This window comes from Brachypodium distachyon, chromosome 3 (assembly GCF_000005505.3).
Source record: "Brachypodium distachyon strain Bd21 chromosome 3, Brachypodium_distachyon_v3.0, whole genome shotgun sequence".
Taxonomy (NCBI): domain Eukaryota; kingdom Viridiplantae; phylum Streptophyta; class Magnoliopsida; order Poales; family Poaceae; genus Brachypodium; species Brachypodium distachyon.
In genome coordinates, this window is record NC_016133.3 from 52,799,887 (window position 1) to 52,867,994 (window position 68,108).

Genomic DNA, 68,108 nt, shown 5'->3' on the forward strand with positions numbered 1-68,108 from the left:
ATGCTCTGAAATTTACTAGCTTCGTGGTGATTCCATCCCTGTAGCTAGATCGACAAGAAGCAATACGACTATCCCGGCCTCCGTGCTTCTCGTTCCGCCAAGGCAATACATGCAGACACGATCGGATCTGGTCTGATCTGATCACGGTGAGCTCGATCGCTCTAACACGTACACGGGATAATTCCGTTCCTTACAAGGTTAATATCTCGACATACACATGCGTCGTGGCGTTAGTTACACGTGAGATTAATTTCATTAATTTGTACGTATTACGTATTAATGGCTCTTCGGTACAGTACAGTACGTTCTTCCACGCTCCCACCACCAGATCATGGACCTGAGAGTTAAAACACACTGTATAGACATAGTGTGCTCCAAAATTTGTTACCTATTTAATGGAGATGCGGACCGGCCGGATGGGATGAGAGGAGATGCTCAACAAGACAACAGTATCCACATGCTGTCGTTCCAACCAACGCGTACAATAGGGTCAGTGAAATTAATCGCTGCCGACGAGCTAATTAGCCATTGTGTTAACGGTCGATATAGAATATCTTGGAGCAAGCTCAGTTGATATATTTTCAAGAGCTGCATCTCCATGCATATGCTCATCAGATCATGGTGCATGTGAGGCAATTAATCGATTTATCGGGTAACAGGCGCATCTGTGTGTGCTACTAGAAGGGAATCGTAATATATCTTATCCGTACGTGATGCTTACTTGTATATAATCCCCATCTCCCAGGCCCCAACAACCTCTCTACATGACTGCATGTACATGTGCAAAAGAATTCGAATGGATTTTAATAATTCCAAGTCAAATTCCACATATATCCAATTATACCGTTCCTAACAACGCAACCAGACACCGCATTAAAAAACGCAAGTAGATACGTCTATGTATATATGTATACATACATATGTACACATACATATGTATACATACATATGTACAAATATATGTATGTGTATATACATATACATATGTATGTATGTATACATATATATACATATGTATATATGTAGTCGTACTATGCAAAATTATCCAGGTAGCTTATATGTACTATAGTGAGATGCGCGACGACTTGGTCAAAAAATAAAACAGAGAGATGCGCGACGAATTTCTGACACTAACCTAGCTGATCTCAACTCAACAGATTTTTCTTCTAGCATGGTTTGGGTAGTTTCTGGAAAATCAAAGGTGCACCCCAAAGCATGCATGCGCTGCATTCGGGTGGAAAAACATTTCTTTAAAATGTCAGGAAATTTTAAAAACAGTACAGATGTTAATTTTTGGTTCTTTTATGTGCTTGTATTTTTCTATATGGATAACAGATCAAGTACTCCAGATGTACTTGTGTCCATGAAAATTTACAAGCGTGTGGAAGATTCAAACACTTGCATATGCAATTGTTTTTGAAAAAAAAAACTCGACACTTGAAAAATATTAATTGGAAATCCCGGAGAACATGCATGCTCGAGCGGCCACTTCGCAATCATTTCCGGAAATTTTCCATTTTATACACCATTGGTACAGTGAAGCGTGGGGCCTAGCATGTTGATACGTGTCTGATAGAGTTCATAAATTCTCTATCATCAGATATACTCACTCCCCGAATTAACTGACAAATCCACGTCGGTTAATTTGGAACGGTTTTTTTTAAGGGGTGCGTGAGATATTAATTAGCTCGTACAGATCGAGCATATGTACCAGCAGCCCGTGCATTACGCACTGCACTGTCCTTTTTCTTTCGATCTAAATTATGACGCCCCTGTTATTTCTTTCACAAATTGACGCCAAAGTTACATGCATAAATGCATCTCCATAAAATGGATTGAAACGCAAGCAACTTCGTTGATCGACAGATACCCATGGACCCAACAGGTCTAGTAGAATATAAGCCGTGCATGCCTCGCTGATCCATGCATGCTGATTTTATTGTGTGCATTCATGGCAGAATCTATCGAGTTAGTTGTGCTTGAGCCAAAAAAAATTTGTCGGTGCGGTTACTTTGATCAGCTTGATCTTTCGATGCTTCGCAAAGTTCCGCAATAAAAAACTACAGTACTGGTATGATTATGACTTGATTATGTGGCGTTCTTTCGCCAGCTTCTCCCAGAAGAACAAAGAATGAGCCTACATAGCTTTTGTCGAGTAAAAGCGAGTACTTAAGTAAGCCCTAGCTACGTCGATTGTTCGACAAAGGGGCTAAGTCGATGCAACGAGGTGGCTTTTCTATTTACATTCGTCAAGCTTTTATTAACGAGCTTTCCCTGTTCATCTTCAGATCTCTGGTCAGATTTTGTCACCCTTCTTTTGGGCTTATTTTCAGCTTCTCCAGAAATTGTTCCTCTCCCAAGTTCTCCCATAAGCCGAACACTAAATTTTTTTAGGCTTCGATTACCAGTTTGGCTTAAAAAAAATTAGTGTTTGGCTCACAGGAGAAGCTGGGGAGGGGCTGGGAGAAGCTGAAATTAGTCCCAAAAGAAGGAGGCCTTTGCGAGTAAAAACCATAACATGAGTACCAATCAAATCTAATAGTAGTTGATTTTAAGGGCGATTTGGACTTTTTTCTCTAACCATGTAATTTCCGATATTTAGCATAGGGCCCACGTGAGTTATTGCTAGAGATGGTGGCAAGTGAGTGTTTGAACTCTATGGGTGGGTTGAACCGTTGTTCCGTTATATTCTAGTAATGTAATCTGATGTTCGGGTCGTTTGGAAAAGAATATGTAATTTTCGATAACATGAGATCTGACTTATGAGGTACTTGCATCATACAGAGTACTATCATTGTAGGTTGTAGTCTTGGACAGTTCATCTTCTTTGTTGTGCTCGCTACCTCACCGCGGTTGGGTGCGCAAATATCGATTTTTTTCTCTGTCTTTTATGAGACTATTGTGTCAACCGCAACCGCTTTACTAAACACCACTTAGGCGTCAAAACATATTGCATATACATGAACCAACGGTGGTAGCAATAGATCGAGGGAGGCAAAAATAAGGGCAACAGAGAAGGCATAGCCGGTAAGAGGAGGTCCGGTCGGGTGGGGCCGTGGGGACAGGGACGACATTGGCGAGGAGATGGGCTGGGAAGAATAAGAAGCAATAGAGGAGAGGGTGTTGCATTGTTGTTCTATTCACATCTTTACTCTTCAAAAATTTAAATCCGTAATGATATGTCCATCATTTTTTCTTTCTATTTTATACCGTGTTTGGAGACTTGTGCTTGTCAATGTTGCCCGTTCGGCGCTGCCAACTTATCAAATGATCATCCTTAAAAATCCAACCTGAGTGATCAAGCAAATCGACATGCTTGGTGTCCTGGCGGTTCATATGGCTCAGAAGGAACAATCACATTTTCAAGGCAATAGCTTCAGCTCCGTTTGAAATTGAGATTCAATCTATGATGAAGTTTGTCGCTGGCAAGCTGCTGGCCTTAGAGGTGTCCTCATACTATAATGGATATAGAATGATCCAGTACCACTCGGTTCGACCTCGTGAAGATCTCCATGGCCCCTATGTTTTCTGTCGTTTCGGTTCTCTTCTTTCTTTCCTTTTTTTTCGCGTAAATCCCAATTCTTAATTAACTGAATCGGTTGCCTTTTTCGTCATTTTTCTCTTCTATTCATTACACGTGAAACCATTTGCAAAGCTTTCAAGGACAATCCGTGTAAACAGTGAATTAGGATTCGGAAATGATCTCGGCGTGGCCACGTCCACATGACCAATTAGACAAGGAATGGTTGACCTATCTTTGTGCAATTTTGCATAATACCGACAGATCAAACGAGATCTGCCTGTGCAAGATGACGAGATGAACAACAAAAGTTGGGAGGAAAATCGCTGAAAAGGTCATTCACATCCCTGTTTCCTGTGACGAGTGTTTTACTTGGCAGTTTCCATCTCTCTCGTCTCTTGCCTACGGCTCCACGACGGCGGCACTGCGGCAGTAGTCTGGCTTAAGCTGACCCTCCTTCGCCGTACCTCCGTCTGGACACCACGCATCCCAAAACCCATAAAAGGCTCGACACCGCCCAGACCGAGCCTTAAACACACATCGTTTCCTCCCCGCCCCATGGCCATGGATCCCTTCCCGCCGCCCGCCCCGGCGTCCACGGGAGACCCCCTCGCCGTCAACATTCCGCCCTCATTGCCGTCGCCGTCCTCCCCACCCTCCTCGTCGCTCAACCTCTCCCCGTCCCTCCTCATCATCGCCGCGCTCCTCGCCTTCGTCTTCTTCGCCTCCGTCTCAATCCACTTCCTCCTCCGCTGCCTCTCGCGGTCCCCTTCGGCTCCAGGTCTTCTCCCCAGGGCCGTCCACCGCGCCGCCTCCTCCTCCAACTCCGACGATGGTGCCGAGGCGACCACCACCGCTGCTGCTGCTGCTTCCTCGGCGAGACCCGCGGCGGCGACGGCGAGCGAGGAGGTGGTCGACGACGAGAAGGAGCGGCTGATCGCGTCGCTGCCGCTGTTCACGATGGCGTCGGCGCTAGCGGCGCTCCCCAAGAGCTCCCCCGACTGCGCCGTCTGCCTGTCCCCGTTCCTGGCCGACGCCGAGCTCCGGCTGCTCCCGGCGTGCCGCCACGCGTTCCACGCCGCCTGCGTCGACGCCTGGCTCCGCACCACCCCGTCCTGCCCGCTCTGCCGCGCCGCCATCTCGCTCCCGCACCCGCCCCTCCCCACCGCCGCCGCCGCCGCCGGGGCCGGGGCCGGGCTGCAGGAGCCTCTCGACTCGAGGAGCAGCACCAACTCCAGGAGCTTCCGCGTCGAGATCGGGAGCATCAGCAACCGGCGCTCGTCCGCCGCGGGGGGCGACGACCACCGCCGCACCTACTCTCTCGGCTCCTTCGACTACCGCGTCGACGAGGAGGTGGAGGCCGTCGTGTCCCGCATCATCTCGCGCCCCACATCGGCGGCGGCGGCCAAGTCGACGGCCGGGGCGGCGCCGCAAGGCCCGGGCGACGCGCTGGCGGAGGCGGCGGGGTCGCGGGGCTGGCTCCGGGATTACGTCGACCGGCTGGCCTCCTCGGCGTCGTCCCTCTCCGGGCGGTGGAGCGCGCGGTGGAGCCAGAGCCACCACAGCGCTCACCGGCAGGAGGAACCGTGGCAGTGGGATCCGGAGGCGGCGGCGGCGGCCATGTCGTCAGCGCCGCGGGCGGCGGACGAGGACGACGCGGCGGGGTTAATGGGCCTGTACCGTTGGATCGTAGGCGTATAGAAAAAAGGTCCAAAAACAAATCCCTCTGAATTTCGGGCCTCGCGAAGTTTCTTTTTGTCAACTTCCATATTATTTTAGGACTCCACTGTAAAAATAGAAGCAAATTGGCTCCCTCCAGGTGAGTCTAAAACTCTAGAAAGCCTTCCGTCGTCGTCGTCTCCCGTTCTTCTTCTTCTCCAAATTTTTGATGGGAGTACTACTCCGTAGCAGTCCGTACTGATCTACGTAGGAGTACTTGGGTAGCCGAAGCAGCTGTGATGGCGACCCCTTTGTTTTGTTTCGGGGCCGCGACTCCGGAATTGGGCGAAGAAGCAGAGACGCGGCAGCAAGTCGTGCAGCGACGTGTTTTGTCTCTCCCTTTCTTTCCCTGTGGTTTATAGCTGTTCGGGGTCGCCTTCCGGTAACGAGGCGCGTATAAGTGGTGCGTGTGTGGTTGTCACCTGTGCATGCGGATCCATGGCCGTAGTGCGCCGCAGACTCGATCCCAGTCCGTGCGCGCGTGGACGGGCCAGGGTGCATGCGAGTTTTAGGTCAGGGTGGGTGATCATTACAGTTTCTTGTTTTTTCTGCCAACTCCATGGCTCCCAAATTAGGGAGAGCATACGGTACTATGTTTCTTTCTTACCGTGGCATATATAGTTCCGATTTTGTCTTTGTGTCATGTCGTTGCAGCAAGGAAACCTGTTTGCCGGTTGCGGTGTCATGTAATTGTCCTTGGCTCCTTGAGTGTGGCGGGCTCGAGCTAGGAGGACTAGCTCGTCCTTGAATCGTCGTGACGTCGACCAACTTAGCAGGGGCCGTGGTCCTTGTTTATGAAATCCTCCGAGTTGATGCATCGGTGGAATGGATGCCCATCTTTCGAGACCACCGGATCGATAGCCGGTTCTTTGAAATGGACCACCGTTCGATCAATCATCACGATATTTATATACAGTACTTGGCAATGCCTGCTACCTGAAGAAATCACCAACCGGGGAACCATATGCGCCTGAAATTTGGAAAGCCTCAACAGTGCCGCTCACTTACCGCCGGCGGTTTCTACCGACAGAGAAAAGAGGCGCCATGGCATGGACTGGATTGCATTGAATTGGATGTTGGTGGCTTGAAGCAGCGGTCGCAGTGGCAGGCAGGCTTGTTACCACGTAGCGTCAGGGAGGCAGGCAGCGACCAACCACTCTCCCGTCACCCTTGAATGCTCTCGCTCGATAGCCCAAGCACTGGTGCTGCGGTTCGTAGGAGTATTGAATTGCGGGAGCTCAGCTCAGATGCGGTGAGCCGGTGACCGCCCTCGTGCTAGAGCAAAAAAAACTGCGGCCTTGCTTTGTGTGTTGGGAATGGAATGGGTACTTCCCTTTTCTATTGGCGCAACGGCGCCGGGGTATTTATGACTTGGCAGTTGGAGGGGGTTAAATTCGATGTGATCTAGCGCCGGTTTTGACCGTACAGGCGTACTACATTACACCCATCGCGTCCCCGTGTATGCACACTGCACGCTTGCACAGGGCACTGGAGCACTGAGGGCAGGGGCCTCCTCGGCTTTGTGCCCGGCCATGCAGACGCGTAGTAGTGGCAACGTTACGACAGAGCCGCCGGGGCCCGTTCTGCAGATTGCTTTTTAAAATCTCCTCGAGACCACGACCAACCCGAATTCATCCAAATGTTCGAGCAAATAACCTGTGGATTCGATCGCTTTCGCCACTGTTTTCCCTTCTGTGTACATGATTGTTCTCTCAGTCCGTATCACTGCGACGGAATAGTTTTTTTCCTTTTAAACGCACGCACCGCGACAAGAAACAGTTTGCTATCAAAGGCACACACGACAGCGACAACGACGACGGACTTTCACCGGGCTACTATCGACTGATTACTAGACCATCATCAACTCTGCAGTTGACACCGCCATTGACGACGGGGAGAAGACGGCTATTAGCGGCCGATTTAGTTTGGCGACCTACTTCTCCTCACGTCACCAAACGCCAATAGCCGGATCCCTCGGTATCTCGGGCAGGGGTCGATGCTACGAGCCAATGAAACCCACGCAAGAACTGACATATACACAGGCATAGCTTTTCGCAACCATCAGGAAACTGCTTGGAGACCGTGGCATTTGAGCAGCATTCCGACGAGTTCGATCTCCAAATGAAAGGGAAGGTGGTGAACGATGACACATTAGGTAGACTAGAAAGGTATCTGCAGCAGCTACACAGATTTTGTTGGTGTGACCATGAATGAAGTTCAGTACACTTACTAATAGCATGGTCACAGTCCAAGAGAGAAAATGAGAACTTCAATCCGTTTGCGGACCTTGACATGGAAACGGGGGTATCCAAAGGCAGCCCGTGTTATCGTTTGTTTTCATCTGGACCTGACAAACTGATGGTACACATTGTACCAAAGGATTAATTTCACCATGCCAGATCAGACAAAGTAGTAAGCACAGGATCCATGGAAAAGCTCAGTACAGACTACAATTAGTTACAGGGATAAACGGCTAAAGAAATTATGGACTGTATCTACGCAAAATCCTAGAATAACAAATCATTTGTATCTTCGCATCCGAAAGCGCAAGGAAGAAAAGAATCTGAGATCTTGAACTTCTGAGGAATGAAGCTAAGCTTTTACAAGTCATCTTAGTTTCCTGCCATGTTTTATCATTGAACCTACACTCTATAGCCAACACAGTCTGCAAAAAATAAAAGAAGGCAAGCAATAATTTATAGATGTGGAAGATGACATGTATAATGTTTAGGCAAGTACTGAGTAATACATAATACAACCACTCAGGCACTCAGCACACATTCAAACCTGTGGTGAGTTGATGTATTTTGAGCTGAAGTGTTTGCTGGAATTGCCAGGACTGGAGCAATGGATGTGTGCTAACAAAAAGGAGTATTAGTTACCTGAAGGCAGGTATAAGCTAAACCTGTGGCAAAGTAGAAGTTTGCAATACCAGTCTGTAAAAATTGTCATGCTAGTAACAGTATGCTACATGTGTGTAGGGTGGAAGAGAGGAAGGACCGGAGGAGGGAGGGGGAAAGAGACCCTCCAGATCCATAGGTTGTGCATGACAAGGAAAGAGACACCAATATACCCGAAAAACTGGAAGAAAGTGAACTGCATCTCTGCAAGAATTAACATCCCAGGATACCAGAGAGTAATTAAAAAATAGTTTATACGAAATTTTAGTTGCCTGCTAATTCGTTGGCGAATAGGCTCAGAAGTACTAGATATAAAGCGGAGTCTCCTTCCTTCAAGATATGCATGGATTCGAGAGTAATAACAGGAGAGCAAAACATAAATAAAAATATAAACATTAACCGTTTGCAGCCGAGGGCCTAAAAAACGTAAAATGTACTCACTGATGGATAAGATCTCAACATCGTGACAATTGCTGTGTAAACAAAGGCAAGGAAGCACAACAATGCTTCAGACGGAAGGCCGGTAAGACCATGAAAATAATGTTCATATTAAATACTATTGGAAAAGGCAAAGACTTCAGCAAAGAAATATCTGCATTAATTCTCAAATGCATGAGATCAATCAAAATATACCCGGGTTCTAATTTTTGCCAAGACTTGCCATAGCACTACAATATTAGGTGATAAGTCCCTCACTGTAAGGACAAAACAGTAAGTCCTGCAGAATCACAGCACAAGTCAATAGGGGTTTGATGACAGATAAAAGCCAGTCTATTGCAGCCTAATATGACTTTGTACGAAGTGAGGCCCAACAACGAAGTTGGCATGTTGGAGAGGATAGGCGAAATGCTGATCACAGTACCTAATATCCAAAATTGAATTCATAAACAAATTTGTATTTGTTTCTCCTTTAAAAACTCATCTTCAGTGGGGAAAAGTCTTAACACAAATTACTGCACATTTTCACATGAATCAAGGCTAATAACAGTTAAGCATCTTAGTTTTCAAATATCTCCTGAAGGCCACCCACTTTATTCAGAATTAGGCTGCTCAATAAAAACACATAACATGACAGATAAATACACACAATATGAAGTGGAGTACTGATTTACATGAGAATTGTCCAAAACTGCTTCGGCTAGTACTTTTTTCACTATCTGAAAAGTCAACTTTACTGGTGCTCGAGCTTTTAGAATAAATACTTTTACTGGAGGAGTATCTGGACCATAACTCAATAAAAGAGTGATCTGAAACTAATAGTTTTAGTGACCAGCAACGCAGACACGCATAATTGAACATTTGAAATAAAAAATAAACATCGGCGGCACATACCGGTAGAATGAGAATGGCAAGATAAAGTGAAAAATGTGTGGCCATAACGTCTCCAAAGGCAGCAAAAGGCGTTAGACCTCAAAATTGTAAAGAAATTTGAATTAGCGTCATACTTGGGCAATTCTAGTTTACTCGAAGATATACTATCTACCATGAAAATGTTGCTAACTGATGATTTGCCAGGTGAAAGGCCAAGGAACAAAAGTAAAATGAGAGATAAAAAAACTAGCCGTAGATCATTATCACAATCATTCAATTCTCAATTGATGATGAACATGAACCCACACAAATGATTATTGCCCAAGGATTCCACAGATATATTAGAGAAGCAATATCTCATGTGCTTAGTTAACTGCAACAGTATAAATAAAATGATAAGTAGCAGCATAACAAGTAGTAAGCAATCACAAGCAGAAAGCATCCAAATATTAAGGGGATGATTGGTCGTTGCCTGGGCTACATGAGCCACCTAAACTAGCACAAGCTCCAAGGCATGCTGACAATGATTTGTTGTATAGGATGCATGAGCCAGCCAGGCAAGATCAAATTCCATTGGACTGGAAGTGGGAGAAGAACAATTTTAGCTGCTTCCAGATACGACCTCAGAGTTCGTGCTAAGTATGTGATCCTTTTGGTGATTAGCACGTATTAAGCATTTTTACACAGATTAATTTATTCTTTAATATTATATTTATTTCCAGTATTTTTTTTAATCGCATCACTTGCAACCAACCAAACAACACCACAGATCTCAATACCTCAGACTGACCAACCTATCTCAGCCTGTCCTAATGAGCCAGACTGAGGTCAACATGATATTAGCACTATCAAGCAGAGGACTATACACCTTAAATACTATCAAGCAGAGGACTATACACCTTAAATACAAAGAGGCAAGTCTATAACCCTTTCGTTCCTTATAAAGGAGAAGACACGAAAGTGGTTTTCCTTTCAGAAAATATGAAACTTAAGAATGACAACGCTACCTATGTGAATAAAGCATCTTAAAAATTTCACTTTTGCAGTTTGTAAGTTATAAGTATAAAAAACTCAAAGAAATGTTGTCAGGAGCTATGTGTGGTGATTGCTAAAACAACTAGAAGAGCAGTGCCAAAAAAAAGGCAAAATTAGCTCAAGATTCATGGAAGGCTTACAGCACATTTCAAGTGGAGTGACGGGAAACAACATAGTGTTAACTGTTATGGCACACCTGATCTGTTTACTGATTTTATGAGGTCGAGATACTTCCGGCGTCTGTTGCGTACCATTTGGAGTCAGCCCAGTTGATTGAATGATCATAGCAGCTACAAATCTACAGCCACATACCAAACCGTGTTGTGCATTCATGAGTGTAATGCAAATCATGGAAAACGTTCTAAGGTTTTTTTTTTTCTAACATAACATGGTAAGAAACAGAGCTTCTTAAGAATTGTTTTTCTTCTATGAAAATCAGGTACACATCGACATGTTGCCAGTCTTAGAGAAACAGATACTAGTTGCAATGAAAAAAAAAATACATACCAACTTATTTACCTCCAATACATATGGGCATCGTGTGCACCTAACCTGTGATACCATTGAGTCTTAGAATGCTAACATTTCGAATGATGATCGATCGGATGAAGAGGCATGGCAGCAGTGGTGAAGATGAAGATATGATCACACAAGCATCAAAACAAAGGGATCAATCACCTTTTGCTGGTCAACGGATCAAGAACCGGTAGCAGCAAAGGGGAACCATGATACATCAAACCTGAAAAATTGATCATCCAACATGGTGCATCATCTCTTAGAAGTTCATACTGTAACACATCAACATCACAAAGAGCCAAATCAAAATATCAGCTTTAAACCATGTAATATCAACAAGCATCCGGGGTCTATGATGCTAAGTAGGATCCAGATTGCAACTCTTTGTTACTTACCTCTTTTTGGAAACATAACACATGCTATTTCATCAATTACAAGAGCTCAATACTGTAGCTCGCTAAATGGTGCTTATACGCGAGTCAAGGTGGAGGTTGCCATCTAAGAGCACCAGAACGAGGCAGAACCCCACAGCCGCTGTGGGCTGTGGCCATCCACCAATAGTGTCGGATCGCCATCGCCACCGCGGCAATTCCAATCTGAGCACCCACCTTTTCTGGGCAATGACGGAAGCAGTTTGTTCCAGTGGGCGAATTTCCTTGCGTCTGAGTAATACTTCCCTGTGCAAAGAGTATACCGACCTAATAAGCTAATATAATTCCCTAACAGGTATGATACATCCAGGATAGTATATCTTGATTTTCATCGCACTGCTTTACATAGAAAAAATGAAGAATATACATAACTGAAAAATAAATATGCTAAATTGATAATTCCTAAAAAATACTTCCATTCAACAGTTGGTTCTGTTGTCATCCTCTAGCTATTCATAATTTGTTTGTATTTAGATCAAACAGAAGCATACTAGCTCGTCTTGTTTTCCAGTTTCCACACCGAGAAGCTTGGTGTTAAAGGATATTGTTGCCGCACAGCGGGTAGTACAGATAGCTGTTGATGTGAAGTTCTAAAATTCTGAAAAAGAAAAACATCTTGGTAATATTATATAGAAGGACGACGGTAGTATGATAACAGTCATGGTGTTCTTCATCCATGTTACTACTGTAAATAGAAATGCACATCTACTGTCTGCTGTTTCAAAGCTTTAGAAGTTACTCTGAACGGTTTATATGCTTGCTTGACAGAATCAATATAAACATCAGAACAATATATCTCTTTATTTATGTGCATCTATACTAGATAGGTTCTTTGTAACTGCATACCCTTCTGATTCACTCCATCCACTCATCAGCCAAATGGAAATACCAAAAAGAAAATCAAAACATAAATCCAGAAACACCTTTGAAGATAATTTTCTCAAATACACACATAAATTGGGGTCGTTTTGTATTAGAAGAAAACACCAAGAAGGCGCAAAGTAAATGCCAGCGTGGCTGCGACCAAAAACCAACTACTGTACAGAAACGAGAAAACAATCCAAAGGAACTGCCAGTCTAACCTAACAAAAAGACAAGAGAAGAAGTAAACCAGGGGCTAAGCTATGGTGATAGGTTGCAGGATCTCATGGGGTCGAGTGTGCAACGGCAGCTTCCTGAGCTCCTTAGCTCCAGCCAGCCACCAAAGTGCTGCCTCGTTGAGAATGGCCTCCTTGAGCGCTTCGCAATCAGGCCTTGCACACTCAAACACACATGCATTGTGATGTTTCTAAATGCACCACATGATGATGGACGACCTAACACTGTTGGCCATGCCCAGTGTCAGCCGCAGATTCTAGCCAGATCTTTAAATCGTAATTGGCTGCCTGGGTGAGATGCTGCAGCAAGCGAACACCCTGAGAGCAGGTGGGATATTGCTGGTAAGCAGCCGTGTGATCCATCCCCCTCCTCTCCAACCTATCAGCAGTCCAGCCTATTCTTCATTGACAACCAGCTGAATATATTGCATTCCAGAGGTGCCCAAAATTGCAAATTCTGCCGCCAAAGAGGTGCTCGATTCATCCCCGACCTCCGGTGCAAGGTCTGCTAAAGATTGACCATCAATCCAGTGATCCAACCAGAAAAACACTTTGATGATAAATGGATGATCCAGAAACTCCGGATAGGTTGATTATAAACAAGGAACCACTGAACCAGTATGCGAAACGGTTGAACCAATTACACATCTGATTTCAGGCGACAAACTGCTACATACTGAAACAATTGGATGCGGCATGAATTTTCTTAATCAGAATCACATATTATGCTAGTGGTTTTTTTAGATGAACTGCAGGTGCTCTGCCTTGGCATTAAGAAGGTGGAACAACACATACAGAGGTACAACCAACAACATCAAAGCAAAAATACGATACTACAAAAGTGTAGCTCGTCTGTACAAAGAGTCAAAGACTATACTACGGACTATCTCCCGATAGCTCTCACAAACTCGTTAATCTCATCTCATGCTATGCTACTGATTTCAATACAGGAGTACGAGACCAAATATTAGAGACTTGACAAGGGAGGAACTAATCGAAGGGGCACATGTTTTTTTTATCAAATTCATCAGCCTCCAGATCGTGCCTGATCAAACAAATGCAGTTTCCATTTCATAGTAATGCTGCCTCCGACTAGATACATGTAATATTTCGACAAGTAATTCTGACCGGAGGGAGTAACATATTTTAGCTGCAAACTCAATGGGAGGGAATGGCCTCACGCCCTCACCTTGCTGCTGCAGTGCTGCCTGGAGCGGAGAGTGGAGTTCAGGGGGGGTGGAGGGGCTCGGGGACGAGGGGGGCGGAGGAACCCCTGGATGGGTGGCAGGCGGAGATCTCAGGGAGGGCGGTGGATGGAGGCAGACGGGGCGTCGCCGCGTCGGAGGGAGACCTCGGCGGCCTCCTTCAAACCCTGTTGCGGCGAACGGGGGATGGGACTATGGGAGGGGTATTCTATGGAGTACTTCCCAGTTCCCATTTCTGAAAATCTGTCCAAAATTGCACACTAAATCTGAAATTGTACCCGTTGATACAATTTTAATTTAGTAAAACATTAATACAAATTTTAGTTTGTAGGTTATATACATGAGTTAAATACGAAAATTTCAATATTAATCGTCAGGTTATAAATGTGACTAATTTAATAACTTTTGAAACAGCTGACCTCTCTTTTTTCTTATATGGGGTGGCAATTTCCCGTAGATAGGAATATGTTTTACCAGATAACATCTGGTGGAAAACGGTAAATACTACACAAAAATCATTTTAAAAAAATTTAAAAAACTACATATTGAGAGGGTAGAGTTCTACTAGTAGTAAAATTTTAAATTCACCCACAAATATATTTTAAACTATATATAAATGGTACTTGAAACAATAAACCATATCCCTAACTGTTTAATGAGTAAAATGCACTCAAGTACATGAACTTGTGACAAATTAATGTACATTTTAGTACATTAACTTGCAAAACCTGCATCAGACGGTCATAATTTGCCATATATGGACGATCACTTTAGTGCAAATTTACACACGGGGATAAAAAAATGTCGCAACGGATCTAGCATCGGACAGTCATAACTTGCCACGCGGACACTTGAGCCGTTTTGGTAGATAATTTGAACAATTGCTGATCGATACAAAGCACATCTATAGCGCAACAAAAATATAAATCAATGTCACTTCGCATGGGCCTGGAGCTTCCAACATTGCAGGATGCAACATGCTATTAGGAATGGAACCGTTCCGTTCCATTTCATTCCGTTCTGCAACCAAACACTACTTTAGTGAACTCAGATAGCATGGAAGTTGTCAATGTCATGAACGAGGGAGGTACATCTGCAGGTCTTGATGCCGCAATTTTTTATGACTGCTTCTACCTAGCTGTTGATTGTGGCAAAGTAACGTTTTGTCACTGCACTCGGGAAGCAAATATTGTTGCTCATGAGTTAACCCAGTTTGCTAAATATTCTTCTTCCCTCACCTGGATGGAAAATCCTCCTGAGAGTACTGTACCTCTTCTCCTAAATGATGTAATCATTATCGATAATGAATAAAGAGGTATTTTACTTGGTAAAAAAATATAAATCAATTTGATCCGCAGATCAAGAAATAAAAATGAAAATGCATCTGTGAATGCGAATGATTCACGCTAGATTCGGATTTGGTACGATTTGTAGTCGGATATGTCTCTTATTATTTTTCAATCCATGGTGCGAATTTGGACTTGAATTTTTGTGGCATGAATAATGCATTTCGTCCTTTTAGAGTATTTGTTCTGTCTTTCTGTACGGAGGTGGCAGGAAAGCAGAGGATGCGAACGTGTCCGGTCTCATGCTCCCACTACCACTCTACCTGTATATATACCCACCACCGGAGCTAGCTCAAACGCCAAGGGCGCAGCAGGGAAACCGTGGATCCAAGCCAACCATGAGGCCTCTCACCTGCGTCTTCTTCCTCCTGCTGCCACTCATCCCGTCAATGTGCGTGTGCTCCACTTTAGAAGACACATGCAAATCCTTCGCGGCTGGCCACCCGTCCATCGGCTACAACTACTGCGTCAAGACCTTCCGCGCCGACAACGGGAGCGCCGGTGCCGACGCGCGCGGGCTGGCCGCCATCGCCGCCAGGATCGCGGGGGCGGCCGCCAACGGCACGGCGGGGCGCATCGCCGCTCTGATGCGCGCCTCGGAGTCGGAGGAGGACGCGCGGCGGCGGGAGCGGCTGGGCGTGTGCGCCGAGGTGTACTCGGACGCCGTGGAGCAGCTGGGCGAGGCCGCCAAGGACATCGAGGAGGGCGGGGCGACGGCGCAGGACGCGGTGATCACGCGGCTCAGCGCGGCGCTGGACGCGGCCGGGACGTGCGAGGACGCGTTCGGCGAGGCCGACGACACGTCGCCGCTGGCCGCCGAGGACGCCGAGTTCACCAAGCTGGCCACCATCGCCCTCGCCGTCGCGGCGTCGCTGGCACGGCCGGCCTCTGTCTCGCGGCCAAGGATCAGTGACTGATAGACACTATACTTGTGTATTGAGCATGAATGCTTAAGCAGTGGAGTTAAGATTTTTCGATGCTTTATTACTAGTTTGTGAGATTGTAACCTTTTTTTCGTTGGCCGTGTTTGATTGTGTAGTACTAGTGGCATGCATGCAGTGTGATGGTGTAGTGGGCGAGTGGCCTGCGTGCATGCAAATTTGTCTCGCGCTTTTTTCGGAACGTGCTGTGTTAGCTGTACTGTGCATGTGTATGAAACGTTGAGTGGAAGCAAGGCATGCTGCCTCGCACTTTCGACTTCCGATCTCGGCCTCCTTTTTCCTCTGTGGTTTGTGGACATGTATACACATATGTTGTTTTCTTCAGCAGATCAGTGCCAGTCTGCCAGCGAAAGGGCGATGGAGTGTTCATGTCGAAAGAAATGATATTAATCGATGGTATGAAATATCAATCTAGGAGTCTAGAGAAATAAAGATGCGATTGGTTTTCGGTTGATCGATCCAATGTAAGGCACACTGCAACACGTAATACTTGCAAGTAGTAATAAACACGGCATGAACGTGTACAGTACAGTGTACGTAAAATACGCAGGATACGGGCTTCGCAGCCAGCGAAGAAGCAGACATGCACACATCAAGCACGCTGACTCGCTGAGCTCCTTTTTTTTTTTGTGAAAGTCTGAGCTCCTTATATAACCAAAAAAGAAAGGTGTGATGGCCGGCTTTCCAGTTTCGGTTCTCGATCGGCGGCCTAGCGTTCGAAGACGCACGAGCTTGACGGGCCTGCCCAGCGTGCTGCAGAGTTCGTCAGCCCAGATCCATTTTTTCTTCTTATCTCTGGGTCGGCCCGGATGCCGTGTATGCAGAATTTGCGGCCGATTTTGAGAATCCAAGACCAATCATTGGCTTGAGCCCGAGGAGTAGGCAAAGTCAGAGTAGGCAGACGGACGGCGGCGCTGCAAGTGCAAACGTGTGGTCGGCACTCTGGAGAATCTATCTATCCATGGGATCGCCTATCGCCCCGTGCGCGTCAGGCATAAAGGAACGACATTCGTTCCACCTGTGCCTCCAGTTCGGGTTCTCTCGGAATCCCGTCATCGTCATCGGGGGAATTACGCAACTAGTCCCTCCCTCCGATTTCTAAACTAAAGCGTTGTCGAAATATTACATGTATTTAAACGTTTTTTTAAGAATATATATATTTATATTTGATAAATTTAAGTTAAGAATTTAAAAAGAGAGAGTATTAATTTCCTCGGGTCAATCCTGGAGTACTACAACCATTTTCGGGCTGCACCGGAAACGATCGAACCCTCGTCAGTCCCCGTCACACGATGGGCAAACGGCGAAAGGGGTTCGCTTCGTTGAGAACAAAAAGGAGCGAGACCCTCTAAAAAGAAAAATAGGAGCGAGACGAGACAAGACAGCGCCCTGCAGCCCTACTGCCTTTTCCACTCCAGCCCCGTGCGGCGCTCCGCTGACCAGACCTCTTACCGGCTCCGTGCCTCCATCGGCCCATCCTCTCTCTTCTGAGTCTTCTCCTCCCTGAGTCTGGATCGCGCGCACGACCGTCTTGTCATGGCCGGCGACGGCGGAAGCAACCAGGAAGAGGTCCAGATACAAATCGCCGGTAAGTTCGCTTTTGGTTTGAGGGAGTATACGTGATGTGAAATTTCGCAGTTTTTTCCTTCCTTTGATTCAATATGCCACCGGTGTGTGGAAATCGATAGATAGACGAGGTAGCAACCCATCTTTTTACGATGTATGAAGTCGTGCCATCCCTGTCTCTGCTTGGGGCGCTGCTATTTTTTTCGCTTCTTAAGGAATTTGGCGGTGCGAGTGTTGGTGGGGGAAGTAAGCACACAAGGTGTTCGATGGATTGTGCACGCACCGTTGGCAGTATGACGTAACGGGTTTATTTGGGAAACTAGACATTGAATCGATACTTTTAACCTGCGTGCACGCTCATAATTGCCAGATATACTCATTTGTTCATGGGGACCGTGGATGAGTGCGTGTGCATCCTTAAAACCACGCCTGTGGTACAACCTGGTGAGGGGTCTGAGGGAGATGTGCGTTGGCATATTTAGTCAGTGGTAAGAATTTATTTTTTGTCGTCGGTGTGAGAGGGTTCAAGGGTTGATGAGAACACCAGTTATCGATCAGTGGCAAAGCTTGATAGGAATGTCTAGGTGGAGGGTGTGGGGGGCGAAAAGGCCAATACATGCATAGATTTAGAGATGCAAGGGCCATTTATGCCAAATTAGTCCAATTCTTTTTCAAATTAGCCTAACTAAGAGCTACTCCCTCAGTTCCTAAATGTAAGAAGTTCTAGGTTTGTCCTAAGTCAAACTAACCAAGTTTATAGAAAAAATGTTAAGCATTTATGGTTTGATCTAATCTGTCTTACTGATTTCCAACTGCAAGTTGCAGGATCGTCCAAAGCTGCAAGTTCCTCAACCAATGAAGCACCTGCACAGAGCTCCCCTGTTAAGCCTTGGCAATGGTGGTTGATGGTGACACTGAACATGTTCTTCCTTATTGCCGGTCAGACAGCATCAACACTCCTAGGAAGATTCTATTACAATCAAGGTGGAAATAGCAAGTGGATGTCCACGTTTGTCCAAACTGCTGGTTTTCCAGTGTTGTTTATTGCTCAGTTCCTTTTCCGTCCAAAGTCGCCTTCTACACAAACGACCACAAGTAATCCTGAAGCTTCTGGTTCCAAAATCACTCTGATATACATTGTCTTGGGGCTCATCATTGCTGCAGACGACTTGATGTATTCCTACGGTCTATTGTATCTCCCCGTCTCAACTTATTCACTCATTTGTGCTAGTCAGCTGGCCTTCAATGCTGTCTTCTCATATGTCCTCAATGCTCAAAAGTTCACCCCTTTGATCTTCAACTCTGTAGTCCTCCTTACATTTTCCGCTTCACTCCTTGGAGTTGATGAAGATTCTCAGGGCACTAATGATATCTCACAGGGGAAACATATATTGGGTTTTGTGTTGACATTGGGAGCATCGGCCACATACTCACTTATTCTCTCCCTCATGCAAGTTACATTTGAGAAGGTTATTAAGAGGGAGACCTTCTCAGTTGTGTTGAACATGCAGATCTATACTGCATTTGTGGCTACACTGGCTTCTCTTGTTGGGTTATTTGCAAGTGGTGAATGGAAGACTTTGGAGGGTGAGATGCACGTATTCAGCTCAGGGAAGTTGTCCTATGTAATGACGCTTCTATGGACTGCTATATCATGGCAGATAGCTTCTGTTGGAGTGGTGGGGCTGATCTTCGTAGTTTCATCACTATTTTCAAATGTGATAAGCACTCTAGCTCTACCCATCATTCCTGTTTTTGCTGTGATTTTCTTTCACGACAAAATGGATGGGATCAAGATTATAGCTATGATGATGGCCATCTGGGGATTTATGTCGTATGGCTACCAGTTATATGTTGATGATAAGAAGTCTAGGAAAACTTCAGCCAGTGTGGAGGAGAATTCCTAGGTGCTCCGGTACATTGTTTCCCCGCAGATGCTCTTACCAATTTAATTTCCTGGTACTGAATAGCGAGTACTAGTTATTACTAGGGGTTAATAGTAAGTTCATCAAAGATACCATTTTCACCATTTTTCTAGGTATACAATACTATTGATTTCTTCCTTTTTCCCTATGTAAGGATGTATCATCATGGAAATAAAAAGGCAAAAATATTTCAGAGACATCCTTTCCCAATTTTGCATGGCCCTGCAGTTTCTTTCCTTGAATATTATGGATGTGCTTATTGAACCACCGCATAATGTGCTGCACGCCTAATATTTTAGCCAGGTTTACTTCAGTTTAGCCTTTGCGGGCAGTGGATGCTATTGGTTTAGTGTGTTTTGCACTATGCGTGGGAAGTTTCGAATGTATGCTACCAGTTCAAAACTTCAGTACTTCACCATCAATTTATGTGTCAAATCTCTGTCCTTCTATAAGTATTATGATCCTTCTCTACTTGATCATTCAGAATCTAGCTGCAGACTAAGTCATTGTGTAGAGTGTAGACTGCCAACTGTAAGCACACATGTCACAGACCATAACATTGACTACGAACGAAGAACATATTCGGCTATAAGGTGTTCATTGCTAAGCTCTTGTATGCATCTTGCATATGTATCAATTTAATGTTCTATATCCCATGGTTTTGTCCAGATCGGTATTCCACTCAGAAACATCGTATTCATATTCTGTGCCATAGAATACAGATTATGAACAGCATATAGGCGCCTATAGACCTGCATATTTGCGAACTGTAGCAGGACTTCAAAGTCTCATGAACAGCTCCAGATCTCTAACTACATAATGTACCAAAGATATCAACTGCCAAGCTTCATATGCGTAGAATACAATGTATCTACATAATTCGAATCAGAATACCTGGCTATCTTAATATTACCAGCCATTTTACTACGTAGTATCTTTGATATTTTGAGGACAGGGTAAGAGCTTGGCAACTATATTCAATGCTTGATACAAGAAGTTGAAGTTGACATTGACTCATAAATCGTCAATTGCCGCCCTATTATTGCATATTTTCTTCAGTGTAAATTGGCTGTTTCATTATAGCAATACAAATGGTCTTCAGCCTTGCAATCAAGCACATCATCCTTGAATAATATTAAGTTATTAACCAGAAATATAGAAGTTAGGAAATAGCTTTTGCAGTTTCTAAATAGACCCAATGGTTTCAAACGGAGTATGTTAATATTAAGGCTGGTTGGTTTCACTCTGTTCATACGGAATCCTTGGCTGTTTTGAATGATTCTTTCTTTTACGACAGTTTTGAAAGATTCTCAGTGGCCTTTAGATACTAGATTAGGTGTTGTGCCGCCTAGCGCTCCATGTGTGGCCTCCTGATGTGCCTTGAGCCCTGCTCCCTGCACAGTTTTGTTAGCTAGTTGTTTCTTTTTGTCTTGTTCTCTCCTTTGTTTTGCTGTTGCTGTTTCTTGTTCTCTCGGTTTCTGGTTGATCCTTGGAGCTTTTTGGAACTTTGGTGCTATTTCAACATTCTCCTTCTAATACAAAGCAACACAAATTTGGGTGCGTGCTCGAGAGAAAAAAAAACTGGCAGCAATTAGGCTACAGACAAGCAATATTGATATGATGGTACCTACACAATCCAAAAGGCATAAACATAGGATATTTGATGATTTGTTTTTCGACCGTGCATTCCAAGTGTTATCTATTTTTTGCTATGCTTTATTTTTAGAGTTTTTAAAAACCAAATAAAGGAACTAAATACTACAAGTAAATCAGTTTCATCTACAAAGGTATTTTCTTATAAAGACCGAATGAAGGAAATAGAAAAAGTAATGCTACTTAACAGGCAGATAATGAGTGATCAGTCTGGATAACTCCAATTCAAAGAGTGGGCGGCATAGTTCTTGGAGGTTGTTAATTCTTGCTTGCTCATTTCTGTGTTTTTACTATACACATTAGACATTTAAACTTATCACTTGGGTAGGAGAAAGTATTCTTTATCGGACTTGGCTCCTCTTCTGAGGGTCTTTTCTTTATCATCTATTACAGGTGCTGCTAATTATTCAGCCTTCCCACCCTCCTAAAGCAACTCGTGACCCCTATTATAAATCAGCTTCTGGACAGGAGATGGAGACATGGGGTGTTGTAAAAAAGGTTTAGCTGTTTCCATTTATTATGTCTGTACTCTGTAGTAATGAGAACTGTTTCACTATTTGGGAAAAGAGAATGTTACCTGTATGTACTGCAACTCAACATATTTGCCACAAAAATAGCAGAGCAAAGTAGTGTTATCCAAATTCAGATATTGTATGTAAACATCTATGTCCCTATGGAACTTATGAATTTTTTTATCATTTGTTTGCACACCCATCAAACAACGACTTTCTACTTCTTTGGGATATTTATAGGAATGCCATTTGCTAGTTTCTACGTCCCTATGGAATTTCAAATAAATACCCTGATAAATGTGATTTAGGTATATGTCATGGAAACATACCTCGTTATTTATTTTTCATTTCTCGGTCGGCATGTGGGATTTATTAACCAACCCGTTGAACTCAGGCAACAATGCAGGTATCAATTCATTATCTTGTGATTTGCCCCTGGCAGGCCACCACTCTATTTGAACCAGCACCAGAAATTTCATTTTCTGAAGCTACAATTGTAACAACTGCTCAAGACAAGGCTGAGTGTAGGGCAAATATTGAGTGGACAACTTCTCTTCAAGTTCAGCATCAGGCCATCAGGGGATCCCTTCTGATCTGTCAAGTTTCTCACCCTCCATTAGCTTGAAAGACTCAGAAATTTCTTAAAGCAAAGCTTTGCTAAAACAAGCACCGATGGTAGCTCATGTGCACAACTAGGGAAGCAGCAGGTGGCGAAACACTGCTAGCACTTCTAGTTCATAAGTTAGCCACAGAACAACTATACTTCTTACTTCTGGTGACCTCTCTTGAGTAAGCAGATGACATCTTGGTTTTATGCCAGTTGAAGAGGTGATTTAGATGGTAAACAACTCAATTTGGGCGGAATGGTCAGTAGCATAGATGTACCTCATCTCTCGCAGAGGCACATTCTTTATGTACCCAAGGTCAGATTAGATGATGAGGTTATATGCATTCAATTTCTTATGACAGTCTTTGCTTGAGAGAAGATCAAAAGGCATTCAGGAAGTCGCACCAAAGTTTGAGAAGGTTATGAGGCTTGCTCGTCGATACTTGGATGATCTGCATCATAAAGTGGCACATGCTGCTCTCTTACCACTTGCTTAGATCATACCGTTTTACAAGAAGTCTTTCAAGCATTATCTGGGCAAGATGCCCCCCGATGTTCCTTTTCGACTAAATGATCCAAAGGAATCAGTGGAGCAGCAATGCTTAGCAATTTTGAAACTTTCAGGTCAAAATTATTCGAATGATTCTCTTTTACCTGCTCTAATTCGTTCACTAGGTGAGCACAAAAATGCCAGTTCTTGAGTTTGCAAATGCACTCTTAGTAAAATGCATAGTCAGTTCTGACGGCTATTCCAGCAGCAGTTTCCTTAAGCCATGTCCTGGAAGCTAACTCTTTTGTTTATGATAGAAACTGCAAGCGAAAAGAGACTGCATTTATCGCTTGTCATAATTATGATCCTGCATCCACATTTAGCTTTCTAGTTAGCTTGTCAATGGAAGAACAAAAGCAACTTAGATGGGCAAAGAAGCAGTTGATCCCTATGACTGAGAACAGCATGGAGGAGTTTTTGCAGCAAAAGAACTGCAGATTAAAGGTGCCATATTTTGATCTTTGCTTCTACTGACTGACCCTATACTACGAATTTTGTTGAAAAGCAAAATAAACCTAGCCGCCTGACACATATCAATCTAATTATTAGTATAGAATTGATGATATATTTAGCTCTGCATTCCAACACCCCCAAATATTTGTTTGGAAGTCCATGAGCTAGAGGTGTTAAAAAACAGGTTCGTTTCAAATACTCCGATAGCCGAGGTCACATGTATAGAAGGAAGTTTAACTAGCATTTGCCAGCCGATTTTTGGTCGGGTTGGAAATCAACCTGTGGTTGAACATTCGTATCATAAGCACTGAAGATTGAATCTGAATCTGGTAATGAATCTTATGGTCACAAAGCTGAATGATGGACAACAGGTTTAGTACTACAAGGCTGGCCTGACTATGATTATGTTTGATCATTATTTTTGTTCTTGTTCCTATTTCGGCCACAATTGGAGCATACTTGTAGTGTCATTTTAGGATTCTTGTAGGTAATATATATCATTTTTTGATAAACAGGACGTGGCGAGTCAAGTGGACAAAGGTGTTGAGATGAATGGTCATTCGGTGCTGATCAAGGTTTGTCCGATCTATTTGTATCACCTTATTGTTTATCTTTGATCCCTCCGTTTGTCTGTAGAGGCAAGGGGCATTATATTCCTTCCATTAGGTTTGTTGGTAATTGGTAATGATGTCACCTTATAATTGTTCCTCTTCCTTCGGTTAGATTTTCGATGTGATTGTATGTGATGAATAATGGTTGCCATGTTATCGTGGTTTCATCTCTGAAAATCACTACTGTCTACCGATTTGGCAACAGAACGCCTATTTCAAAGCTTTCATAAGGACTCCTGTAACTTTCAGAAGGTAGACAGGTAGGAAAGTTGGAGGGCCTTGGTTCGGAAGTTTATACATAGAGATTTTGTTCAGACGGCAGTCTCACCCCTATGACAGATTTTTTTTTGAGCTTACCCTATGACAGAATTTACAGTTGACAAGTATACCCATGGTACGTTATGGAGGTTGGTCAGTCAAACCTCATTTTTCTCGGTTATTCTGATATTCTCCGTAGCAGTATTTTCTGTTAGATCATTTGGGCATGAGCAATCATCACGGATATGGTCCTAGTAGTCTCCTAAAGGCTCTTTGTTAGCGTTCATTCGTTGTGATTGTGAACGAGCGTTAACGGGGCATCATCTGCTTCACTCATGCCTGGTTTGCGGTTGCTAAATTCAGTATGTCATGGATAGATAGATAGATATCCACAATCCATTTATATTCTGTCTTTCTCTGTTGAAAGAAATTATCAAGCTGCAGTAGGGATATCCACAATTCATTTATATTTTATCTTTCTCTGTTGAAAGAAATTTCAAGCTGCAGTAGGGATATCCACAATTCATTTATATTTTATCTTTCTCTGTTGAAAGAAATTATCAAGCTGCAGTAGGGATATCCACAATTCATTTATATTTTATCTTTCTCTGTTGAAAGAAATTATCAAGCTGCAGTAGGGTAAATGTACAGTTTCGGGTTTTCTTTGCTCTTCGCTTATTTGCTGTTTTTTCTTCCGTTTTGCCTTTCGTTTTGATTTCAGGGCGATCTACTTCTAATACAACATGGTGCGCACTTCATGTTTGTGAAAAAAAAAGTGGATCCATGCACTGTTTCATTCTGCTAAACTACTGAAGTAAGACACTACACTTGCGAATTGATATGTCTCTTCAGTTTTGTAGTTACCTAGGAGGCTATAGGACACAAGTTGAACTCTTTTCTGCAGATTATGCCAAAGACGTTGTAAATGCGGTTTAATCAGACGGAACTATTACTATAATCAAGTATTCCTTCTCATGCTAAATTCTTGACTCAAATTTATCAAAATATGGATGTATCTATTTTTAAAAACGTCTAGATACATGTAATATTTCGACAACAATTCAGGATAGGAGGGAGTAATACACTGTGAGACCAAACACCTACCCGCGCTGATACATACTGACAGTGCTCATTCATTCCCATTCTACGAACCACTGGACCAACCAGATCATCCTCATTCCCATTACTTAAACCCAAAAAGAAAAGAAGGAAAACGGCAAGACGAGTTCGACTGTCAACAAGAAACCCACTTTGTACACCCGGCCTTGATCACGACCTAACTCACATGCGCTTCTATCCTCGTATAGTGTCGAGTTCAATAGCAACAGCTAATTGATCCCTTATCTTACTTCAAAGCATTATTATCTTTTCAGTTCGGAGGAAGACTGCTTTCTTTTTCAGGATACTAGTACTCTTGTTGTGCCTGACGGCGCACAACCCACGCAAACACACCAAGCCCTTTGTCAAGCGCCCAATTATTACCCGCACGATAAGCCAGCCGCTGATCAGGTGTATCACACCCGGCACCTGAGAGAGAGTTTGTTGCAACAACGCACACCCCCACTCAACTCACTCCACTATTAATTCCATCCTTTGCCGCGAAGAGAAATCGATGAAAACAAGAGGAGAGCAGCAGCAGCACCCAGTCACCCACTGAGACGACGGCCGGTAAGAGCAGAGCAGAGCAGATGTGCCCCGGCCGACAAGATTCACCGCCGCAACCGATGACGCATGACCGATCTTCCATTCCCACCATAGCACCATCCGAGAAAGTCGAGAAGATGATTACACACCACGGCTTTGGCTTGGCCGCAGCCCGCAACGACAGCGGTGGTCAACCGGCATAATGCACTAGCGGGCTGCCGTACTAGCTCCGAGCCTCCGAGCCAACAAGTTCCCGTCCTCATCATCACGCGGTCCACCCGGCCAGGCCGGGCTCGCTTGGCTAGTGCGTAATCCCATCGGCGCCGGCATACGTCGTGGTTTGAGGTCGTGATCTCAGCCTTGTCTCCAAAACACAAGGCTTGCATCCGAAGCCAGGGGGTGACTGGAAAACAAACGGCGACCCCCACCACCTGGGCCAGCGCTCGCCATGATGGCGTCTAAGCTGCTTCGGATGTGTTTGGTTGGTGAGCGAAGGCGGGTGGGTTGGTTCCAACCAGATTTTAGTGATGGGGTGAACCAATTTCGTGTTTGGTTGGTTGAGTGGGGCGAACTGATTTTCGTGTTTGCTTGGTGAGTGACGGTGAGTGGGTTCGCCCATTTTCGCGTTTGGTTGGTGAGTTCAACTGGGCGATTCGAACCACTTTTCATGTTTGGTTGACTAAGCGACTCAGTGAATAGGAAACTCATTCTCTTGCTTTGAAACTGAACATATATTTGAATCCGCAGAAGCAGCAAAACAAAGTATGGACTACATAATCCGCAGAATGATAGGGATATCAGAAAAACAAAGTATGGACTACATAATAGGGTTATCAGTAATGTGCATCCCCCAAACTGAACCGAACAGTACACATTATAAGCATAATTGACAAAAGAAATTGATAGATCCTTACATCAGGCCGTCAGAAACAAACATAACCCCCTGTCCCTCTTTTCTTAAAGCTGACCTCACATCCTACTCATAAGCCTAATCAGTGTACTCCTTCTTGATGTACCGAGCCATCCAGTTCAACTGCCCTTTGTGTCATGAAACCTCTTGCTTTTTTCGGATGATCAACCAAAAACCCATAATACTGAGCAACATGATCCTCATTGTAGCCTTCCAATCCACACAAGGTTTCATACAAACCATCAGGTATGTCATTTCCATTGGCACCAGCTTTGGCAATAGCATTTGCAAGGTCAGTACCTACACCCCTAAGAGTGGAAATGAGACTTTCCTCCTCACCTTCTTCCTTCTTTGCTCTCTTCAGTGACTTTGTAGCAGAGGAGCCAATGTTAGATTGTGGACCTAAAACATCTTCCTCTTCATCAACTTCCAATGGGGTTGTAGCAGTCCCAAGTGGTTCGGATGACCCTTTAGCATACTTGACAGTTGCCAAGCGGTCACCAAAACAAGTTTGCATCTCATAGTAATTCTCAATTGGCTTGTCTATGTACTCAGCTGACCACTTGTGTTTCTGAAATGCACAAAAACAAGGAACAACAACAAACTGTGAGGTAATGCATCATCTTGTTCCACAACGAAGAATAATATAGAAGGGCTTCAATCACATGACACAACAACAAACAAATGTTGCCTAAAATAAAATTAAGTGTTCCTTGCTGTTCCAGCTACTGCAAGGTCATATTTGACATACATACACAAAAAATTATAATTTTGATTTGCATTCCTTGCTGTTCCAGCTACTGCAAGGTCATATTTGACACACATACACAAATATATTTTTGAATTAAGTGTTGCACTAGGAATAAACTTAGAGCAGCTATATAGGTGCATCATCTCATCTATATATAAGTGTAGAACAGTAGTCAATTTGTATAAAGTACCCAGCTATATAGGTGCATCATCTCATCTATGTATAGGTGCAGAACAGTTGTAGTAATCGGAATTAAGAAATAGGAACAACAAAGAATGCATATCAAAATTACAAAAACAAGGAACATCAAGAAACAATGTACTTGAGAGAACATACATCGATGTACTTCAAAGCCATGTCATGGTCCATCCTTAGAGTGGACGTAGCATCATCCCATCCAGCCCCTGAGCCTTCATCCTTGATATTCTTAATCTTCACAAATTTCTTCTTAACAGTCCTGTAGTGGTTGCTTATCTGATGTCCATACAAGGATTGCTTAAAGTGGTCATTCAATGCCCTTGCACAACCATTGTAGTGCATACTCTTGAAGCCTGCAGAAGTCCTTGCACCAGTTTCCACATGTGCAGTCATATGCTTCAACATGAAAGTTGTCATGACAGAAGTCCACGTGACCGTACCACCACGGCCTTCAGCAACCACAACAACCTCACCATCCATTCCTGCAACACTTATTCAATATACAAAGCAAACATTTATTCAACAAGCACATCCAACATTTATTCAATATGTAATATCACTGGAAAATAATTGGCTCACACCCTGATTGGTAAATAAGCACATCCAACATAAATATTATATGCATAGTTCACACCCTGATTGGTAAATAAGCACATCCAGCATTACATGCATAGTTCACATCCTGGTAAATAAATTATGTCACCTCATTACATAATTTGCTCAAAGTACAATCTAATCACCCTAATTGGCCAAGTATTCGGCCCGAGCAACCCACATTGCATTTGCTATGTTATTCCTAAAAGTAACAGTAGCTTGATGTTCCCTAGCCTGGTCTCTTGTAGTTGTGGCATGGACATGGAATGTTGCTTGAGGTGGCTCAGCTTTTGCTTCTGTGAAAAAATCATCTGCCCCATCACTCAACATCCAGTTATGTATGATGCAACATGCTTGAACAATATCAACTTGAGTTGGGAATGAGAAAAATGGCTTAGCATCATCTAGGACTTTGAATCTTCTCTTGAGGGACCCAAATGCACATTCTACTTTCATGCGAAGGGAAGAATGCCTAAGATTAAACAATTCTTCAGGAGTTTGAACTGGATGGTGTCCCCATTCATTTAGGTGATATCTTGTACCACGAAATGGAGGCAGAAATCCAGGCTAGCCCCATAGCTAGCATCAACTAAGTAGTATTTACCTATTATGGTGAACATAACATTAGATAAGTATTTTGATATCATCAACACTAACCAATTTTTTACAATTTATAAGTGGTACCTGTTGGTATACGAAGGCCATTGGGTCTTTCTAATGCATCTTTTAAGACAGTAGCATCATGAGCTGTGCCCTCCCATCCAGCCAGCACATAGGTGAACCTCCCAAAAACATCTACTGCAGCCAAGGCATTTTGCGTAGTGAAGGATTTCCTACCACGAAATGATGGCTCCATGGACTTAGAAACAGAATACCTCACATGGGTACCATCTATTGCTCCAATGCAATCCTAATACATCGACACTACTATTAGTCACCATGTAATTCCGGGGGGTCAAAAAATTAAATCAAATAACTACCTATCTTACCTGAAAAAATGGATCCCAACGGTGGTTGCCTGCAATTTGAGGTGAAATGTCCAAGGAAGGTGGCTTCATATAGTCATGACGCAGCTGACCAATAGCATGTAGTACTAGGTTGAAATATCGGCTAGTGGTTTCAGTTGACCTATCAAAATTTGTGGCAACTAATCTAGTTCTCAAATTGTGGCCAATGGTGTTTAGGAACATAGAAACTTGCTGCTCAACGGACAAACGTATTGTATCTTGAAGTAGTCCACGATCCCTAAACACATTACAAAACCGAAAGAATGCACCTCTACCAAGCCTAAGCATGTTTTTGCATGTTGTCTCATCCCTCCAAATTTTGTTATCAAGATACTCCATGCGCATCCTATCTCTCTCATCAATAGGTGCATAGCTAATTGGGGGTCGTTCTCTTCTTTTTCTTTTTCTAGACTCAACAACCATCCACATGTAAGCCACTGCAGCCCAAATCAACAAATTTGTGCGATTCCTCATCTACAAAATTATATCAAATTCACACACATTTTAGCATACCTTAAACTACAAATACATACTTCAAACTACAAATCGGGGAGGAGGAGAAGCAGACGAGAGCGAAGAGAGAGGAGACGCACAGATCGGGGAGGGAGGAGGAGAGAACAGGAGGAGGGAGGAGACCCACAGATCGGGGAGGGAGGAGGAGAGAACGGGGGGAGGGAGCCTCCGCCTCCGCCATGGCCACCCCCAACGTAGATCGGAGAGGAGGGCAAGTCGGGTGGAAGAGTGGAGGAAGGAGGGGAGGGGATAGGAGGAGGAAGAGGGAAGGATACCTTCACCCGTCGTCGGCCACTGTGCTCGCCGGATCGCCGCCTAGTCGCCGCCGCCGGGCTCCTTCGCCTGCGCAGCCAGAGGAGGATGTAGAGGAGGCCGGGTGCGGGGCGAGGAGAGGAGGGCCGGTCTGCTCGCGGAGTAAAAAAAGAGGCCCCGCCCGCCCCGTGAGCCGCGTGAGTCAGCCGATTTGGCCGGTTCACGCGAAACGCCGTTTTGGGGTTTTTTCGGACCGCGGTTGACCACGCCCGACAACCAAACGCCCGCAAAAATAGTATTGGGCAGGTTGGCTCCGCGCAGGGTGGCCCGGACCCCCCAACCAAACACATCCTTACTGGCTGGGCCCGGCTTAGTTCCGGTGCGGCGTCATGCTCTGGGATGCCGTCGTCTCGTCTCTATTCGGGTCACCCATAGTACTGCTACGAATCATCAGTGCCTTCTACAAAACAATAAGGAAAGATTGGGATTGGGAACGAGTAATGAATAATGAATATCCAATCAGACAAGCCGTTTGGGGCGGGAGGGAGACATGTCCATGCTGACCTTTCTGGAGTATTTAACTCTCACAGAGCAGGTTGACTTTTCAACTGCCCAGTGGCACGACTCCTCTGTCCGCGGCACAAATCCACACTCCCATGGATGATTATTAGGACACCATCATTGGCGGTAGACGCGTTCCTAGATTTTGGCGTCTTGGCATACAAAACGTGCAACGAGTTGAAAACCAAGGCGAATCGGAACTCTCTGCACAGAGTGTACTATTCAACGGTGACGCAGAGCTTATGCTACGGAAGAGTACTGGAGTAGTACTACTCCGGTTGACAGTTCCAGCACACTTTTTTTCCTCGATCCCCAAACAGATGTGTAGATAAAGAAAATATAGCAAGCAAGTGAAAAGTCAAACCAGTGGCTTTAGTCAAATCGCTAGCAGGTCATCTGTAACACGAGCGTGACACATCTCCTCCCAAGAACAATACCAGTTCGAAGAGTATCTTATGTTGCAGATGTAGCATACGTATATTGTAGTACCAGCAGTAGCCATCTGTGAACTGTGATGTTGCTGTTGAACTTTCTTTTACAAGAATGTATTAAACGGTTTAGGTAGGACTACTTTCGATATGGTGATGGCACCAGGATCAAATTTAACAAAAGTTTGGAACCAAACTCTAAAGATCTCTACTCGTACTAAATTAACACAAAACAATGTGCTAGTAGCAGTTCTAAAGAGTAGTAGTATCATGCAAGCACAAGTGCAAAAAACAAAGTAAGTTCCCACATCATAATCAGCCAGTCACAGGATGCGCCCACACGAATGCAACATCACCATGATCATCGCACACTCACATCGTAGATAGGCCACAGGTCACCAGCAAAACACAATGAAGCGAGATCATGGAGAGCCTTCTCCAAATTGCTGTCGAGTTTCAAGAAAAATGTACTGCTTCACTAATTTAACGAGATGGAAAATGTACTCCTATAAAGTTCGATGTGCAAAAATTGGAATGAGCAAGATACTCAATAACTCCGGTCAGAGCATGCAGGAAGAGGTTGGAAATCATTTATTAGCACTGTATTGGTTTGGTGTACCAGCAAAAGAGTAATGGAGGCAGAGGGAGCCGTCGCCCATAAATTTGCTGCCTGCCTGCCGCCTGCGTGCCTCCATGTGAAAGCTCTGACCAAATGAATTGAATTGATGCCATCTCTCGCCTAGTAGTAGAATTAGAGTAGGAGACTAGGAGTGGTATTCAGAATTCGGTGCAGACACATAGCAATCGAGAACCTTCTTTTAATCTCTGTGCACACACTCCTCTCTCTCTCTGTCGCCCCCATCAGATCTCTCTCACTCATAACTCCAGCATTTAATGTTATATATGCATTCCATGTACCTATATGCATCACTAAATCTATTGATTCTTAATTGTACATCAAAGCAAAGGGAATGGGGTTATACATGGAATTTTGCAAATCAGCATCAGACAGGTAGCTGTACAACAAACAATCAAGCAGCTCGTTACAGTCTCACAAAATGTTCGGCTAGCAAGCGGTAGCAGTAGTAAACCTATATGTCAAAGGAGTATTTTCGGAGTATGAAATCTCGCAGACTCTTCTTCACAAATGGACAAAATGTAAAATGCACCCAAAAAACCAAAAGCTAAAAGGAGGAGGTAGTAATTGGGATTAGGTGATAATAATAGGAGAGGGAAGAAAAGATTATAAAAAAAAACAAGGAAGAAGAAAAGGAAAAGATCACCGGAAGCGACCGGCGTCGGCGAGCTTCCTCGAGCGGCAGCGTGCAACGTTGGCGGCTGAGGAGACGCTGTGGAGCGGCGACGGCCGGAGTTCGCAGGAGAACGTCCCGGGGTCCGGTGGCTGGGCAGCGCGGTGGCGGCGCCCGGGGCTGGGCCGCACGAGCGGGCTGAGGCAGACGGCCAGCCCCGACGGCATGCTGTTGGTCTGTCGCCGCCGGCATGGCGTCTTCCGCATCGGGGAAGGAAACGGCCGCCAAGGGGGATCCGCGGGCGAGCTGCTCTCCTCGCCGCTGCCGTGGCTACCCCTCTCCGGCGAGAGGCCCCGGTTGCTGACAGCGCGGCAGGACCGCCTGGGCGGCGGCGATGACGACGGGGGTAACGCGGTGGCGTCGGCGACCGGTGCCTGCTTCTTGCGGCGGCGCGGGATGATCCCGGCGAGCCAGGAACGGCTCTTTCGCTCCTTATTGCCGCTTCCTCCCTTATCCTTGTCGACCTCCGATCTGTTGTGGTGTTGTTGGTGGGGATGGTGGTTGCCGAAGAGCGTGGCGAGCACGGAGAATTTCCCGGCGCGGCGCTTCTCGTACCCGATGTCGCCTTCTTCAAGCGCGCCGCCGGCGCCGTAGGCCGAGGCGGGCCCTACCTGCGGCGTCCGGAAGAAGAGCAGGCTCGGGTGGTTCCTGAGCGCGCCGCCGGAGGAGTCCGACTTCCTCCGGGAGACGTACGGCGAGACGGACCTCGGGAACGCCGGGGGCCCCGCCGCCGCCGCAGAAGCGGCCGGGGGAGGAGGAGCAGGCGTCGTCGGCGACGACGCGTCGTTCTGCGCGGCGGCGAGCACGAAGAGGCGCTCCCGCAGGCACGTGGCGCAGACGCCGCCGCCGGCCTGGAACGGGTGCCTCTTGCACCTCATGCCCATCTCATCTCATCTCATCTCCCTCGCCAACAACGCCGCGCGGTCCATGGGCGCGTCCACGGTGATGTGGAGGAGGAGGGAGAAACGAGGCGGCTGCTAAATTCTAGCGGCCGACGCGCACGCAGTCGCACACGCACCTGCCCTGCCCTTCCCTTCCCTTTCTCCTCTCTCCTTTCCGTTCGGGTTTGTTTAAATTTGGGTGGGTTTCTTTGAAAAAGGAAATTGGTTGGCCAAGGTGCGGCAGGTGTTCGGGCAATGGGGCGATTTTTTTTTCTCCGTCAGAGGGGTAGCCGATGCCTTAAATAAGGTCGGAGAACGGGAGAAGGGAGGAAGCAGACAAGGGAGGAGATGGAAAGAGATCGATAATGATACCTGCAGCAGGGGAGTGCTAACGGGAGATGACGCTCAAGTGCTTGACTTCGTCGCGGACGATGGACTTATAAAATTTTTTGAGGCAATCGTGGACGATTGGGTTTGCTTTCGTTTTTGGTTAAAGTTTGCTTTTTCTTTCTCTCTTTTTTTCTTCGAGATCGGCTTTCTTTCTTTCTATTGTTGGTGAGAGCAGAGGAGATGGCGGTAGATTTGCCGTTGGACTCGGCTTGGGTTGTGTTCTGGTTTGGGTCCCGCTCCCGTTTGGTAGCACGACTCTGGTCGCTGCGGGTGCGCAGCATTGCGCGCACTGGCCAGTGGGAACGATCAACGATGTATGCTCAGATCAAATCTTGAAAGTTGGGTTTTAGATTTGGCCTACTTACTATTTTTGGAAACTAAGTGAATGTTGATTATTAAAAAACCGAACGAGTACAAGTCTAACCGGCCGGTTGAAAATGGATGGAACTGAGTATTAGCATATTTGTTTACGTATTTGAATGTGTACACTAGCTCTATTAGCGAGGGTCACCTATCAATTGACAAGATTGGCACGGAGATGTGAAGGATGTAGGAATATTGGTGTGGTTTTAGTGTCAACCTTGACCCGTTTCATTGGTCACATAGGATTTCGACCCAACCCGTTAAGGTTTTCGGGCCCATTATTTATTCTGCCCCACCTCGGTTTGACATGTGGCACTTGACAATGTGTCACATTTGTCAAAAATCGTGTTAAAATGGCTTAATCTGTTCGATTAGGATTTTCTGAGAAGGTATGTCCTAAAAGTGGTGGTTCCTTGAGACAGTTAGTCACAACTGTGGTTCCACGAGAAGCTTGAGGAAAAAATTATGTGGTTTTCTCAGATGTACTCTAAGTTTCATGAAGAAAAAGGTTGATTTTAAGTTTAGGGTTTCAAAATGCCCAGATTTCTAGGCCCTCATTGCTAGCGGTGGCAATGGGTCTGGATCCGCTCGAGGATCACTATTTCTTCTCCATCCACATGCAGTAAAAACCATCACGGCTCCATCCCCATTCCCCATCTCGGGGACAAAATTTCCCCATCCCCGCCACCACTCGGGTGCACCGAACCCACGGGGTTCCCATACTCGAGTAAGAAACTTTAAATTAACAAGCAACTATCATTAGCACGGTGGTGACAAAGGGTAAAAATGAAGGTTTGACTGGGGATAAATATATATGGTGGGAAAATTTGATGGCAAGTCACCTGATTAGCGGCATTAATTGGATAGTAGGTCACCTGGTGAGTGTAATTTTATCTGATTTTACTAAATCTAGGGCACACTATGTATGTTAACATGGTCCTCGTGGGGTTCGGATTTTGGGACTACGAGAACATCCCCCGTCCCGCTATAACCGTTGAGGAGGTCATTCGTGGCGTGGTGATCCCCATAGGAACTAATTATGTACCGTACCCGTTCCCTAATAGGGGAATACCCCATCGGAGATCGGGTAAACGGTTCCCATTGCCATTTGCTACGTACTCATTGCAATTTTTTGATCTTTGAAGTTCGGTAAGTTTATCACTAGAGGTTAGCCAATCTATATCGGAGAAGTCCCGTTAAGCCTCTTGATTGGGTTTGCTCCGATGTGTCTAGCGGCTAGGGGTGAGGCAGCCACGTGCCTATTCATACATCAGGACACCGTTTTCGTCCCTGCGTACACTGTCACTAATAAATTGTGCTCAATCGCTTCAAAGACGACAGAAAAGAAAGGCACTTGAAAGCTAAATTGCGCTCCCACGGGCCCGGACCTAACCATAATGACCAGTAGCTGGAGACCACGACCCTATATCCATTCATTCCACGCAATTAAACCGGTGAGGATGATGTCTTGCATGAACTGCGCCACTCGAAGCTCATCTTCCAGAAGCTGTTCCATTCATCAGAGCCGTCGTGTCCACGCCCAGCTACTGAGCTAGTAGTGAGCTGCACACGCAGCGCCAGGCCAGCCGGTGCTCACCAAGAGCTAGCCATGGAAGAAGAAGCTAGCCACACACACACACCCTCCCGGTCTTGGGTTCGTCGCAGCGAAACTGCGAGAGGCCTCGCGGCATCAACATCGCACGCGTTGAAAATGTGTCCCAGCGCGAGCTAGCTTCTTTCCAGCCGTGGGTTTCTTGTGCTGCCGCGGCCGTGTCCGTGGCGAGACCGGGCTAGAAACGCGTATGCATGAGAATGAGCAAGAGCTATCGCTGTGTCTCTGCAGGCAGCTTCCTGCTGTGCCCGACGACGGAGGGCAGCGCGGCTGATTTAGTCAACACTGCAGATAGCTAGGCAGTAGAATGGAAAGATCAAAGGCGTGACAATTCCTTCTTATTGATGTTGGAGCTGCATATATAGAAGGCATCGTGTACAGATAAAAGGTGCGGCGGTGGAAAAAAGAAGAGTAAATATACACGAGCAAATCGGCCGTCGCTCTCTGTGTGTCATGGTCTCGTGGAAAGACTGGAAGCGGTCATTGCGTATCGGACGGGCCTGATTCTGCATAGAATATGTTAACAATCGATCGAGCGGCCTATTTGGGCAAGCAAGTAGTATCAGACGCTTGTCCATAAAGAAAGTAAGCAGACATTTGAATTCTTCTGTTCCCTAGAGGCAAGAAAAAGTAAGTGCCATCATCATCGCACTTGATTAAACTACTCGTGTTGGGTCACTACTTCTACACGAAAAGAAAAGACGAGAGGGGAAACCTTATCAGGTTCATCAGGGCAGCGCGCGGGTTTGCCTGATCTATCAAAGCGGTCTCAAGACGAGATTTGGACAATGATGTTGTGGAATGCTCTCATGCGTCGCCGTCGTAACACGAGATGTTTATCGATTGATCAGGTAACTCGGCCACGTCACTCGACGAAATACCAGCGGCATTGTCTGTTCTATTTCAGCCACCTTCTTTTTTTTTGAGCGAACTGGAGTATTTCAACCTGACGGCTCAACACAAGGCCTTGGTTTCATTTCATTGAACTTAACCGTGCCTCTGATCCGTGATGATTTCCGGCCCAGCGGCAAACGACGGAAGGGTACGCGAGGGCGTGCTTGAGATGGGCCGAGAAGCCGGCGGCCCATCCTACCAAGTGTTCCTCACATGTTCTCCAGATGAACTTCGCTAAAAAAAAGTTCTCCAGATGAACTTGAAAAGTAGCGGCCCATCCTACCAAACTGAATACATGATCGCACCTAACTACATTCATGACAGCATGAATGAAATAAACATGCAGATACAAATAAAGATTAAGGCTAACAGAAAATCAGGCGTATCAAGAAAATGTAGATTAAATTGCCATGACATTACTCAATTTCGTTCAACTGCAAGGAGGTGTTATCGTGCCCACATGAAGCTCGATCGGATCAGTTCAACTCCAATATCCGGAGAGATATATATGGCTGTCGATGATAACTGAATTCTCGAAAGGTTAGCATGACTCCTCTAATACTCCGTACATCAGAGAGGCCAAACTTTAAACAGTGATGCAGTAGCAGTACAAAAAGGCATCCACCCAGCCGTCCTCACAAGATGGGAACAAAGTTGCAGGTTGTGTAATACCCATAGTTAAGTAAACCAGAAATGGCTTCAAGAACCTCAAAAAGAAGAACCCAGCAATACCTTCAGGCGTCAGATTTGTAGCCCTCCGATAACTTTTTCTTAAACTTGGGGCAACATATAGTCCTAAATACCCCATTCAGTAATAGTAATAGGTGATCAACATGTTTGGATATGATCCCCTTCATTGCAGGGATCAGGAATGCAAGCGGGATCCCGCTTATATACCAGTTCTAAGTCATCTTCAAATTCACACGTCAGATATGAGCGCTATATTTGACTAGCGAATTTGAAATTTGACTTAAAAGCAGGATACCACTTGCATCCCTACTTCATTGGAAAAAAAAAATTGGCACAAGGTGATAAATCATATGCCATAGTAATGCCACATTTCATCAATCCCCGAGCAGGTAGATCACGGCCATATAGGTACACAGACATGAGTTAAACTAGAAGCAACCATACAGAAATAAAATATTTGATCCTTAATAAGGAGTATGTAAACTTTCGAACATCCTTGCCGATCTCTAACCCTCAGTTCATGTGATTCCAGATTTCAAGATAGTACATGCAGAAGTCCTCGCTAGTTTAGAACCCTGCCCCTTTAAAAAGTTGATACTTAGACTATTAGTATCATCTCCTATATGATGTGAAAAAACACAAGAGGACAACGATTTAAAACCATTAATAGCTTCTGTAGTCAACAGAAAGCCAGCTGTGAAGTCCATGAATTAGGTGACAATTGCTAGCAGCTTATATAAAAGATCATCCATAGTCAACATGAAAAAAAAACTTTGTAGTTACCTCAGCATTGACTAATTTTCCAAAATTAAAATTACTTCACTTAATTTTGTGAATTCGTGCAGTAAGGCTCCATATATATCAACACGTTGTCTGTGCACTGCAAGTCTGACAAGCTAGTACTGAAATCAGGCAAAGGACTTACTTTCACAATCCCTGAAGCGCGCAAATACTAAATGACACTTACCAACTAAGACAACATGTCCAGAAAGAAGTAGAAATTCTACTATGGCCAGCAAAAAGCAATGATGTGCACTTTATGGTAGATAGATTTCCATCACTTATCGCTTAGAACACATTTCAACTTAGTAGAATGAAATTAAAACTTAGTAGAGAAACACGACAGAATATTAACACTCTTTTCTAGAGTACATTGATAAACCATAGGCAGTGAAAAGTACTAACAAGGTAAGGTGTTCTCATTAGTCCCCAAAAAACAGGGTTTTACCATTGCCTTTGACAAGTAGCAACTACATTTACACTATCATTCCATTCACCAGCTCTCTTCCAGTTCCAGACATAATTTTGATGAACAATATGAGTGACAAAACTTCAGCAAACCAACAGATAAACATAGCTACCAAGCAGTAAGACTCTCAACGTCTGGACCATTCAGTTCTCATTTGAGGAACATGCCACAGCTCCTGGAAACCATTCATCAGTTACCTGATAACCAACTGACGTTGAAACCCATACATCTCCACTGAGCCATCACTTATATCAGATATGATTTCCTTGCAAATCCACATGCTCCTTGTACTTACAATCAGCAAATCAGATCTTTGCTCCTAATTTTGTCAGATAAAAAACTTGCGCATAATATTTTTGATTTTATCAGTAACTCTCCGTATCTACATTTGATGTGAAAAAATTGATTAGCTCCGGCAAATGTACATTTAGTGAACTGACCAGGTGTTATGGCGTATGAATGAACCTTGCTGAATAAGATTACTCACTGGACGATCTAATAAAGGATATCCTAAGAAATTTTTGCAAGTAAAAAAACATCGCAGTAACAATATGAAAAGACAAACATCACAATAAGCTAAATACTACAGCATTATCAATTTAAGATAAAATGAAAAAAAAAAGGATACATGCATCAAACTGTCGAAGTACAGCACAACAGCTATCTCTGCTACTACCCTGGAACTTGCCTAGGCAAAGATGATGCCATACTCCTTAATGGTGTCAATGACAATCCCGAGCTTCCCCTCGACCCTCTCGTTCTTCTTGGGCTCGTATGCCATGGCGAAGACATCGGCGTCCATGGACCTCTCGGCTATGAGACGGCCGATGGTCCTGCAGGCGTTTTCGTCAACGAGGGACGGGAGCGTGTTCCTCAGGTCCTTGGCGTTGGTGGTGGCGACAGCGATTACCTTGCTGGTGCCCCTGTGCATGACCTTGGCGTGGACGAAGCGCTTGGAGAAGAAGACGTTGAGCAGGAACGGGCGCATGTACATGTCCGTGCGCTGCTTCCACGACTTGCGATTCGGGTTCTTCTCGAGCTCGCCGCGCGACCGCCGCGTCCACGCCGCGCGCACCACGAAGGACCGCCGATTGGCAGCGGGTGGCGGCGAGAGCGCGAGCCGTGGAGAGAGGGGGGCGCGGTGCTGGGTGATGGAGGCGGACCAAGAGAGGGTCGACGGCCGGGGAAAGGAGAGAAGGGACTGGCGCGTGGGGAGGGCGGCCGTGGTGGGGTGGACGGCGGCCATACGAGCGTTGGGAGAAGCCGGACGAACGAACCAGAGGAATGGGGATAACCAGCTGAATGCCGCCTTATCCAATAGGCAATCGGCCCATGTGCCCAGTTTACAAGCGGATTTTTCTTTTTCTTTTGCACGAGCAGCTGTTTTTAATTGATTGAGAAATTTTTATTTATTTTCGCTCAAATGAAAGATATGTTTTATATTTAATTAAGGATTCTAAACTTTGATAAAAAAATAGTCAAAAATTTATGAGTCACGCATTTTAAAATTTCTGTACAACTTTAGGTTTAGAAATTTATGCCCTCGATTGCACATTTCTATAAAAGTTTTATATTGCATTCCAGTCAAAAAAGTTTCATATTGATTTGTTGATGATTGTAGACTGTACTTTCTATCAATCGTCTTGCACTTTCCTTGTAGGAAAGAACAATGTTGAAAAAAAATAGACACTGGTCTCTTTTTAAGACCGCCACATCAAGAAAGCCGCCGACGCATCATGTAAAAACCTATACTTAGTGAAAACTTGAAAACTACCAACCTCAGCCAATTCAGATGAAAGGTGGAATATCTAATCGCTTAAAGTTATTTTATGAAAAATCTCACAAGGTGGGATCATCTAGTTTTTTTTCTTCATAAAAGGGCATGGTTTTGGGAGTTGAGTCACCACCATCCATTGTTTAGCTTCTTGCGTTTGATTCATTGATTGTAAGAACATTATTCCTAATTAATATAATCTCTATCTGCCCAAAATAATAATAAGGGGTGAATATATTGACTTCTTATTTCGGGCATGTTGTAATTAAACAGAGATGTCTGTTGCAAACTGAAACGGACAAGCCACAGCAGGAACTGTCTCCAAATGAATAAGCCAGCAGCAGGAACGAAGAACAGTTATCATTACAAACGAGATGGTAGCAGACATACAAGTCAGCAATATACAGCAGGAAAATAAGTGGTCAGTAACAGCCGTGCCGCGTTACATTGGCCAAAAATGCGAACAGCAACAACACAATAGACAACAGGCATACGCATGACAGAGTCGTTGTTATACATCTATAGCATGCTTATTCTTTAGTCGTACGAGCCACGCACCACCATCCCATTCCCACCCCATGCATGTCCTATCATCAACGAAAGACTCGTCGCGCTGAACCAACAATGCTCCTCAAGTCTCCATCTCAAGAACCACAACTCCAAACACCAGTCAGCCGTCGATCGGGCCGGAGACCGCAAGCCGAGTCATGCGGCGTACGCCACCTGGCCATGGACGCTCCCTTCCTCCTCGTCATCGTCGCTCCTTCCGTCCACCTTGTTGCCGCTCCTCCTGTACCGGCTTGCGAACACGAGGTACACGGCGAAGTCCGCGACGGCCAGTATGGCGAGCAGAAAGTAGAACTTGTTGAGGTGCCCCTCGTTGAGGTCGTCGGGTACCCATCCCGGCCGCCCATCCACGGCGGTGGCCCTGGTGACCGCGGTCAGGATGACGTCGCTGAAGTAGTTCCCCAGCGACATGGACATCATGCACAGCGCGCTCCCGAAGCTCTTGAACCCGTCGGGCATCTCCCCGTTGAAGAACTCCAGCTGCCCCACGTACATCATCACCTCCGACACCCCGATCAGCGCGTACTGCGGCACCTGCCAGATGATGTGCAGGTCGCTGCTGTTGGCCGCCGTGCCGGTGGCGCCGGCCTTCCTGAAGTGCTCCACCGTGCCGGCGGTGGCCATGGCCATGGCGCCGAGGACCAGGCCCAGGCCCATCCTCTGCAGCTCCGTCGGCCCGGTGGGCCGGCCCGTGAGGCGTGCCAGGAACGGGCAGATGGCCCGCCGGTACAGGAAGATGGTGGTCGCCACGGTGAGGATGTCGAAGGCCGACATGCTGGATGCCGGCACGTAGAAGCCCGGGAACATGGTGGTTCGGCGCATCGCGGCACCCTGCACGACGAAGAGCGACGCCATCTGGGTGAAGACGACGGAGTAGAGGATGGTGCAGAGCCAGATGGGGAGCAGCCGCAGGATGCTCTTCACTTGCTCCACCTGCGTCACCGTGCACAGCTTCCACTGGTCGCGCGGCCCCGGGCACGCGCCGCCCAGCTTGGTGTTGGAGTCGCTAGCTTTCGTGAGTGCCGCTCGGTCCAAGAACCTGTGATTGGTGCGTGTGCTCTGATCAGTTTACGACAGTCGTTCCATCCGCGAATTAATTGTGTGGTGGGTACTTCATTGAGACACTTAATTTGACACGTCTGTACGCACCTGAAGCCTTCGGTGTGCAGAAGCTTCCTGCCGCCAGAATCCGCCTTGCTGCCGTCGTCGCCCTCGTAGAGGACCTCATGGTCGGGCGACACGCCGGACTTCCAGTTCCTGCAAGCGGCGGAGGCGACCTGACAGATGCTGCCGATCGGGTTGCCGCAGGGCTGGGCGTGGCGGTACTGCGGTGTCCCGCTGAGGAAGAGCAGCAAGGCGGTGGCCGCGGCGGCGGTGGAGGCCCAGAAGCCGAGCACCCAGTTGCCCTTGTCCTGGATGTAGCTGAGGAAGGTGTTGGAGAAGAGTGATCCCAGGTTGAGCGCCAGGTAGAAGTAGCTGAAGAAGGAGACCTTGGAGTGCGCCTCGGCCGGGTCCTCCTCGTCGAACTGGTCGGCGCCGAAGGTGGCGATGTTGGGCTGGTACCCGCCGTTGCCGAAGGCGATCATGTAGAGCGCGATGTAGAAGATCCCCATCTCCGCGCCCGAGTGCGGCGCGCACGGCGTGCCCTGCGTGCCGCACCCGAACGGCCGGATCAGGTAGAGCCGCGACGAGAGCGACAGCAGCGCCAGCCCCTGGAAATGAACAAAAGTTGCGCTACAGGTCAGCCGTACGTGCAGTCTAGCTCTCTGATGATGTGCATCGATCGGGACAGCCATCTGTTGTTAAGTTGTGCCCATCGATGATGATCGATCGCCCCCGGCCAGACCGTCCACTTCATTCAGATCAACTTTTGCATACTCGAACAAAATGGTTAACGTCTAGCACTGCTAGTGTCTAGTACATAACTTCAGTACTTCGGTCCCCTATAGATGGCTCTATCTACGTACCACTGTCTGTTGGATCCGCACGCATATCCTTCTGTGTTGGTTCGTGTTGGCACGGTAACATCATATCGATCATTTTTTTAGCCCAGACACGTACGTGTTCGCGTACATACGATGTGGTAAAATTCAGTACTTACGAGGACGAAGATGGCCTGGAAAATGGCGCAGGTCTTGTAGCGGCCCCAGTAGGAGTCGCTGAGGAAGGCGCCGATGAGGGAGAACATGTACACCGTCCCCGTCCACTTGCTCACGTTGTTTGCCGCGTCGCCGTTGCTCTGCTGCACCACCCTCGTCAGGAACAGCACCAGGTTCACGTTCACGCCGAAGAAGGCCATCGTCGCCAGGCCCTGGTTCACTGCAAAGAGATCAAATCACCACCGGCAAGCTACATGGTCAGTTCGGTGCCCATAGCTAACCACACAACGACACCACATACACACTGACACAGTGCTAACAAAAGCGATCGTCAGACAAGCTTATGTAGCTCGCATGCAACAGTAAACCATATGTATATCAGGAAAAAGAAACTGCTTTCGACGCTTCCCCTCAAAGCAATGTCGTCGTAGAACTGACCGATATCGCTTTCGACGCTTCCCCTCAACCAAAGCGTGTCGCTTTTAGTTCCAAAAAATAATTAACGCTTCATTGTACATATGGCAGCTCAATAAGTACGTATGTACAAATACCGGCTGGCCCCTACAGAAGTACGTACAAATCGATCGAACCGCTCTAGATCGACCGATCGATCGTATATGGATGACATGTTTGTTGTCCCGTAGTGATGCTCTTAAGTTTAGCACTGGTAGTGCGCGCAAGGAGCCTCCCCCGTGACAAGGAATCCCCACTTCTGGGAGCTGCATGGCCGATGTCACCTCAGCATGCAGAATTCCGCAAAAGACCGGGTGTCTACCCGCCACTTCAAGGGCGCAACGTCACTCCTGATCGATCGACTTGCACATATATATACCACGTACCTATAGCACACCGTAAAATTAACCGGAAAAAAGGGCCTGGTGATCGATCGAATCTTTCCTTTTTCCTTTCTGCTAGAGCATTTTTTGTGGGAGAGGACGAGATCGATGGTGTGATATATATCAGCAGACAATTTTATTACCAAGAATAAGGCCTCCGGCTAGCCATCCTCCGGACTTGCCCTTCACCGCCGGTCGGCCCTTGATGTCGACGGAGCCGTCGAGGGTGTACTCGCAGAGCTTCTCCTTCGCAGCGCTCCTCTCGGCCTCGCTGTCCATGACGATCACTCTCATCTTCATGTCTCCGTCGTTCGCAGACTGCAATTAACCATATATATACATCGAGTAAGATCGATACTCTTTGTTTCGACAAACTAAAGATTCTTCAGAAAGACGAAAGCAAGAGACAAAAGTGAATCTTGGCTATACAGCCACAAAAAAGTGGATGGAGCTAGAGCTAGAAGAAGAAGTGCTAACCATTTCCTTACTTCCTCGCTCTCCTCACCAGTTGCCTCTGTCGATTAATGCAACGAGAGAAGCTGAGAGGCTACTGCGAGTTGAGGCCGAGTTAGCAAGGCCAAATAGAGCGGGAGAGGTAGTCTGCCTGCATATGGGGGAAGAGTTGGTGCGATTTATAGAGTTCAGGGAGAGAGAGAGAGGGAGTAGCTAGCAAGCTGGGTAGGATGGGCTCACAGCTGATGTGCAGCTCGAACAAAAGCAAAGGGTCTCGAGCCAGTGCGTGTGTCTTCCTCACATGATGTCAGTAGTGCTAGGTATCTTAGGTAGATGCATCACCAAGAGACGTCACCATCGACGGCGACGGTCTCTTTGTTTTTTTTACCTCATTTTTTTTGTCTTTCTGGCCGGTCTCCAGAGCCCATCATTGCACGGAAGAAACTCGATCGGCTCGTTCTTCCTGGATCCCTGTACGTTTTTATTCGTCTTCGTCGTCGGGCGATGCGGTTGAAACATGCTCTGGCTCAGTAACTCCTGCTGGTCTGGTCAGTTAAGATTATTGGCTAGATGCGCGCCGCGAAACGGGGCATGGAATGCGCACGAGAGCCGTGACTAGAGCTTTCTTTGGAAATACATTAAAAAAAAGGAGTGGCATTTTACACGTTAGGTAGCCGTGCTTATGCTTAATACTGATGCTTAGCCGTGGTCAACCCAACATTCTTTCGTGTAATCACATCCACATCGATCTGCACGAGTAAATGAAGGCCAAGCTTGAGACTCTTGGTTGCTTTCTCCTGAATTGTGTACTTTGCCTGTTTGAATTTTCTACGGAACAGTAATGGAGCATCTGCCTTGCTATGCTAGGAGTAGAGTACCATAGCTAGTAGCCAGTGGACCATCAAAGAATCGGTTCCGAAGTGAATGTCCTGCTGGGAATAAGATTATCCAGTGCATGGAGAGACACAGCTACAACGGCCATTTTATCTTTCAAGTAAAAAGTACTCCCTCCCTCCCTTTTCTCATAAGTCAAACTTTCAAAATTTTGACCAAATTTATAGATAATTCTATCGGCATCTACAACTCAAAATAAGCTCTATTAGGCCTTGTTTCGTAGGAGAGTATTTTTAGCCCCGAATATGATCGGGTATTTGAGGTGACTGGTTGTTCACCCGACAATCAAAAAAAATCCCCTTTCACCCTAAAACACTATTATGGTGCAGTGTTTTTAATTGACATGAAAATGAGATGTTTTGTGAGGGATATCTTGTGATTATCCCTCAAAGCCTACCAAACAACTCACTTAGGGTCAGTGGCAGAGGCAGTGGGGGGGGCTAGCAGGGGCCTTGGCCCCCCTCTGATTTCAAAATTACGCCTAAGTTCTTTATTTTTTTATATTATGAACTACAAATTTCTTTGCTCTGCCCCCTCGCCTCCTCCCCCTAATAATTGTCTATTCTACTCTGGCCCCCCTCACAAATATTTCCTGCCTCCGCCCCTGCTTAGGGTTTTAGCGTTTGTGTATTTGGAGGGGATAATATTGTACAGACCATTTAAATACTCTTCTACCAAACTAGGCCTTAAATGTGTTCATAAGATACTTATTTTATACTTTAGATATGAGTACATTTTTCTACAAACTTTAAGAAATTTGACTTAGAACAAAGCTATAACATCTTACAAATTAGAGATATGACAAAGGTATATTTTTGGTTCGACAATTATTGCCGGTCTACTTTCGATCCTTCTCCTGTACAAGAAGTTGTTTATCCCTCAAATTTTAAAAATGTCTAGATTTAGTCCTTTGCCCACTGAAAGTGGTTTTAACAATGACATGACGATGATTTCACACATGTGCAGCTCATTCAGCGCATAAGAAAGAAGAACTTACAACACTAGGAAAATGGGGAATAGAAAGCGAATAGAAAAGTTTTTTCTCTTATTTGAAAACTCAAATAGTTTGAAGAAATTTTGGGAAAGATATTTGTTTGGAAAAATTATTAAACAAATAAAAAACATTGTTTTTAGGTAACTAAAAATTTGTTAAATAAGTTAAAAATGGGCTGTTCGAATTTTATTGAATTCTATGGTTTTGAGAAAAAAAATCTTATTGTTATGCACCTCCAAAACTACAAAAAAATGGTATTTTACTGGATATTTATGTTCTCACAATTTGTTATACTTCCATAATCCTTCCGAATTGTTTTCAACATTTTGTGCTGAATAGGATGCAACATGTGAAAAACAGGCGCCATGTCATCATTAAAGCCGTTGTGAATGGAACAAGAGACCAAACCTATGCGGTTTTCACACTGAGAGACCAAGGCTTTTTGGTCTTTGGCTTCAGGGATGAAAATAGACTTCAGTGGATGGATAAAAAATATATTTTGCCTTTAGATATGACCTGAATCGGGTGGTCTTGTGCATTGCATATTTGCATATCTACTTTTTAAATATGCGAGAAAAATATTCTCTTCGTCCAAAAATAAGTGAGTTGGATTTGTATATATTCACTATTTCTGGATGGAGTGAGTACAATCAATTGGAGATGGCTTTTTACCGTCTCTTCTAGATAACTTGTACAGTAACGCAGAAGCACGAGTTCATTGTGTGGACGGAAGCGCGAGCGCCCCTGCTCAGCCGCTCGGTGTCGGAGGTTGCGTCGACAGCCGTGGACTGGCGGCTGTGGCAGCCGTTGCGCCAGCAAATTCCACTTGATCTTTATAGAGCGCATCGGTCGTTTTCCCGGCGCATCGGATGCCGGTGTTCGACCCTCCTCTGCTGCCTTGCCGTCAGAGAACAGTGAGCACACAGCCCTCCCTTTGATTCTCAAGAAGAAGAAAAAAAACGCCAGCACAGTGCACGAATTGGGCTCCTAATTATTCACAGTGTTTGCCCGTTTTACAGCTCATCTTGAGCTCTTTCCACTATCAGGGTGTGCGATAGCATGTTGCCATCGGGGCACAGGTCAGTTTTGATGTGGTGTCGTCCCCTGTTCTGATTTGTAGTCGTCATGTGTTGTCGAAGTCTCTGTCCCGTCTTCTCGTGGACTCGTGGTGTCCACTGCTTCAGGCGAAAAGCAGATGCTAAGGCAGAAATTAGTTTCATCGTACAGTGCCCATGTAGCAATAGTTCCATTCTTGTATGCATTTCAAACTTGGGTAAATTGATCCCTGCCTGGTGTGTGTACACAACAAGGGACGTCTAAGAACTGTAAAATATAATGGGACTTTTCTTCAGGACGGGTCAAGGCCGAGTTGACTGGGTGATAGAGGCCGTGGGAAACCAGAGATATATGCCACCAAGCCCAGCCGGTCAGCTCTTAACCTAAGGTCAGTCAAGTTCATGTGCAGCCTCATGGCAAATATTTTGCTCCGGTCCGTCTTGCTCGTAGCCTCCCCGGCTTGCATGAGCCACACACCGTTTTCTGCTGCACGTACGCAGGGTCTTCCCAGTTAAAAGGATTGTTTTGCATTTAAATGTTTTTGCAGCTATCTCTCTTGTTCTTTTCAAAAAAAAAAAAGCTATCTCTCTGGTTTGTTTTTGTGCAGAACATAAATGGACATATTTTTGGTAACAATTTCTTAGATACTTCACCATGTGATATACTACATGTGTGAATTTTCAATTTTTCTAGCAACAATTTCTTAGGCATGCCTTTAAAAACTTTCATTTCACATTTCAGGTGTATATTGACCTAGGAGGCAAAATGTCCTTTCCCCGCTGCGAGCACTTCATGTCCTCTAGAGACTCTTATAGTTAGAGCTCTCTCTTCCGCAACTTTAGATTATGTGAAATCATCATCCCTTCCACAAGAGGTATAAATGGCACAACAAAGAAAAGGTCGGCATAAACTTTGTTTACATGTCCTGTACAAAATATGCCGATATGTGCGGATTAGTTTGCTTTAAACTTCGAAACATGTACTCCCTCCGATGCAAAATAAGTGTTAGAATCGATTTTGAACTAAGACTAGTTCAAAATCGTGACATTTATTTTGATCGGAGGTAGTATCCCTTATCGTGAATTAGTTCTACATACGATAACCTCGGAGTAGGATTTAGTACAAAATTTGCTTCTTGCCAGTGACACCGTGGTAATTAACTAATGCACGACTAGCAAGCAAGTCTAGCACAAAGCCAAAGGTAAGAGAACACTGGTGTCAAACTTTCCACTTGCAGGATGCTTTACACAGTTAAGGAACAATTGCCGCAGAAAAGAGTGCGATAAGTAATACTCATTCCGATCCATAATGAATGTCTTGGATTTAGTACAAAATTGGAAGCATGTTTTGCTTCTTCGTTAAAAAAAGTTAGATAATTAAAAAAATCGTGCAACCCGGTAAAAAACTCTGTGTTTTCTCGAGAAGAACAAGAATTGGCTGGTCGATTTTAAAAAGCAGGCGAAAACAGGATAGAACAAGTCACACCTAGCAAAACTAAGACCAGAGGCGACACGCCGGCAGGGTAACGGACGCGGCAGACAAAACACGGCGTCAAACCAAGCATAGACAAAAAAGTAGATAATTACCCTTTAGCCACTTGTAAACATATATTTTTGCTCGGACGCCTCCGGCGTTCCGATCTATCGATCTGACCAAAACGTTGGTAAGGCAGCAACAAAAGATCGTACCCGGCGACCTTTTGGATTCCTAAAGGGCGCGTATCATCTGACGCGGTATACAATATACAACTTACTTGTATAGTTGTATATACATCGAGCAGCCAAGGACTTGAAAAAGCGAACACCGATCCGTTGTTACCTAGCTTTAGCGCTTTCTAAATCCGAACCAAATATGTAGCTGTCCCAAAGGAAGGTTTACCCAATGCAAGCATGCTCGGGCTGCCAGCAAATCACAGGGTTGCATGCCGAGACGGTTGCCGATGATAAAACATCAACTGAGGGGAAGAAAACTGATGGGGTTAGGCCGAAAGACACAGTAACAACTGGTGGCAACTAGCGAGTACGACGGCCCACGTCGGCACCCGAAAACGGCCCTATCGAATCCCCCCGCGATCTCGCTGCCGGCCGGCCGCGGGGCGTTTTTGTTCGGTGGGTTTTTTCTCTCCCGCTCTTTTTTCTCCGCAACCCGCTCGTATAAGTGGGGCAGAATATCAGAGCGCTGGGTTTTTTCTCCCCCTTGTCTTCCCGCCGCGGTTCCTCCCTTCAATTCTCTGGGGTTTGGCTTTGGCTAATTGGCTTATCGGTCGCACGCGTGGCCGGGCCGCCATCGGCGCTGTCACGGTCCACTCGGCTCGTGCGGCCCCGTCGAGCGTGACCGTTCCGATCGGGGGAGGACCGACCGATCGACGTCGTCGACCATCCAAAACCCGCGACCGGTCACGCGTCCATACCCCCTACGACTCCAGGGCGCTAGCTACTTGCGCAGAGGCAGAGCCGTGCTTCGATCTTCCGCGCATCTCTCGCTCTCTCGCCCGCGAGGAGTACTGTGACAAAGGCCCGGCGCTGTACCTGTACATGACCCGACCCGACAAGGAAACGTTGGGCAGACTGTTTCAGGTTCTGGTCATCTCATGAGACTGTGCCGCGCGCCTACAGCTAGACTGTTTCAGGCTCTGGCTGGACTCGCTAGTGCGTAGGGCGGTAGGGGCTACCAACGAGCAGCTGCTAAATCTGTGCGCCTGTGCCGATCAACAACTTGCTCGCCGAACGATCGGTCCAGCGCCCGCACATCTTTTCGATCCAATTCCACATGTGCCGTACCCGTACCTCGAAATTCGGGAGCGAGCAAGTGTGTGTGTGTGTGTCTCCGGGTAAATCGCAATGTGTGGTGGTGGATGTGCTTTCTTTCTTTCTTTCTTTCGAGGAAACGATCGGCTCCATTCGCATAAAACTTTCTCTCTTGCCGGTCCTGCTCTCGGAGACGCTTGCACAGTCCACGGAATTCTGACCTACCGTTCCCTCTCTGCACCAGTCACTTTAGTGTGTTCCTTGTCATTCGCCCCGAGCTTTGTGTGTGTGTGTGGGGGGGGGGGGGGGGGGAGTTCCGTCGAATGTTTCCCAAATGTTACTGTCGGCACCCTGGATATGATGATGACGGGGAATATGTGCCGTACGACAAGAGATGTCAGACATGTGTGTGTATCGCTTTATCAGCAGGATGACATATATGTGTATTGCTGCTGCGGTACTCCAATATATTGTGCTTCATGAGCTACGGCCTACGGAACAGGAGTCCTGATTTAAAACGAGTGACTCAGATTCGGCTGTGTGCTCACTGAGTAGTACACACAGAAGGGTTAATCGCTATGCGCAGTGCTCTCAGTACCGATCGAGAGAGATATTTTGAGAAAGCAAAGTGCTCCTGCTCTGTAAGACTGTGTAACCGCATCGTGCTTTCCAATGCGCGAGAGCATTTTAAAGTGCTGCGAATTAGGCCATTCCTATCATTACTTTCCTTTTCTTTCTTGCGACAAATCCACTTTCTGTAAGCCTCTGATATGATTTGGTGCAAAGAGAAGTGTTACCACCAAACATGCATGCCTGCATTTGCCAGGTAGCAGCAGCAGCACGCGATTTTTTTTCAGGTAAACCATGCTTGCTTGGTCTGTTTCAGTGCGATCAGACGAGTGAATTGGATCGACTCGACAGTGATTACGGACCGAATTAACAAATGGCAATTCGCGCTTTTCCAGATCGCTGATTTCGTCCGGTTCCTACACTTTTGGTGAATTGCACTCCATGCGCGCCCCTTATTTTAGGCTAAAGACATGCATGACACGCAGCTCCGTCTCCAGGAAACCAAGGGCACGCTGGTTAAGTGCACTCTGGATTTATCTGACAGCGGCCGCATTTCGCTTTAAGCGTTCCGGGCGAAATGATCTGTAACCAACCTTTCACTTTATCTCCTTCGCGTGGCGAATACAATGCACAGCACTTATATCTTCTAGACATCTCTCTCTCCCAGAAATCTGTCACTACGGCTCGCCGAGAGATCACCTGCTGCTAATTCGCTACTACTACTACGCCGGTAGCTGGTCAGCTACTAGCTAGCCAGGCATACCGGTTTTCTTGATGTAAACGGACACTTGATTAGATACCTAATTTCCTTTCACGTGTCTTGCTTACAAGACAACGTGACATGACTTAAATTACCTCTCAGGCATGCTTTCACCTGAATCCCAACGTGACGACGTTCCTGTCAGTCATTCTCTGAATTTTACAGCCCCTGTCGCTCTCTGATTGCGTCCCATTAGCTACCACCTCCCCCGCTGCGCCCCTGCGCGGCTGGCTGATCAGGTCCTATGGCCGTAGATCTTTTTGTTAAGGGCTTCAGTGGCTGCCATGCGTCCCAGATGGAGAGGTCGATATGCTTTCTCCAGATAAGTAGCGAGTGATCCATGTAGGTGTGCCATGGTTAGGTATGCTTGCTGCTCTTTTTTCTTCTTCTTCCTCGTGATTGACTGATTGATGACTGCTTCCTCCTGTTCTCTGAATATGACATGCTTCATGCTTGTTTGTTGTGACAGCGGAATGGACGATTCCGACGGTTAAAATAATATGTGTCCATGCATTGCGCAAGCTGCACATTCCACAACACAGCAGCATAGATGGATTTTTTTCCACCACAAGTTTCAGGTTCACTGTAATCGCCATCAATTCACCTTTAAGACCACGTAAAATTATGAAGATAAGTCAAGAAAGTTGACTTCCTGGCACCAAATTCCTTGGCCTGAAATCTCTTGTGAAAAATGGAGCCCAGTATATCAGGGCGATGTGAAGGTTAGGTCTGTTCCCTGCTTTTCTTTCTGATAGGCTGATAGCCTTTTACCTATATATCGGATAATGACAGAAAAAGCATACATACAGAAATCGAATGGACCAGGAAATAAAATGTTACGCTCTCCCTAAAATGTATGTTTAATTGGTAATACTAACCAATTACTATCATGTGGAGTATCATGTTTGGGCTTGCAGAAACATGACATTAAAACCGGTTAAATGGTAGAGATCTTGTACGCTTGAATTTTCTATATATCCTGTGGGAGCACTAGCTCAACCCTTCTGGAGACACATATGGCCTGAAATGGTGGTGTTTCTCTCCTGCACGAAACGTGGTCTGAAGCTACTTATAAACGTGGCCCTTCAAACTCGTCATACTTTTGCAATGTCAAGTGTCAACTGTTGTTGATTGTCCTAGGCCATGTCCCGTATATGTCGTTTCATTTCACATTGATGGATCCATGTAAGACACGCAAGCATTAGAATGGTTGTCCGAGAAAAGATGATAAAATAAAGTGGAACTCGCTCACTGTTGGGATTATATCATCCAGTCAGACGTGTTGCTGTGTAGATACAGTGGAACAGTGAAACAACCTGGCAAATTACTAAAAGGTGGACAGCAATGTGCATCTAAGTATAACTCTAGCGAGATTTTGCTAAAAGGAAATGTGTTCATTTCTTAGGTACTCCGTATTTAAATTTTTATTTTAAAAAGGATAACATATGTGTGGTACACTGGTACTCTTAACTTTCTGAATGTAGTAGTACTAGTAATCAGCTTTTTTATGCTTTCAATTGCGTGAAAAATTGTGTTGAGAGGAAAATCTTTTGTGCGGTGCTTCATGGCACTATCCAAAAGAGTTAAAGCATGAATCTGCAGAATTTAGACCAAACATTACCCTCAGTTGCATGTTATATCAAAACAAAAAGGGGGAAGGACCTAAACCAAACACGTGTTGCATTTTTTTCTATGTTCATCACCAAGCAAATTGATAAACTTTGGCCTAAGATTTTTGTTTAGAACAACGATCTGACTTTATTTATTCAACGAACATAGTACAACCGATCGAAAAAATTAAAACGACAACAAAGATTTTGGATAAACCGAAAGTTATATAAAAAATCTTTGAAGCTAACTTCTGTAGTTGCGTCAATCATATCTTGATATTTTTCCAAATCTCTGATGACAAAATAGTAAAAGACCAAACCTGCATTATATGGACTAACCTTGTAGGTTTTACTGAGCCGCATGGGCCGCCCACCCCAGCGGGTGAGAACTTAATATCGTTGAACGCGCGGTGGCCGGGGACACACCCCTCGCAAGACAGGTTGTCAAACCATTGAATCATCGCCGAACCGATGAGGAAGATGACCAAAATCACGAAATCGTGAGCCGTAAGATCTGCAAACTCCATGGAGTAGGTCCTGATAGCCATGCCGGAAACAGGAATGGAGCCGGAAGACCATTAATTCGGAGTTCCGCACGTCGTTGGCTCCACCGTCAGGACGTCGCCGCTAAGGACACACAAAACCTTACAAAAAAAAATGTACTAAAACAATGACAGATGTTGATTCCCCTGACCTCCTGATGGCCAATAGGATATTGGAGGCAAGGAAACAGGATTTTTTTTTCCTCTCTCGCGCGGCTAGGTTTCACGAGAGTTAACGAGGTGTTATGGCCTAAGATTTCTATGTTCACGACTCACGGTAAACTAGATGGCCCGGTGTACCTAAAGCCTATCTCACATTTTCTTTTTGTGGGGGCCTTCACCCGGCAACTTGTTGGGCCCGCGCACCTTCGTACTCACCTTTCACCTGTGCGGGCCAAGATCCGGTAGAACAGAAGGAACGAGGAAAACCAGCTCAGCCAGCCCGGCCCAGGATATACAAGAAGCCCAAGCCGACTCTGGAACTGTGGAACAGCTCGCATGCAGCATCCAATAGACCCTTGACACGTGGCGCTCGTGACGACGATTCTGGATGTATCCGTCCGGTTACGGGGAGAACCATGCAAATGCAGCTGTCCTGTCTCTCGGTGCGACCAGCCTCGAAACCCACGCTAACTCACCGACCTTTCGCACACCCCGAGAGCTTCCGGCGTGCTGGGCCCACATGCCATACAGCGAGCTCGCGCTTCCACCGGTGCCTCGTGTTTTTAACGCCCCCATGCTGAAATTAGAATGTTTTAATTTCGCAATCAGCGTGTCCATCCCCGTCGGGTAAAGACAGCGAGAGGCCAGGCGGCGTAAAGGTTGGTCCATAGACCGGAGGCAATCTCCAGCCGTCCATCGCGGAACCTGCGGCCATGCGTGGGGAGAAAACTAGCCGCGCCGGGTCCAACACAAGGATACGACGCCGCCCGCGAGGTCGGGGTCCGCAGCCTATATTGGAGAAAACGTCAGCGAGTGTCCCTTGGACTATTGTTCTCTTCTCTCCGTCTCGCTGAGTCGCTTCCTTCGGCAGAGCGACGATCTCTCTCTCTCTTTCGACGCCTCCGTCTTCGATCCCCAGGTCTCCTCTCCGGCTCTCGGTGAGTTCTCTAGAACCCTCACCTACCGAGTATTCTTTGATCTGGTGTTTTGATTCGTGTTGGCAAGCCTGTACTGCGCTCTCCTCTCATTAGGAAGTTAATTAGAAGTAGGATTCTGCGGGTTCTTGGTTGGGCAGGGGATTCAATCTTTGCCTTCTTGTGTGTTGAATCTTGAGACGTCCAGCTTTAGTTCAGAATTTCTGGAGGAGAAACCGCGGATGAGTTTGGGAGCTGTTGATGGCGGGAGGATTAGTAATCTGTCCGCTTGTTTCGTTGTGTTTAGAGACTAGCAGTTTCTTCTTTGCCTTGCAATGAAATTGGCAAATTGCTACAGGATGGTTAGAGCTGCTCAGTTTAATTAGAAAGATTGCCCCTCAAACAAAGAAAAAGAAAGATTGGTCTGGTTTTGAGGTCTGTACCGTGAATCGTGGAATAGTAGTGGTGGGAAGAGGTCTAGAGGATACTTGGATTCTGTCAGAGACTGCGAAGTGTGAAGCTCGTGTGTTGTCTTTTCTAGCTGCAGAAGGCTATTCTTAGGCTATATATGCTGTTGATCCAAAATTAGGTGAACGAATCGGTTGTCCAGTCGCTTTTCTATTACTGGTCTGTTCGCTGAGTGGTTGGTGTTTAAGGCAGAATTTGCCAGAATCTTTGCGATCAAATAAAACATGACTTCTCAGCAGTATACTAAAAAGTCTTATCCAATCGTACATGGTGAATTTGTCCGGTTTCTTGATCATCGATCTCACTTATCTGAAGTAAAATTAACTAACGAATCTACCCTTGTTTGTCTGTTATCCCATTTATTGTCACGTTAAGTACCAATTAGACTTTAAAAACTTTTTTGCTGCAGGTCTCTAAAATTCTGACCCCTGCCGTCCTTCCTTTTACATTGAAATACAGCATTCCGTTCTTCGGTTGATGGCCTCGCCAGCAGCATCTGCAGAGTTCGCCCGGGAAACTGCTCGTCAGTCTCTGATCGCTATCTCCCAGTCCGTTCCAGACCTCCCAAACCCCAAGGTCAAGCCGCCGAGCACCCCTGTGGCAAACGGATACCACGACGACGGGGCAGATAACTGCAGATCGAAGCTGATCTCTATCTCGGACCTGTCGTGTCCTGATGCCCTGCCCACGCCGTGCCCGCCAAAGAATGTTGCAACCGTGTAACGACTGATGCCTAGCCCTGCATAGATGGACATGATGATGTATCAAGTGTGGTCTTTTTGCTTCTTCTTCTTCCTTTGCTGAAGTTCTTCCCCTTTTGCTGTCTCTTGGGGGTGGAATGGAAGTGCTTGGGTGCTTGTGTTTGTAATTGTAAGTACTACGTATCTGAATTAAAATAGCTGGGAAAGAACGGGAGGCAATTGTACAGTTAACTGTGTCATGACAACGGAACTAGTAGTTGCGACTTGCGAGAAACTCAACTCTTTAAGATTCTCGTATATTTTTCGAATGAATGATCCTTTGGTTGTACTAAATCGGCGACAATTGTTATGGATCCGAGTGAGTAGTACTTAGTTTGTGCAGTTCCGTCTAGTTTCTGCAGTTCGGTCTCTACAACAGCCACTCGCGTGGAGTTCTAATTTTGTACAGTCGTACTGTGTCAAACCTGGTTCCTGCAGTTTTTCCTACAGTTATTGCAATCTGATCTCTACAACAGCAAGGGGCGAGGTTAGAGCCTTAAAACACCACGCGCCGCAAAATTGTCAATAGTGTCACCTTTTAATCTTGTGGAGAACGTACTCAGAAAAGCATCTCTTATGTTTGATCATACAAGATATACAAGGAAAGAAATGCAATCCGTCAACCTAATCCTAACTACAACAACCTGATTGTGCTTTACAAGCCAAGGAAAGGGATCACAAAATCTTTGTGATATTCCGTTGCCTAACAAAAAAAAACATGTCACTTAAAACAAGTACTCCATCCCGAGAAATAAAATGCTTTAGGCCAACTTAAAAACAAAATTCAACCATGTACTTCAAATGTAATTTTATTCTAATCCCAACAACCAACTTAAAAACAAACTTCACCCGTTCACGTTTTTGAATTAGTCTATCAATTCAAACTATGTCAACTCAATTAATATTAATTGGATATAATTTCTCTTTTTATACTTCATTTTGTCACATATTTTTCTTAGATCTTATTGTTTTTAAATGCAACAAGAACATCTTTACATTTTTTTCTATTAATTTTAAGAGTAAAATACGCCGCTAGTTCATGAGCTCGAACAAATGCACAGTTTAGTCCACGAACTAAGGAGACGTACACATAAAGACCTAAACTTGTATAGTGTAACACTTAGGTCGAAAAACAGTTTGGCGTGGTTAATTCCGCCCACGTCGGCTTAAGCCCGGACCATGGGTTGCTGTTGGGGTTTCTTAGGACTTTATGTGTGGGTTTTCTGAATTTGTGGAATAAACAGTGCATTCAATCCGAATTTATGAACTAGTGGTGTCTTTCACTCTAAGTTTAATTATTTTTTAAGCATCCTTTTATGTACCCTTTGATCGATAATAAATTTTGGTAATTTAATACGGAGTAGAAAGTCATATTAAATCAACAACATTTTTGGGGACTATTTATTTTAATGTAGTTCCGCGGCATCCGAATCCGCTGGCCTAAACGGGCCGGAAAGATAGTTGACTGCCTGGGCTGGCCCAATCGATTACACCACAGGGTGCACGAGCACGACCCGACGGGCGGAGACGGCGGTCCCTGCAGGCGACCGTCGGACGCGGAGGCGAAGCATCAGCATAAGCAGCTCAAGGTCGCGCCCAGAGAATCGTAACCAGTCTGGCTCCAAACCTAGCTGTTGCGCATTTTCCGCATTTCAATTCGGTTCGATACAACCTTGATCTGCCTGCTGTGGAATTTGCCGTTAGAGGTCGCGCTCAGAGAACCGTGCTTGCTCAATTTTGAGCCAGTAGTCTTGCTCGATGGGAGATTCCACTGCGTGGCCTAGTTGGAGCAGCACGACGAGTCCTTGTACCAGAAGAGTAGGCCATTATAGGAATTAGGGCGAAGTAGGCGCTTTCGCTTTCGCTATTGCTTATGTTATACTACTACTCCGTACTTGATGATGCAGCGTGAGGGTCTGACTGCGTAGGTAGATGTAATGTATGTAGCATCTCCCTATGGTTGATCCAATGGTTACATCGAAGAAATCATTTGGAAAAGACAGAAGTAGTGATGGAAGATTAATTGCCATGAGTAGCCTCATAACTCTGTCTAAAGAGCAGATTCTCACCTCCAGGCAGCAAGAATATTCATAGTCCCTGTGGGAGTGTTGAACTATTTCCTGAAATTAATGCCCTCAAAACAGATTAGTCACATTTGTTATTAGGAATTCGTCCTCTTGCGTGTGCTTAGTCTTCCCCACTTTGATTAAGATTTTCGATTTTGGAAGGTTCGTGAAGACGAAGTCATTAAGCATATGTACACGTATCTTGGACGGGTTCGAGCACATCCACCTGCATGATGTGTCTACTTAGAATCCTGATTTTCTGAATTTTGTTTGTCCCGATGGCCTCAAGTGTATCTCCTTGAACGCAGATCATGGATTTTATTTATAGAAGTTGAATTGCGTGAACCAGGACTTGTCTTCTTGGATGAATTTTAGCATTCTCACATATTCATTCAGAATATGTCTACGTTGGAAGGATGAAGTGGAATTTAGCTGCATCATTTTTCTTTCATTCCTATGCGTGCCTCAGCTTGAGCGCATGTGCACAAATATGATTTGATTTGCTTCTCAGAGAGGTCCATTGCTTAGATTTGATCCTAGTAAGTTTGTCCTTTTCAGTTATATTCCTTTAGATTTTCAGCATACTTAGTAGATTAAGCACAGAATGAACTATAGTTCTATATCACATAAATGTGTCTGATACTGATAAGTTTCTTATAACAGCAAGGAATATCTACATTCAGCTTACTGCAGGACTTCACTCTAGACCTTCACTACGTAGTATGCTGCAAATAATTCAAGTGTAATAAGGTCAGAGTAGGTAAAAGCACTAGGTATACATTTTTTTTTCGTCCAGGGTGCAGAGTAGCTGATGCAGCATGCCTGCTCACTGCCCATGTACACAAAGTGCGAGCTCACTGCCAGTGGATACGAAGTTACATTTTCGTAGTGCACCCTGCCACCATGTCAAAACTTGGTGGTTAGAGGAGACTCTGTCTTGTAGGATTCAAGAACAATATATTATACTGTTGCTACTTATTGTACGGGCATGAATACAGTATTATTTTGGGGAATGTATCAAATGAATGCCACCACCAAATAGGCTAATGAGCAATAACAATATTCAATTAAAATAGATTTGAATAGCTTAGATTAGTCACTAAGGACATGAAAGTATGTCAAAAGACTTCTGAATTATTCCTCCTACAATCTTCTGCCCATCCAACTCCGATTAAAATTGGGCAATCTGCCTTGTTCTGTAAGAGTACGATACAAATCTAATCCCATAACCGTGCGTGAAGTTTTCATTCTCGTTTTCTATGTGTGCCCTTCCTACCAGATGTTCACTTAAGCACCTGTATACATTTTCTATGAGCTAATTTCCTTGCTCCCTTTTATACTTTATCTCTGTTTTCATTCACTTGTAATTATTTTGAAATTTGAAGTGCAGTTCCATATTTTCTTGTTAGTTTAATCTCAATAATAGTTCCAAATTTGTTGGCACCCCACTTTCCATACTGTTAGATGGATTCTGGTAGAATATGCATAAGAAATTAAGGCCAAACAAATTTAAGTCTGACACTGGTAATTCTATGTTACTTCTACCCATAAGTAATTCATAATGATTATTGACTTCCCTTCTTTTCTAATTAATCTCCAGTTCGATTTCTGGCTACTGCTATAAAGATTTCTCTCCTCGCGATGATCCCTACTATTTACACGAAGTTTGCACATACCTCTGCCATATTTTGATTATGTACTTATGTTATTTGTGTCCTTTGGTGGTTTTCGTTTGATATCAATTAGCAGACCAGGTTTCTATTGTGATTCCAGTGTTTAATCTGAAGGCAACATCAAAGATTTGTCCTTTTCTTCTTCTTCTTAGTAGTAGGTATAGACGATTTAATGTACTTTCTGCAGGACTTTTTGAAGCCTTCATGCGAGGATAATTGAAGCTGTCATTTTAATCCAGCAGTCTCTGTTGAGCAGTTTGATGATCCTCATGCTTAAAGTAAAGAATACTCTCTGTTGATCTAATGTCGATAGCTCAGTAAGGTGTTATTTACCTAAATTTCAGTTAATTAGTTACAGGAAATCACTGTCATCTCTTAAGTTTTCTAATATATCATGACACGTTTCTCAGTGCTTAATAGCTATTCACTGCAGAATTGCAGTTCGAATTTTCTCAGTCAACTGGTTAAGCTAAAACAACTTGATCTCACCAACTCAGCATTTGCCTTGCTTTATTCTTGTGGATCCTCATCCAGTGATGGTCTGTATGAAGCAACTTTGACGGTTCCAGGTTAATTAACTCATCTGTTCCTTTTATATTTTAATTAGAAGCATCATGTTATCATTAATGAGTTATTTAGCAATATAAAAATTTCTTACCAGTTTTTACTTTGTTACAACTTGGTTCTTAAGGCAGATATGAGGAGCGCCTGAAAGAAAATGTTCAATACCTTTGCCATGGACTGAAGGGGTCTGACAAAGTTGCATGTCTCACATCAGGCTTGACATTTCAAAGGAATTAACTTCTGTCTAACTGCTTCTGTAGTTCTGTGTCATGTACACTCCAAAGTTATTTGTCTTGCTTGTGTTTTGTTTTCTCATGGGTACAACTGTTTTTCTCCAACAAGTGTGCACCTGATATTTATATCATTATGCAGGACGAGCCCTTTGGCTTCATTCCTCTAGAAGCTATAGCAACACAGGAGCCCGTGATATATTTACTTAAGCAGTGGGGGTCCTGTCGAGACAAATATAAATGGAAACCCTCAACTGCTAATTTAGGAGCCCGTGATTTTCTCTGTCAACCCTCGTCAATCGAGTTATCAAAAGAAATTTCTAGGTTAGTGAATGACCATGATCTAGTAGTTAGGATGGGTAAAAAAGCACGGAACCATGTGGTGCACGGGTTCCTCAACTGCTACATTCCTAAAGTCTACCATCAGGGAATTAAATAACATAGAATTTACATTGACAGAAGAGCTTTCAGGCTAGTTGATCAGTTCCCTCTGATGTCACTTCTCATCCTAATTCTGACTCTTCAGTACTTTTTTTTTCTCGAACACACCGAGCGGTGTGTCATTTTCATTAAGAAAGCGCAAGAAGCGCAAATACAAAAGGGGCAAAGGTGAGACCTTCCTACGGCCACTGTACAGAGAAGAGGAGACGCTCGAGAGCGTGAGCGCCAGCGGCCCTCCAAAGATCGGCCTCTCCAAGAATATCCTCAGCAAGACGCGCAGCCACCGGCCGAGCGCCTTCAAAGACACAATCATTCCGGAGCCGCCAAATGCGCCAGAGGGAGAGGTTGATGAGCGACGGAACCGCCTTGACTCTTCAGTACTTTATATTGACATAATGATGCAACACCTGGTGCTAGTCCCTTCGTCTTTGGGCAGTGCCGAAACTGCAGTAACCAGTTCATTCACTAGTTCCTTTCATTGCATGACCCTTTTAATTATTCTTGCTGATATATCTTTATTATGTGCTTGCATGTTTTTGCACATGCTTGTCGCTGAAGGCTTGACAGGACAATGCAAATTTGAGACATTTCCTTAATGGTGACATCTGGTTGTTGTTTAACAAAAAAAAACATTATGGCTATGTGTCTGATGAGTACTTTATTTGTCAATGTTTTCATTTTCTTGCCTGTAGGGAAATGCACAAAGGGTTTTCATATACTGTTGTTGAACCATCCCTAACACCTTAGTTTCTTTGCTTTAACCCGTTTGATAGATGCAGCAACATTATGATGTCTGAGCTAATTTTGTCTGGCTATCATAACATATTGTTGTGCCGTATTTTGGTTGCACAATTTTCTGTCTACTGCAACTTTCACAGTTGCATCATGTTCTTGGTTCATGATAGTTGCAATTTTACTGGACACTATTCACTATCAGCTCTTTTCAGTGAACCAAATTGAGAATATATCTAGTGATAGAACCTTAGGTGATACCGTCATACCAGCATCAAATGGTAGTGTGAATGGTCATGAATAGTCCTGAAGAAAATATGCGACATTGATACCGATTAATCTATCATCTCCTAAATTCCCAACAATGAGAAAAGGAAAGACCATCTGCTGAAAATGTAACTGAAATAGAAGGAAAAGGAGAAACTAATATTCACTGATTTTTTTTCTTGTTTGTTTGTATACACATATCTGTTTTGATTGAACTTTTATCTTGCCATTTCTAATCCAAACGCTTCGATTGTTTTAGACTACTGTTTTGTTGTTGGTATCACTAGATATGTTTTCGTAATATGCTACTGAACCGAAATTGATAAAATTCTTCTATAACTCATGGATCCCCTATCTATTTACAGTTTAGTACCATGCTGTTTACAATTGTCCAATATAGTAACCACATCTTTTCAGATAATGCCTTGTTTTGTGCAAAAAATAGAGTTGCTTCAGTCTCTTGATTCTGACAAATTGGTTACCTATGTGTTCAATTTTGTCGTAGCTGATGTCTTTATTGCGTGCTCAAACTTGACCAATTGGCAACTTGTTCCGTGATGTAACAATTCTACTATTTGTGCCATGTTAATTTGGTAGCTTCTGCAAATTCGTTTTCTTTTATACTCGAGTGCCCATATGTTACTTCTCTTAGCTATTTTTGGTTCAGGATCTAGGACACTACAGACCCGGCACGGTGAACTGTGAGAATTCTGTATCATAGATGATCGCTGCAATGTGAAGCAACAAATTGGATGTGTTGGTAATGCCAGTCCATCACAGTTAGCTGCTGCGTTTTTTTGTTAATTAATTTGATCACATGCAATTCATGTTTTGAGCGTGCGGTACATAAGGGCATAGGATGCACATTTTGGGAACAAGCATTGCAAGAGGTACTCCAAACTTGGGAGTAGGAGTGTTACTGAACGGAGAACACCTTTTTTTTTGTAGGGCTCGTACTCCAAACTTGTTCTTTTTGCCACCCCTACGGAACCAATTATTTCCAAGAAATGTGGATTTGGTCTCCTCGCTTCTGTTGCTTTGCTCTTCGGGTACCACAAAGATCTGCTGGCTTTTCCCCGTCAAGAGTGCTTGCCTGATCATACATTTATTGACATTTCTCTCTCTAAACAACAGGGTTCAATGGTGCAAAAGGTGTACCGGCCCTCTTTAGCTTCTTTAACAATGCTGTAGTTCTCCAAAATGACTCGTATTTTGCACATATTATAATTTCTCAGTCCATCCATACTCAAGTAGTCCAGGTCCAGTCCAGTAGTAGACCTGGGATAGGCACTTGCCATTATTCTATACAGCTGCCTTGAACTTGAGAAAATTTATTTATTCAAGAACTTTTAGCTCCTATTCCCATGTTGCTCTATTCTAATTTAATCTATGGTTATCTTAATGCAGGCAGGCTAACAAAAGTCCAAGATTCCTTTCCCAGGGATGGATGGCCCTCCCAGTTGAGTTGGACCTCTTGGTGGGAAGCGGACAAACCAAAGCAGGTTCCCATTGACACTTTCCTCAACAAATTACCATAAATATACTGTAGGAAAATCTGAACATTGAACTACTTCTTCCATTTCTTTTTATCTGTACATCTGGACCTCTTGGTGGCAAGCGAACAAACCAAAGCAAGTTTTCACAAAATATTTGTACATTTAAACTCCAAAGCCTACTAATCATTGCATGCTTATCTTCCCTAGGCATGGCATTCTATTGGATAACTGGTAAAGTGGATAAGATGAGAGAGTGAAGGAGGATTGAATGAATGATAAAATTAATTGATGGAATGTGAAGAAAACCAAACATCAATTTGTCATTCTAATTTATTTCGTCTGAAAATGGTTTTTTTTGCGAGAGAAAAATAAAATTAAAATAAATATACATGCTATAGATATTTAGAAACCAAGTAAGTAGTGAATTAGTTCCATACTATCATGTTCCAAAATATACATCCTTTTATTATTTTCAGTAAAAAATATATATATCATTGTACCAATGGACTATACCATATGCATATTACCGTTAAAAACCACGTGATAAGTGATTAGCATAGGAAGTGACTTTTGTGTTAAAGAATATGTCCATTCCACACGCCGATAACATCATCACCGGGTTTTCTCCTCCACCACTCCACTAGTCACCTTTCTTGTCAGTCACCGCCAATCGGGCCCTTTCCCAACCAAGCGCGGTATTGTGTGTGGTAGAGTTAGAGCGATGGGACTGCGACCCTGGATCTCTTTGTGGTGGCAGCTACAAGGGTGCACAAAGGATGGGCCTTGCAACACGATGCTCCATTGCTTCACGAAGCTTGGCATATGAACATGGTGGCTCTAGGCAACGGGAGGGCCCTCTTGATCCCTGACGACGCCTGGCTAGGAGCCATGGGGTGCTAGATATGGTGGAATCAAACAATGGGGGGGGGGGGGGGACTGGAAATCACCGGACCTAACTATTTGGTGTGGTCTTGGCATGACACTCCTCCGAGTCTTTGTGATGTAGTTTGCCATAATGGGGTTGGTTCGACATGTAGAAGTTTGGATTGGTTGCAGGAAGGTGGTGTGTGTGGTTTCAAGGTAGTCCATGTGTGCCAAAGGGTGCGATGACAATTTGGGCAAAACCTCTACTTTGTGTGGAACCGGTGACACCTGCTGGCCCCCTTAACCTCCTTGTGGAGACGTTGATGTTATGCTGCCTTTCCACTCTTTCCCGTCGAAAGGTCCGGAAGAAATCCTAGCTCCAAGTTTTCTTGGGACAGATGGTAGCAACACTTACTGTGTCGCCTTCCCTTCTTGAAGGCATTGTCTTCGAGTGAACTTGAGCGTTGGGCCAGTAGCGACTTGTCTACGTGGATGCTAGAGTGACTGCCTTGGATCAAATGTGACGGTGTCTAGCGGATCAGGATTGTGGTAGAGTTTCAGCACTCGCTTCTTCTCGATGTATTCAATGGATCTCTCATGCTTGGTCATTCCCTGTGAAGTCGGAGTTGCTGCGAAGTAAATCTGGGGAAGTGAAGATTCACTCGAAGACATTCTCTACCAAATCCATGGTAGTGGTAGAGACCAAAAATAATTTTCCTCGGTAGCTAAATGGAGTTGGAGATTAGTCCATTCTAAACTTGTCATACGGCAAGAAGAGAGAGAAATGAAGGCTTTTACAACGAATCGTGTCACCGGGAGAGAGAAACTAGTTCAGATATTAACGTGCTCTTTTCTTAGACATTGTCTTTTTGGGTGTCTGTCTGTCTGGCCGCAGATGAAGTCTCTGATTTTTTCCAATTCAGCTTTGCAGTTATACTTTTGTATTTTTCGCTTGTTTGAGATTTTTCTCGACGAAATGCGGGGGAAGTTCGCAGCAGAAAAGAACAGCACCTAGTTCGGAGCAATGCATCCATCACATACGCTACGGTACCATGAAATTTGACTTGCTAGGTGCCCAGTTATGTCAGAATCCAATGCTTTTTTCTTTGCCGTTCACCTCACGTGAAACACCACGGAGATCTCTTCTGCTGGCTGGCTGTCTGTTTTACCCATTCTCCCCGTAGTTCGGTTGTGCGAGTAAAATGCTCCAGTTAAAGCCTCCTCAGTTAAATCTGCTTCAGCGTTTTCTTTTTTTTAATGAGTCTGTCGTGACAATTGAGTTTGAGTTGATAGTGCAACCTAGGGATAACAGTTTCGTGTATGACAATAGGGTAACACCCAAACAACTTAGGGATAACGCAGTATACTAAATGCATCCGACACCAAGTCGCCGAAGTTGACCTGATAAGCACGTTATTTTTGACGCTGAAGTAGTACGGAGTACTACATTTTGAAAATAAAAACCTTGGATGGTTCACATTGGATGCCTCCTCGTTCCGGTTGCAATCTTCTAGCCTGCCCCCATACCATAGCGATAAACTTTTGAAAACACCGCTCCACCAAGCCAAAGCCTGAGACGACCAACGAGGTCCCACTAGCCAGTTCCAGTTTTTGGGCCGGCCCCGTCAAAGCAATCCAATTTCGCCAAGGCAACGCACGCTGCTGCTGCCTTGGGTGGAGCGGAGTCCCATCCGCCGTAATTAACCCCTACGATTCTCCACGTCACAATGTCTCGCTCACTCCGCCCTGCCGCCGCTCGCCACAGCTCGCCTCTCCCTCCGCGGCGTGAGCCACAGGTGCGGACAAAACGGTCCACTCACTCCCTCATACCGGCACCATCTGGACCGCTTTTCCCTCCTAGTCCCGGAGACAGAAGCGATTTTACACTTTTCGCCTCTCTCGCCGTGGACTCTTGTCTCGTGAGGTTTTCAATCTGGCCCTCCAGAGAAGCGCCGGGGTGGAGAATTTTCAATCTTGGTGCTTGGCTGTCTGCACGGCGTTCTCATGGCATTACTTCTAGTTAGTTGCTGACAAATTTGGCGTATCACTGTGTCAAATTTGCGTTTTCTCTCTTGGAGTTAGAGTAGACCAGGAGGGCTAACAAGTCCCCCCCTTCCGTTGTGTGCACATCACTGACAGGAGTGAACATAGAAAACTCCCTCCCCTCTCTCTCTCTTTGAGTCTTGACTCATCGCTCAACCCCAATCCCCCCACTCCGGCCACCCCCAATCTCCATCCCCCGCTCCGGTCGGATCCCGCGGCTCCTCCGCGCCTTCGGTAGATCCCACATCGGCGAGATCCCGCCTCGGACCTTCGGCGGGATCCCGCGGTCGCAGCTTCGACCTTGCGCGGTCGACGTCCGCCGCGTCGGCCTCGCTTGACCTTACTCCTATCTGCACGGCCAGTGCCAAGTACTACTGGTAAAGGAAGTCTACTCCTCCTCCATACCTAGTAGTGCTTCTTCCTCCCCGCCGTTCGTTTGCCTTTCCTCTCTGCCCTGGCTGCCGCCAGCGTCGGATGCCATGGGCAGCGGCGCGTCACGGCTGCTCACCGCGTGCACGTGCTCGCGCCCGGCGCCGGCCTCCGTGGACGCGGAGCCTTGCCTCGACGACGCGCTCGGCCACTCCTTCTGTTACGCATCCGCCGCCGCCTACTCCTCCTCCTTCCGCCACGGCATCTCCGGCGCCGCGCTCTCCGCCAACTCCTCCGTGCCCGTCCCGCTCTACCTCTCCGACTCCGCTGCCGGCGCCGCCAACATGCCGCCCAACTACTCCTCGGCGTTCCAAACCTCGTCGTCCTTCTCCTCCGCGCCGCTGCAGCTCTCCAACCTCAACTCGGGCCCCTTGTTCCTCTCCGGGCCCATCGACCGCGGCGCCCAGCTCTCAGGCCCGCTCGACGCCGCCGTGCCCTTTTCCGGCCCACTCCCTGCGAAGCCCGCCAAGCACGCGTCCTCCTCGTCGAGGGCTCTCTCCAGAAGGTTCAGAAAGCCATTGTTCGGGAGCCTGCGGCGGAGCGTGTCGGAGAAGCACCGGCCGCTCACGGCGCCGCTCCCCCGTGATGACGGCGTACAATGGGCGCACGGCCGTGCAGGGGAGGACCGCGTCCACGTGGTTGTCTCCGAGGACCAGCGGTGGCTGTTCGTCGGCATCTACGACGGCTTCAACGGCCCTGAGGCTCCCGATTTCCTCGTCGCCAATCTCTATCGCTTCCTTCTCCGTGAGCTCCGTGGAATCTTCTACGAAGAGGCAGAAAGGGACAGCAAGCGGCTGTGGCAGTTCCTTGCTGACGGCGATGACGACGACAGCGAACTTGATTTCTCAGGCTCTGGTAGGTTCGCACTGTCACTTGCCAGGCTCAAGGAACGGCGGTTTTCCATGTGGGCCCAGGCAGCGGCTGTGGGTGACGATGAGATCAACAGGGAATGGGGTCCCAAGAAGTTGGCAGCAGCGCCGGCGGTGAGGGACCACGGGGCTGTGCTTGGTGCGCTCACTCGGGCACTGGCCGCGACAGAGGCGGCGTACCTGGACATGACCGACCAGTCAATGGGGTCCCATCCAGAGCTGGCGGTGACCGGGGCATGCCTGCTCGTAGCATTGGTGAGGGATGATGATGTGTATGTAATGAACCTTGGGGATAGCCGCGCCATTGTGGCACAGCGTGTAGATGATGACCATGGTTGCTCACTTGGAACCATGCGGACGGATGATGCTGGGTTGGGCTTGGAGATCGAGTCAAGGCCTGTCGGATTTGCCATGATTGGGCCTGAGGCACTGCAGCTGTCTATCGATCACAGCACTAGCATCGAAGAGGTAACATTTGTTCCGGCATTGCTGAAACTATATATTTTCTGTTGACATATCATGAATGTGCATGTAGCTTATATACATTTGTATCCAGTTGACCTCTTGTATCCAGTGTTGATCGTGTGCCGTGCTCTGGCATGACAGAGCTTATGTCATTATTTGTGAGTAATGTACCGGCTTCTCTGAATGCATGTGCAGTATGTGTGTGCTCGCCAGCAGTATGGCATTCTGATCATCAGATTGTTTTTCTTTGCCGGTTGTGACATCCATATTTTATAGAATTAATCATGGAAATCATTTTGATGCAAATAGTTGAAACTTGAAAGACTCGAAGAAAATTTGTCCTCATGTGAAGATCTTATAGAACACTTATTGACCTTGAT

General features: G+C 45.5%; 9 protein-coding genes and 1 long non-coding RNA gene across 25 annotated transcripts in view; 5 read left to right on the forward strand and 5 right to left on the reverse strand.

Moving 5' to 3' along the window:
* The first annotated feature begins 3,746 nt into the window (after window positions 1–3,746).
* LOC100830437 (E3 ubiquitin-protein ligase ATL4) lies at window positions 3,747–5,383 on the forward strand. Its single transcript, XM_010237532.3, has one exon. It carries the CDS (start codon window positions 4,079–4,081, stop codon window positions 5,219–5,221), a length of 1,143 nt encoding a protein of 380 aa, XP_010235834.1. The 5' UTR covers window positions 3,747–4,078; the 3' UTR covers window positions 5,222–5,383.
* A 2,204-nt stretch (window positions 5,384–7,587) lies between these two features.
* On the reverse strand, window positions 7,588–13,952 carry LOC104583824. Of its 11 annotated transcripts, none has more exons than XR_002964781.1 (5): window positions 13,719–13,952; window positions 11,397–11,678; window positions 11,164–11,224; window positions 11,005–11,037; window positions 7,588–10,783 (listed from the first exon to the last, which is right to left on the reverse strand). It is a non-coding gene; the product is annotated as an uncharacterized LOC104583824 (long non-coding RNA). The 11 variants fall into 11 exon arrangements; XR_731865.3 differs by having other exon boundaries at window positions 10,993–11,037; XR_002964779.1 differs by having other exon boundaries at window positions 10,993–11,037; window positions 11,164–11,273.
* A 1,431-nt stretch (window positions 13,953–15,383) lies between these two features.
* Window positions 15,384–16,282, forward strand: LOC100828797 (putative invertase inhibitor). The gene has a single exon (XM_003570079.4). The coding sequence runs from the start codon at window positions 15,419–15,421 to the stop codon at window positions 15,995–15,997; it is 579 nt and encodes a 192-aa protein (XP_003570127.1). The 5' UTR covers window positions 15,384–15,418; the 3' UTR covers window positions 15,998–16,282.
* A 1,076-nt stretch (window positions 16,283–17,358) lies between these two features.
* On the forward strand, window positions 17,359–25,138 carry LOC100829099 (probable purine permease 11). 5 transcript variants are annotated; one of them, XR_002964771.1, is made up of 5 exons: window positions 17,359–17,609; window positions 18,407–19,502; window positions 21,559–21,663; window positions 22,072–23,278; window positions 23,803–25,138. XR_002964771.1 is itself a non-coding variant. In XM_010237533.3 (3 exons), the coding sequence occupies exons 1-2, from the start codon at window positions 17,558–17,560 to the stop codon at window positions 19,492–19,494; spliced, it is 1,140 nt and encodes a 379-aa protein (XP_010235835.1). In that variant the 5' UTR covers window positions 17,359–17,557; the 3' UTR covers window positions 19,495–19,502; window positions 21,559–21,884. The 5 variants fall into 5 exon arrangements, 2 of the variants coding, with proteins under 2 accessions (XP_010235835.1, XP_003570128.1); XR_002964772.1 differs by having other exon boundaries at window positions 22,084–23,278; XR_731868.3 differs by having other exon boundaries at window positions 22,120–23,278.
* A 1,374-nt stretch (window positions 25,139–26,512) lies between these two features.
* LOC104581284 lies at window positions 26,513–29,057 on the reverse strand. Its single transcript, XM_024462252.1, has 3 exons — window positions 28,938–29,057; window positions 27,798–28,149; window positions 26,513–27,281 (listed from the first exon to the last, which is right to left on the reverse strand). Exons 2-3 carry the CDS (start codon window positions 28,137–28,139, stop codon window positions 26,793–26,795), a joined length of 831 nt encoding a protein of 276 aa, XP_024318020.1. The 5' UTR covers window positions 28,140–28,149; window positions 28,938–29,057; the 3' UTR covers window positions 26,513–26,792.
* A 2,974-nt stretch (window positions 29,058–32,031) lies between these two features.
* Window positions 32,032–33,605, reverse strand: LOC100829398 (serine/arginine repetitive matrix protein 1). The gene has a single exon (XM_003570081.4). It carries the CDS (start codon window positions 33,206–33,208, stop codon window positions 32,294–32,296), a length of 915 nt encoding a protein of 304 aa, XP_003570129.1. The 5' UTR covers window positions 33,209–33,605; the 3' UTR covers window positions 32,032–32,293.
* A 4,674-nt stretch (window positions 33,606–38,279) lies between these two features.
* Window positions 38,280–39,733, reverse strand: LOC100829705 (50S ribosomal protein L18). The gene is made up of 2 exons (XM_003570082.4): window positions 39,092–39,733; window positions 38,280–38,785 (listed from the first exon to the last, which is right to left on the reverse strand). The coding sequence occupies exon 1, from the start codon at window positions 39,647–39,649 to the stop codon at window positions 39,092–39,094; it is 558 nt and encodes a 185-aa protein (XP_003570130.1). The 5' UTR covers window positions 39,650–39,733; the 3' UTR covers window positions 38,280–38,785.
* Window positions 39,734–40,516: 783 nt separating this feature from the next.
* Window positions 40,517–44,316, reverse strand: LOC100831352 (protein NRT1/ PTR FAMILY 7.2). The gene is made up of 5 exons (XM_010237536.3): window positions 44,157–44,316; window positions 43,823–43,997; window positions 42,846–43,063; window positions 41,894–42,456; window positions 40,517–41,783 (listed from the first exon to the last, which is right to left on the reverse strand). The coding sequence occupies exons 1-5, from the start codon at window positions 44,157–44,159 to the stop codon at window positions 40,883–40,885; spliced, it is 1,860 nt and encodes a 619-aa protein (XP_010235838.1). The 5' UTR covers window positions 44,160–44,316; the 3' UTR covers window positions 40,517–40,882.
* A 9,929-nt stretch (window positions 44,317–54,245) lies between these two features.
* On the forward strand, window positions 54,246–55,883 carry LOC100830018. Of its 2 annotated transcripts, none has more exons than XM_024462569.1 (2): window positions 54,246–54,405; window positions 55,309–55,883. In XM_024462569.1, exon 2 carries the CDS (start codon window positions 55,327–55,329, stop codon window positions 55,570–55,572), a length of 246 nt encoding a protein of 81 aa, XP_024318337.1. In that variant the 5' UTR covers window positions 54,246–54,405; window positions 55,309–55,326; the 3' UTR covers window positions 55,573–55,883. The 2 variants fall into 2 exon arrangements, with proteins under 2 accessions (XP_024318337.1, XP_024318338.1); XM_024462570.1 differs by having other exon boundaries at window positions 54,249–54,405; window positions 55,259–55,883.
* Window positions 55,884–66,052: 10,169 nt separating this feature from the next.
* LOC100830326 (probable protein phosphatase 2C 26) overlaps window positions 66,053–68,108 on the forward strand; it is a 4,786-nt gene continuing 2,730 nt past the window's right edge. Inside the window, exon 1 of the mRNA XM_003570084.4 lies at window positions 66,053–67,731. Coding sequence (XP_003570132.1) covers window positions 66,445–67,731 — 1,287 coding nt within the window. The 5' untranslated portion in view covers window positions 66,053–66,444. The remainder of the gene's footprint in view (window positions 67,732–68,108) is intronic.

Coding starts and splice junctions, on each gene's coding strand:
- LOC100830437 (XM_010237532.3), top strand. CDS start 4,079: ATGGCCATGGATCCCTTCCCGCCGCCCGCCCCGGCGTCCACGGGAGAC.
- LOC100828797 (XM_003570079.4), top strand. CDS start 15,419: ATGAGGCCTCTCACCTGCGTCTTCTTCCTCCTGCTGCCACTCATCCCG.
- LOC100829099 (XM_010237533.3), top strand. CDS start 17,558: ATGGCCGGCGACGGCGGAAGCAACCAGGAAGAGGTCCAGATACAAATC. Junction 17,610..18,406: donor GGTCCAGATACAAATCGCCG/GTAAGTTCGCTT, acceptor TCCAACTGCAAG/TTGCAGGATCGTCCAAAGCT.
- LOC104581284 (XM_024462252.1), bottom strand. CDS start 28,139: ATGGATGGTGAGGTTGTTGTGGTTGCTGAAGGCCGTGGTGGTACGGTC. Junction 27,282..27,797: donor TGGCTTTGAAGTACATCGAT/GTATGTTCTCTC, acceptor TGTGCATTTCAG/AAACACAAGTGGTCAGCTGA.
- LOC100829398 (XM_003570081.4), bottom strand. CDS start 33,208: ATGGGCATGAGGTGCAAGAGGCACCCGTTCCAGGCCGGCGGCGGCGTC.
- LOC100829705 (XM_003570082.4), bottom strand. CDS start 39,649: ATGGCCGCCGTCCACCCCACCACGGCCGCCCTCCCCACGCGCCAGTCC.
- LOC100831352 (XM_010237536.3), bottom strand. Junction 42,457..42,845: donor TCCAGGCCATCTTCGTCCTC/GTAAGTACTGAA, acceptor GTTCATTTCCAG/GGGCTGGCGCTGCTGTCGCT. Junction 41,784..41,893: donor CTGCACACCGAAGGCTTCAG/GTGCGTACAGAC, acceptor CACCAATCACAG/GTTCTTGGACCGAGCGGCAC.
- LOC100830018 (XM_024462569.1), top strand. CDS start 55,327: ATGGCCTCGCCAGCAGCATCTGCAGAGTTCGCCCGGGAAACTGCTCGT.